The 72,089-nt window shown below is 36.8% G+C and overlaps 4 protein-coding genes across 4 annotated transcripts; 3 read left to right on the plus strand and 1 right to left on the minus strand.

The window, feature by feature from the left end:
• Window positions 1–23,066: 23,066 nt before the first annotated feature.
• Window positions 23,067–30,988, plus strand: LOC149663494 (alpha-ketoglutarate-dependent dioxygenase alkB homolog 3-like). Its single transcript, XM_089841865.1, has 2 exons — window positions 23,067–23,213; window positions 30,848–30,988. The coding sequence occupies exons 1-2, from the start codon at window positions 23,067–23,069 to the stop codon at window positions 30,986–30,988; spliced, it is 288 nt and encodes a 95-aa protein (XP_089697991.1).
• Window positions 30,989–33,791: 2,803 nt separating this feature from the next.
• LOC149663495 (uncharacterized) lies at window positions 33,792–42,453 on the plus strand. Its single transcript, XM_089841867.1, has 8 exons — window positions 33,792–33,905; window positions 33,951–34,457; window positions 34,610–34,678; window positions 34,721–38,575; window positions 38,622–38,914; window positions 38,987–39,176; window positions 41,247–41,440; window positions 41,895–42,453. The coding sequence occupies exons 1-8, from the start codon at window positions 33,792–33,794 to the stop codon at window positions 42,451–42,453; spliced, it is 5,781 nt and encodes a 1,926-aa protein (XP_089697993.1).
• A 14,857-nt stretch (window positions 42,454–57,310) lies between these two features.
• LOC149663496 (uncharacterized) lies at window positions 57,311–58,114 on the plus strand. Its single transcript, XM_089841868.1, has one exon. The coding sequence runs from the start codon at window positions 57,311–57,313 to the stop codon at window positions 58,112–58,114; it is 804 nt and encodes a 267-aa protein (XP_089697994.1).
• An 8,008-nt stretch (window positions 58,115–66,122) lies between these two features.
• LOC149663497 (uncharacterized) lies at window positions 66,123–71,146 on the minus strand. Its single transcript, XM_089841892.1, has 10 exons — window positions 70,771–71,146; window positions 69,073–69,165; window positions 68,935–69,006; window positions 68,554–68,606; window positions 68,288–68,491; window positions 68,082–68,148; window positions 67,512–68,015; window positions 66,929–67,132; window positions 66,574–66,745; window positions 66,123–66,500 (listed from the first exon to the last, which is right to left on the minus strand). Exons 1-10 carry the CDS (start codon window positions 70,921–70,923, stop codon window positions 66,145–66,147), a joined length of 1,878 nt encoding a protein of 625 aa, XP_089698018.1. The 5' UTR covers window positions 70,924–71,146; the 3' UTR covers window positions 66,123–66,144.
• Window positions 71,147–72,089: the final 943 nt, after the last annotated feature.

The following is a 72,089-nucleotide window of genomic DNA, read 5'->3' on the forward strand; positions in this document are numbered from 1 at the left end:
ATTTATAAAATATTACTAACCTATCTTAACCACACCTAACCTAACCAAACCTAACCAAACCAAACCAAACCTAACCTAACCCAACCTAACCCAACCTAACCTAACCTAACCAAACCAAACCTAACCTAACCTAAACAAAATCTAACGTTCTTGACATATAGTCAAATGAGTCCCTCGTAGATCCTGGATGTTCTTCCACATGGCGTTTTAAAGCTGCTTTGAACTTCCTATCCCGAATATCTTGGTCATCAGGCAGATGATTATGCGATTGGGTCAAACCAAACTCATTGTCCGACATAATTCCCCGGCCCCGGCAATCAGAAACAACACATTGCACGTACGTTTTATCTTTTACGGTCTTATTCTTTTTATAAACGAAGCGTTTACACACAATAACTTTGGCGTCAGACCTTGATCCCTCAATTTCTTCAATCTCGTCCATGATGATAACAATACTGATAAGCAACACCTTAGAGTTCTTCATTTTAGAGAAATTTGCCATTCCGTTTTATTGTTTTTTAACGGTGCTCTTTTCAATTATTTTTTTAAACTTATCCTCCCTATTAAAATGTATGGCATTATCACTTCAATTTGCGCTATAGTTCTTTAAAATAAGAGTTTTTTATTGAAAGTTCGAACCATGGTCTTTTCAATTATTTTTTTAAACTCATCCTCCCCATTAAAATTGATGTCCTTTATGGCAGTCAAAAATATCTCAAAAATTGGGTGCTGTCGATGTCTGTCTATTCCTCCCCCTTCCAGTGGAAGATATTTTTCCTACGTTTTTTTCATGTAGATTTTTGAATTTAAACACCGGTAATCCTGGTATATCGATATCAATTTGACAATTCTTGAAAAACCTCAATAGTAGACAATTTATCATTGGGTAGAATAAGAAAATTGTACAATGCAACACGAAAAAACTTTCACCCTTCACAAACTATGTTTTCGACTCTAATGACGTTCGACATAGTTCCGTGTCGACCGTATTCCGATTTTGTTATTTTCAACTTCATTGCATTCGATACTAATCAAATTAGTCGAAATGGGGTTCGCTGCTACTCCTTAAGAAGCGCAATTTTTCGACTTTAAGTACGGTCGATACAATTCCTTTCGACTCTAAGTTAATATATTGTCTTTGTCTATCCCACTTGGACACCAGTCTGTTCATACTGGCTTCTAAACACCACCATCTACTGATCTTCCGTCTATTCCGAATAGACACCAATCTGTCTCATTGGCTTCTAACTCCATCGTCATCGTTTGGTTTAAGACAATCGCGGCGATCAGCTAGGGTTACGAGAAACGTCTAGCCTCCCTAGGGTAGGTTGTCCACCAAAGGTTTTTGCAATTGCGGTTGTTCTTGCTTTTAACTATAGTTCGACACCTTTATATACTACCTATATGAGTAAGGCGAAGCAACCGCCGTATGCTTCATTTCAAACGCCAATATTAGTCAAGTCTCTCAAGAATGTTTAATTGTTCTTTATCAAAACGATGTAACGCTCAATAAGGCGAACAACTAACGAAGAAAATATTTAATATTAATTACATTTATTTTAATATTTAAGATAATCTTGTTTCTCAACTCAAAATTAATACGGAGAGTTAAAAAGCAGTCTATGTTTTTGTCTGTGTGTGTCCGTCCATTGTTACACCCGTGCGTCGCGTTAGCAGTTAGCCTTGTGTTGATGTGTTAAGAAATCATACAGAACCTTAATATCCCCTTTCTCCATAATATAAAGTGAATATCTGGAAGTATTTTTCGTAATTATGATGCATTTAGTACTTTTGTAGCTTTAAAGCTCTGTTTCATTTTGATATTCCAAAGATTTTTTTAATATTGTTATTTGAAATGGCAGTTTATATATTACTTAAGCTATACTACATCTGTACATAAAATAATCCTTGTTTTAGTGATTACATGAAGAAAACTAAGTCCTAAACTCCGGCGGGTATATCAAGTATTATCTGCAATAGGCTTAGTGAAACAAATAGTAAATAATTGAGGCCTGAGGTGAAGTAAACTTTGGGCTTTGATTTTCGTGTCTGAAATGAAGAGACATCAACGGTTCAGAGTGAGCCGAAAGTTAAATACACTCTTAAATAATCAGGTTAAGATTTTATAATAGAGGAAAACATCATGGTGGCAATTAGTATAGTAAAAGGGCTAATGGTAAACGGGTAGTAGCTACAGACTTTTTATTCTCTTTATGATGCGCATTGACTATTAGTGCGTCTAGCTACAATTTAGCTTTGGTGTTATTTAACGTTAACATTCATGTTGGCAAACTAAGAATATTGTTGAGGTGAGACGAATGATTGAATGAATGTTTTATTGACCTAAAATCCCTTTTGAATCAGGAAGGAACCCACAAGGGGTTCACAGGTCCAAAAAATATATACAAAATTTGTAAAAAGCAAATATACCGACAATAACAATATCAATATCAATATCGAAACCAATTTGGCTAAGGACAAAGAAGCACGTCACCATAATAAAAAAAAAATTAAAATTAATGGAATATACATAAACATACAAAATTAGACAGCCGCAAAATATGAAACAAACAAAAACCCAAATAACCCAAATACTGGTGAGAGGCAGAACGGGTCACGAAGAGCGCTGGAGGCGTAAGGACGCCCATCGACTTAAAACCAATTTGGTGACCTCAATGACGCCATTCGCAAAATCACCCCCAAGAGCCAGCCTATCCTCAAGGGTGGGATTCCCAAAATTCTGGTACAAATTCCTCGCGGGAGTAAGAACCGGACACACCATAAGGATGTGTTCTACGTCCTCTCGCGTTGCCCCACAAAGTGCACAAACAGGGTCTGCGTCCCCAAAAACACGCGATAAGCGGGCACCAGTCGGAAGAGCACCAGATCTGGCCAAAAAAAGATAGCTACTCGAGATGGAGTTCGAATAAAATTGCTCAAGAGCCGGCCGCTCCTTCATAGCGTAACGAGTCAGGCTCGCATGCCGACTATGCTCCATTCGCCACCGTTCCTGCGAAGATTCGACCACCACCCGATCTATAACCCTGTACCAATCCCGCAGGGAGTCAACGTCGCGCCTTGACACACCGGCACCATAACGCTCGTGTAGGCGTTCCACGCGCTGTAACCACGACGTCTTACGGGGCATCGCGCGGATGTAAATGTAGCCGCGCTTAGCAAGGCGTGAGTCGTCCATATACCAAAGCCTCCCCAGAAAACGCAGCTTACTCTTAGCCTCCCTCTCCTCGAAGGTCGACCAAGCCATTTCCCCCTTAACTGCCGCATGGGCAGTCAAAAAATTACCACCTAAAGCAGCCTTTCCAACAGAGAACTGAGCCTGATCGAGACGGCGAAATGTCGTGGCACTCAGACACAGCACCTCATTCGCATAAGTAAGGGCCGGAACCGCCACAGCCTTCCACAGCGTCCGCATGACACTATATTTGTTGTACGAGTGATAGCCCTTGTGCTTAATGGCGCCAGCCAAGCGATTTGCTTTCGCAGCCATGTAGGTATCCTGGCTCCCCAGAAATGGCATCCTATTTGTCAATTTGGCCCCCAAATATGTCACCTCCCCTACCTCCAAAAGAGCACCACCTTGAAGGGAAAAAGGAACCGGCGAGTCCCCCACAGGCGTGTTGACAGCTAGAACAACATACTTTTCGGTACTAAAGGTTAACCCGGCAGCGGACGCAAACAGCCCACAAAAATCCAGAATACCCTGCAAATCCACCCTCGATTCTGCAGCTACAAAAATGTCGTCAGCGAAGAAACCCCCCGATATCCTGAGCTCCAAACTCGAGGTGCCAGGGAGACAGAGGGAAAAGCCGCAGTTGGACGTTCTAAGGGCTCTTTCCAGGGGCTCCAAGTATAAGGCAAAGAGGAGCGGCGACAAGGGACAGCCCTGTTTCAAACCGACCGCACTAGGGAGGAACTCCGTAGCTAACCCACCAAACCAAAACCGATATTGTACATCCGTATAAAGGGCAGCTAGCAGAGCAACGAACCGACCAGGAATGCCCAACGATCTCAAGGTCTCCCATAATTTTGGACGGCTAACGCTATCATACGCCTTGCGGAGGTCAAGGAAAGCTAGGAACAGAGGACGCTGCTCAAGTCGAGAAATGTCCATCAACTGCGTCACAATAAAAAGGCTATCAGCCCCCCTTCTATCCCGACGGAACCCATTCTGCATCTCACCAAGAATCCGACCTTCCTCAACAAATGTTGCTAGCCGAGCCTTTAAGATCGCGACACACAATTTCGAAAGACACTGCGAAAGGGCAATTGGACGGAACGATGATAAGTGGTCTATGTCTTTTCCACCACCTTTAAATAAGAGTTTAATTTCAGTTAACCCCCATGATTGGGGAAAAGAGGCCCGGTCTATAACATCAGTAAACAGGTCACACAGGACCTGTCGCGAACGACCCCCCAGAGATTTCAAAAGTTCGTACGATATAGTCTTCACCCGCAGCTTTCCCCGCAGGAAGAGCTTTTAGCGCAGCATCAACTTCTGGTAACAAAACCGCACTACAGAGAGAGTCACTAGACTCCACAACCCAGTCCCCCTGAGCAGGCAGCAGCGGCATTAAGGCATGGTACTCAAGGAAGCGAGCCTCCTCCGCCCGGAAGAAATCAGCCACCCTCGTACGTACGTCCTTAGAGCAAGACAGAACCGTAACACCATCCTCCGCCTTAACGGACGCCACGACCAGATTCGCAGGCGGCGGATTAAACAGCCGCCAAAATTTCTTCCCCTCCAATCGTTTATCGGAAAGGATATCCCGTTCCGTCTCCCGGTTTACGTCACCAATTTTACGCGCCACGAGTTGGACCACGTCCCTCTTAAACGTGCGGTACGATTGCCATAGCGTATCAAGGAACTGAGGTGAAACAGCACTGTTGGGCCGACGAGCATCACGAGCTGCCCTACGATACCTCCTGTTAGCCTCCTTACGTCGCTTTATAGCCTGTTTCACCTCATTGTCAAACCAACGCTTCAGGGGTCGACGCGCACCTCTCCCCGCCGAACGGCCGAGCTGGAAGTCATCAAGCGTCGTCACCCGGTCACGAAGTAAAGCGTCATTGACTGCCTTGCTATAGGCCTCGACTTTACGCGAGTCATTCGTTCGCCACCGCGAAGCGGTTGACACAGGACCTACACCCGCGCTACCCCGCAGGGAAACGTTTAAAGTCAAGGTTATCGCGTTATGATCGCTTTCCAGGCTTAAAAGACCGTCCTCATCAACCTCCATTCGCGATAGAAGAGACATAAACCGCTCATTACCAAGGGCATAGTCAATGGTGGATGACATTCCCCGAGCCGACCACGTGGTTTGGCCAGCGCACACTTCAGAGAGGGCATTTACAATCGTCAAGTCATGATCCAAAACCCACGAAACAAGTCGGCGGCCCGTCAAATTGTCCCGCCCATCAAGGTCAGGAAGATGAGCATTAAAATCGCCCAGAATACAGATCGGCCTACGACCATCGGCATTGAGTTGAGCTAGGTCTCTCGAGACACACTGAAAAATACCACTATTCCAACTGGAATCCTCTTTGTCCGTCGCGAAATACACGAACGCAAGAAGAAGCTCAAACGCGCCACACCGAATTTCCACCCACATATGCTCAAAACACGACCGCACAAGCCGACAGGGGGTAGGATCCGCGACCACGACACCCAAACCGCCCCCTTTTTTGTCACCACAACGTCGATTAAGCCCAAACCAACGAAAGCCAGGGCAAGATTCAGGTACTTCATCGTCACGGAAGTGCGTTTCCGCAACAGCAAAGACAGCAGTGTTTGTTGTGAGCAACATTTCAATTTTTATCTGTGGGGTCGGATACTTCTGAACATGTATGTTTGGAGTTTTTATATTTATTTTCATTTTATTTATGTGCTAATTAAATAGATAACGATTTTCCCCGTTTCCTACCGCGCTCCTCATGTGTTTCGTTCTCGTTCGGTAGCTATCGCCATCTATGTTATGTTTGACTGGAACGTTTTGGCGATTAATTCAAATATGGGTATAGATAGAGCTAACATAGTGTTAATTGAGCGTTATGCGTTTGGTCAATTGCTAAAGGTAATTCGAGGGGATAATCACTACTAAACTTTCTCTTTCAAACATTTCTGGGCATAAGCCCTTGTTAGAAATTTATAAGACGCGATAAGTGTGCATCGGCTTAAGTCTATGTTGTAAACTCATCGAGGGGATTATCAATAAAACTATCTGTTCTTCGATTCGCCGGAATATTACAATTACAGCATAAATAAATTTATACGGTTATTATTTTATCACTGTTTAGAGTATCATTAGGGTAAGTTATGGAGGGGTTATTCACTCATTAGGGTAGGGTATAGAGGGGCTATTCACTCGTACGATGTGGCTATTATTACGAGCCCTTGGGCCGTCTTGTTTATTTCAATCTTTATTCAATAAGAACTGCTACTTCATGGAAATCTTAAAATTATATGTTTATTAACAACTAAAATGTATTATTTTTGGAGCTTATGGACCGCGGTCCTTCCTCACGCAAGGATCAATTTTTTTCTATGCTATTATACATCTATTGCAATTACGGTATAAGTCAAACTAATAGCTCCATCCTAGATATCCATCATATGAATTGGCTAAAAAATAATCGTAAGCTTCTACATGTAGTTCAATATAATTTACGAAGATAATTTTCACGTGACTAAAGGGTCTCGAATCAGAGTATTCCACTAATTGTGTTGCCTCATTTATTATATAATCTTAAGTTTGTGTTAAAAAATAGTACACGCATACAGTAAGCGCTATAAAACGGTAGCTATTAATTATACAGTAATTTCTAGAACAAGAAATTTAAGTGCTGTATGCGTGACTTGGTGCAAAAGTAGGCGCAATGGGACTGTAGTTGAATATTACTCAAACATTAATTTCAATAATTTTGAAAAGGCAATATGTAGTTCTTGAGTTGATTGACGTATTGCTATTTAGACATACTTGTTATTATTGCATAAAGTAACTGCCGGGAATTCCACTTTTCCAGATCTATCTATAGCCACGCTCTGCAAAGTCGGATGTCGAAAGTAATCTGACATGAACTCGAAAATGTGATAAGCGCAACAGAACAAGAGCGCGATAACACACAGCGCTTTGAAAACACTGGCAACATTAAACATTTTAGAAGGAGCTTTTACTGTAACTTTTTTAAAATCGCGAAACAAATTTGTCTGTTTTTTCAGCAAAACCATAATGATTTACGTCTTCTTCACTCCTTATATTGAAAAATGCCAATAATTAAAACTGAAAATGTTAATATCTGCAGTTTATGGAGTTAGTTTTCTACACTTTATAGCTTTTACTTTTTCGAGACAATTTTTTATTAAGTTCCTCAGATCTATGAAAGAACGTTTTCGTCATTTTGGGTAAAGTTAATATCTTATGTTCTGTCTATAGAGGAGTGTCTCAATTTTACTCTTGTATTTCGAAACTTATGATAGCACGTCAAAGGATTCGGTGTTGTTTCGTACGTTTCCATAGTAACAAAAACACAACCTTACAATATGATCATTACCTTTTTTAACGTCAATTTGCGAGTAAAACTACAATGTTATAGTATACATTAGCTTATGTGCAATCTTAACGAATCAATTTCAGGAAAAGCGTAAGCAAGTATACTGGCTATATTTCGAAGCAAAAAAAAGAAAACAAGAAAAAAAATTAAATTTCTTAAACCTCTTTGTTATTTCCTGTGGAATTAATAATATTTTATTAAAAATGTTTACAAATTCAACCGTCATTTAAGAATTTAAGGGAGTTCTGTTTTGTATAACATTGTTATCCTACAAGCGGCTTCTTATCTCCAGGTGGGATAAGAGCGTTTTGTTTCATTTGGTCAGCTCCGATTTGGTTTATTACTAGATAAATTGTGTTATAGAAGTATTAAGTTAGTTGCTTTTCGGCCTACTTCATATTGATTTCAATCAAAATTTAGTCTAAATTCCACTTCTACTGCTTTTCACACTCTTTTAAGGTAGTAAATATTTTGACATGTTATAAGGGGTGAAAATTTTAAGTCTAGGGAGAAAGCTAAAAAGATGTTGTATGATACTTTTATTCATTGCCGGTGCAAAGCAGTTTTTTCAAAATTAAGCTAAATTAGTTGAAGCGCGCACTCGCAAAGAAACGGGGTTTGCGGAAAAGTTTAAAGGAAGGGGTGACTTGCATATGTAAACAGGAAGAACCGTGATATTTTTTTTTAAATGAAGGGTGACTTGCACTTGTAAACTTGAAAAATCCTGATAGTTTTTTAAAGTATTAATTAATTCCAAATCAAAAGTGAGCAATAAACTTAGGGTCAGTTGCCCTAATTTGGAACACTTTTCTTAAAATCGTCATAACTTAAGTTTCAGAGCTTCAAATGAATATTTGAAGGGCTCATTTGGAAGAATGAACATCCTTCTATCCATAAAACACGGCCTCAAGACTCCATCATAAATTCCGGAGAAGATACAAGCATAATTAGACAACCTCATATTTTGCATAATTTATTTTTTCCAAAATGAAGGGAAAGTTCTCCCATGGGTCTCGGGAAAGCTTCCACGGCCAATGGGATAAACATAGGCTTACGAAAACGATTCCATTGAAAACGTCGGATCTTTCACTTCACATTAAACACTTTAAACGCCAGGTTAGGCCCAAAAATTATTGAGAAAACTTGAATAGAAAATATTTCATCATTTGCCTAAAATGGAACACCCCGAAACACGGAAATTTACTCTATCTTTTTACACCCATAACTAATGTTTTACTCACTAAAGATACGGGAATTATTAGCCCAGTATCCAGATTTAGTCATAAACGTGATGCCAATTTTAGCTGATTTAGCATGTGGCCGAGTGATATTGGGTTTAACTATACTTCCAAACACCGTATCATGACTCACTTGATGTAAAATGTAGATTCGACACAATTCCCTTACAAACATTTAGGTCACAAATAGTTCCTCAAACGTTACCTAATTGTTGCCCATTTTATGCTATACTTTTTCGAAGGTCATGTTCGCTAAACTGCTGCGTAACACGTACCGAACCGTTAGCTAACATTTTTTCGCCGTGTTGACTGAAAGTTACCGAACTTTTTAAATGAGAGTTACCTACACGTAATTGTCTATAAGGTAACATTTATTTAAAACTTGTATTCAAGATGTTACCCACTAGGCCTACCTCGCCTGCGTAATTAGCCTTAGGTTTTGATACCCCGTCTGCGTAATTAGCCTTAGAACACGGTGCAATGCATTAGTTTGCATGTTAGGTGAAAGGGTTCGGCAATTTTTTAATTAAATAAGATACGGAAATATGTTTAATCTTGATTTTGTCTTTCGGTTCCCTCAAAAAGTAGACGAGTCAGCTAGCTCAAAAGTTTACTGATAGTTTTTAAAATCAATTAAGTAAACAAATTGTGACCACAGAGTTCTCGGTTTTTGACCAATGAAAAGTAGTAAACAACTTGTGTCCTCATAGTTTTCTGTTTTCGGCCCTTGAAAATTAAAAAACATACTGTGACTTAATAGTTTCCTCATTTCGACGTTCGGTATGAAGGTCAACAAGTTGTTGCCTAAAAGTGCCTCTCTTTTACCCATAGTAACATTTGGTTTCCTGTTTGTTATCTCATAGTAACTCGAAAAATGGGTAACAATTTGTGTTGACTTCAGTTACCTTAAAGTTTCTATAAAAATCCACGGTTACCTAATTGTTACCTATTTGTTACCAGAAAGTTACCTGAATTCCTTAAACTTTTTTGTAAGGGTTACGCCACAAAAACATAACAGTGTAGGTTATTTTGATCTAACTTGGTTATTATTTCATTCGAAATACCGTTAGAGTGCATTTAATTTACAATGTTTAACCGTAATGAACTGAAGCTTTAAGCAGATGAAACTCAGTGCCCTTTAAAATATATGTACAGATATAAAATGTCAAGCGTCGCTAGATGGTCGAAGCATCGCTAACAAATTATATTTGCTTATTATTAGTTACAAAAACTCAGATTTTTTTCGTATTCAAATTAGGGTGTTCCAATTAGGACGGGGGCGTTCCAATTTAGGACGGACCGTTCCAAGTTAGGGCTGAAATCGACCTTTTTTAAAACCCATTTTGCAGGAAAAGTACTCGTCTTAGCAATCTGAAAATGGTTGCAATCGATCGGCAATAGTTCAAACTATTGGTTTGCTTTTTAACTTCAGTAAAAATCTGACTTTCCAAAGAGCTTGAGAAAGAGTTCCAAGATAGGGCTTCTGACCATAGTTCGTAATGCTTCTAATAAATACTTTTAATGTATTTTCAAATCACAAGTGAGCAATAATAGTTTTAAATTTTTTTTTAATTTCTGGGTATTTCCTCTCTTGGACTTTACAATTTACGTTAGGAGGTCTGGATTTTCATGGCTTCCTATAGCTCTTCTGTGTTTGCCAAAATGTTGCTCGAGGGGATCTTGGTTAAATCTGTCTGTGAGGACAAATGTGGCTCCCTTAGATAGGTTAAATCTGTCTGTGAGGACAAATGTGGCTCCCTTAGATAGCAAAAATTTTGTCGCTTCCGTAATTTAATTTACTGTAACATATAAACTATTCAAATAAGTTTACACCCTTGATTAATAATGAATCTCTGATTGTTAACCTGTTATATGTATACCATTTAAACTTGGGACGCTCACATCATTAGTTGTTTCCCTTCTTTGCTATATGTAGTTTCTTCAACTTCCGCACTCCATTCTCTTAGGTTTCCCAAGAAATCGTTTTGTAACCACTATCAACCAAACATTCCTTACTGTGTTATAACTATTAGCAAAACTTTATTTAGTGAAAAGTCTAACCTCGAATTTGCTATCATTTAGTGATGTAAAAGGCTCCAAGTTTGGATTTCTTTTCAACTTTCCATTCGCCAGAATTGGTTTTCGTATCTTTATCTATCCTACTTAACGACAATCATTAAACAGCCGTTTCACCTTCATCTGCTGGGTCACCGCCAGTTCCAATCGGTATTTATTGGCTTATAAGCACAACACCACGCACTAGTCTTTCGTGTATACCAAGGATAAATTATTGTAGAAATCGTTCCCACGGTGGACTTGTTGTTTTTCCTTCTATAACAAACGAGAGCCAATTGGCCTCTAACTGACATAGCAATAAAATTAATGTTAAATGTGGCGTCACGCATCGAAGAACTCCTCCCTCCCCCTTGTCACAGACTGTCATAAACTTACAAAACCCCTCCCCCATAACTGTGTGACGTAGTTTATGGAAGGTCCCTTACCATTGAATGGCATGAAAAGAACTCTTACAAAACCATAATATTTTCTTTTTTGCAACATATTAAATGAAAACATGGGGATTTCCATTAGATTGAAGTGCTGCGCCTTGGGCGGTTTACGAAATGTGGTTAAAAGCCTCCAGGGGCTGCACTTTACGAAAGTGATCATAATTATTTTTTTCCGATAAACGATTTGAAGTTTTATGTAAATATAAGGGAAATTTTATATACTCTATAATCCGTGACATTTACTTAGATATTATTGTAAAATGATGTTTGTAAAGACCAATTTATATCTAATTCAGAGAGAATAAGCATGTTAAAGTAAATTTTTGAGATATTATCGGATTTTAAAGAAGGATGTGTTACATTTTTGTGGGTAATGAAAGTGAAATACATAAAAATTCTCAAAACGTATTAGGCAAACTGTCAGGATTGAACACCTTCAAAGTCATCTTGGATAATCCAGCACACCTTTCGCGATTGAACGCCTAACATTTTCAAGCTGTTGAAGAATGAATAAATGCGTTCAAGTTCAAATACCCATTGAACGCTTGCTTCTTAGAGTGTTTCACCAAAAATAGATAATATTGTAGAAAAGAAAGGCTTAATAATGTCTATAACAATGTTTGAAAATTTACGGTATATAAGGCGATTGATTCACAATAAATGGTTAAAAAACACGCAATAGCGTGAACGTTAGGTGGAATTCCTGGCATTGGGAGGCTAGACGTTTCTCGTAACCCTAGACGAACGTCGCGTACATCTTAATCATAACGGTGGGAGTTGAAGCCAAAAATTTCTCTCTGCGAAAACGTTTTCTCCTATTTGTCAACTGCGAACGCAGTGACAGACACAAACACAAGTCCAGTATAATACCTCTCCGTGACGTCATCGTCAAAAGCCGTAATCTTACATGCGAGCCCTAAAACTAAACAACTTTAACTTAAAAACCTTACGTGCTAGAAGACCTCTTATAAGTAGGATAATATATTTTTATACGCTAATCTTGCCAGACAAATTATTTCATTTTTTACATGGTCAAATTATCTAATAATTTATTTTTTTAAGACGAGTTCTTTCAAAATAAAACCCAGTAAGTCATGAAAAAACACCAATTCTTTTATGAACAAATACCCGCGCGCCATGGAACAGATGTTTGATTTTGATTAATCAAACACGACTTCATTATTGAACAACTTAACGTGCGTCTTAGAACTAAGAACATTTTCAGTTTTGAACACTCGCTTTGCGTTCAGTTTTGAATACTCCTTTAGTGTTCTATTTTGAACACTTGTAAAGACATTTGGGACGACTTTCATAGCATGGGACATAGCTGGATACTAAGCTAAGCTATAGGGGAAAGTAAGAATTCAAACGCTCTACAAATGGGAATAAATTAGATATCGGGTTCAAGATCACTACGTTCTCCATTACGACCGACCTTTATCTTGATCACATAGTTGGTAGTTAGTCTAGGGGGTAAGTATGAGACAATTATTGCAGTTGTATTGAAAGTTACCATTATCCGGCATTTTAATCATCTCAATCAAAAAACAATTTATCAAACATGACACCGAATATATTGTGTAATGGTTAAACTAAACAATCATTAATAATAATACAGAATATATTGTTTAATGGTCATGACCTAATTAAGTATCAACTAACTTACTATTATATTATAAACAAGAACTTAAAATAAGAATGCATCAATGAAAAAGAAAACTTAACGTGACTCCGAGACGATCCTGCTTCGACGATCTTATTGTTCGAAGGTAAGAGACCAGTAGAAAAACCGGCTACAAAGTGTAGACATAGTCATTAATGTTCCTGAGCACTGTTATTGTTTGTTCGGCAGCGATTCGCGCATTGGAACGATAGCGATTCCCGGCACCTGAACTGGTATTTAATAATGTCTTTCCGTCCGACGAGGCCGCGGCGGTGTTTGGATCATGGACCACAGTAGAGAAACATAATGGTTATGAACATGAGCACTTAGAGGTTTACTGGGCGATCGACGGTGCGTCGGTCGGAGTAACCGTATACGAGAAAGTCTCTCTTTGTTGGTATTCTGCCTCCTTTTTATAGTAGTGTTAATGACGTTTGCACTTTTAATCTTAAGTCCTCGGCTAGAGTAGCCTCGGTGCTCATGTTTTATGACGTTGGCGCTCTTAACTTTTAGGTCCTTATAGGTTGAGTGTGGCCATGGTCCTCCAGATAATAAGAATATTTCTTTAAGTCCTTATACACTGTTAAAAATAATGGTTCATAAATGGTATAAAAAGGGTATATCCTCTCCCGCTGCACCATTAATGGTTTAAATTTAGCTAGACAATGGTGTGATTATGGTTCGCTTTGATTGGCAAACCATTGATGGTGTATGAATGGTTTATCTTAAATGTTTGACTGTTCCATATATGGTTTGATAATGGCATGTTAGGATAAGTGGTTAAAATATGGTTAAGAAATGGTTTATGTTAAAAACCTTTGACCATTCCATATATGGTTTGATAATGGAAAGTTGGATATATGGTTCGAATTTGGTTTAAAAATAATTAACCATTTTTTCTCTATTCCATATATGGTTTGGTAATGGAAAGTCAGGATATCTGGTTAAAATATGGTATAGACATAGTCATACATTGTTCTATATTCCATATTAGGTTTGATAATGGTAAATTAGGGTATATGGTTAAAATTTGGTTTAAAAATAGTTAACAATTTTTACTCTATTCCATAACATGCAAGCATAAAATTTAAACGTTGGCACATTAGTTTAAATTTAAACTGTTGACACAGCCATAGTTTTTTCTTCTCAGAGTGACAATGACGTCACGGAGAGGTATTACACTGGACGTGTCTGTGTGTGTCTGTCTGTCACCGCGTTCGCAGTTGGCAAATCGGAGCTAACGTGTTCCCAATTTCCGGACCGAGTTCGCAGTATACAGAAATTCAGAAAATTTTACTTCCTTGCTTTATCCATCTTATTTAACGCTAATCATTAACTCTCCATTACACCTTCATCTGCTGTCTAACCGCCATTGTTTCACCCAATGCCAACCGCTATTTAATGGCTTCTAACAACAACACACCGCAAGCACAATTATCTGTTCTTAATGTCTTCTAACACACTTTCGTCTATACCACATAGACACCAATCTGCAACATTGACTTCTACTCCATCATCGTCGTTAGGCGTAAAATGTACGCGGGGAGGGGCTAGGGTTAAGATAAACGTCTAGCCACCCAATGGTAGGGCTTCCACCGAAGGTTCACGCAATTGTGCATTTTCTTTTCCCATAGTGTGAATCAATCGCCTTATATACCCTAAATTTACAAAAGTTCTGATATAGGTGTTCCCTAGAAGTATAACGTTAAAGATATCTGTGTTTAAAATTATTTTAGGAATTAAGATTCATAAACCGACTTAACTAAAATTAACATAAATTACTGACGATTAAAATATTTAATATCAGTTACATTTATTTAATTATTTAAGATAAACCTCTTTCTTTGGAATGACACAAGAGAGAGTTTATATAGAACGAGTAATGAAGATTGCATCTGAATCGAAACACTACACGCATACCAAAGTTAATATCATGTTAATATAAAGCGAGTAGGATGAAAAGATCTGTTACAAAACGGTAACATTTTCTTTTTGCAGAATATTGAAAGGAAATATTTTTCGGCATTACGATTCTTTTAGTAGTTGTGTAGGTATAAAACTATGTTTCATGTCAATATTTAAGAACATCTTTTGATATTAACATTTGAAATTTGGTGTTTAATTTTTAATTCAGCTTTACTACATTTATATATAGTGTAAACGTAAATTGTAACTTCAATAGATGATATGTATATTAATACTTCATTTTCCCAGTGTTGAAACGATCGGTTCTATGAAATAATATATCTTAGATGAAAACGAAAATTGACCTTGTTTCGTGCCCTCTTTAAGGAGGTGTTAACGGTCCAGAATGAGCCGAAAGTTAAATCCACATTTAAGTGATAGATATTAGGTTCGCATTAGAATTGAGGATACATGGAAAATGATTATACGCTTCAACCTTTACAAATGCCCTTGGCAATAACTCGCCTAATGCGAACTATGTATTTCCGGTTTTTCTCATTGGCTAATGGACCTGTGTTTAGAAAGCAAATTTTTGTTTGAAAAAGTACGCCCTCGTCTCAACTCGTAGAAGTTTATTTTGGTTTCCCAACTTTTAATGAAACCATTTACTATTTATTTTAATTACCTCTCCGAGTGAATTATGTCACGGAGAGGTCCGAGTTTCGAGGTGTGTGTCTGTTGCTACACCCCAGGGGACCAGCGTTCTCAGTTTGCAAATCGGAGCAAAAGTGTGCTCAATTTCCGAACCGCATATACAGTTCCCGGAAATTTCTAAAATTGTATTCCTCTTACACTATCTAACACTACCAACTTCTTGTTTTTGTCATTCCCACATGTACACCAGTCTGTACTTAATGGCTTCAATACACGACCATCATCCATTCTTTTGTCCTTACCACATGGACACCAGTCTGTACTTACTGGCTTCAATACACGACCATCATCTGGTCTTTTGCCCTTACCACATGGACACCAGTCTGTGCTTACTGGATTCTATCTCTATCATCATCGTTAAGGTTAAGACAGATGCAGTGATCAGCTAGGGTTACGAGAAACGTCTAGCCTCCCAATGGTGAGGCTTCCTCCAAAAGTTCACGCAGTTGCACTGCCCTTATCAATATCTGAGATTTGCATCATTTGTATACTACTGATTTGAGTAGAGCGAAACAGCAGGCGTATCCTTCATTTCAAACGTCAATATTAGTCAAGTCTCTCAAGAATGTCTAATTATTTTTTTTAAAACGATGTAACGCTCAACAAGGTGAATAATTAACGAAGAAAATATATAATATTAATTATATTTATTTTAGAATTTAAGATAATCTGGTTTATCTACTCAAAATTAATACAGAAAGAGTTAAACAGCAGTATATGTGTTTGTCTCTGTGTGTCTGTCCGTTGCTATACTAATGCTCTGCGTTAGCAGTTCGCTTGTGTAAAGAAATCTTACAAAACTTTAATATTTCCTTTTTTCGTAATATAAAGTGATTTCATGGAAATATTTTCGTAATTTCGATTCCTTTAGTAGTTAGGTAGTTTTAAGGCTCTGTTTCATTTTGAGATTCCAAGGATATTCTTAAATATTATTATTTGAAATGGCTGTTTATATATTAATTAAGCTATACTACATCTGTATATAGAATAATCCTTGCTTTAGATAATACAAAAAGAACGCGAAGGCTTATACTTTGACGGAAAACTCAACCATTATCCATAATAGGCCTAGAGAATCAAATAGTAGACAATTTAGGACCGAGGTGAATTAAAATATGGGTTTTGTTATTCTTCTCTGTAATGAAGAGACATTAACGGTTCAGAGTGAGCCGAAAGTCAAATATACATTTAAATAATCGGGTTTAGATTTTAAACTATAATAAAGCATTATGATGGCCATCAGATTATTGAAAGGTCCGGTCGTAATCGGTTTCTAGCTACTATGAATATAGTTGGGGTGAAAGGAGAGGATGGTGTTTACACGGCAATCGAGAAGTTAATGTAGCTTTCATCATAAAGGGTATAAATATCATCCATGGTGGGAATAATAACGGTTAAAATAACATCGATTATGGGAATAATAACGGTTTAAAAACATCCATGATGGGAATAATAACGGTTAAAATATCATCCATGATAGGCATAGTAACGGTTAAAAGAACACCCATGATGGGAATAACAACGGGTTAAATAACATCCATGGTTGGAATAATGATGGTTTAAATAACATCCATAATGAGAATGATATTGGTGCTGTACCGATCCATTACATATGACCATAAGGGTTCAAAACCAAACCGGATAGGGTTTGGTTTTCTGACAAAAGTGATATATCCATTAATGGAATAGAAGTAAACCCTTATTTTTTACAGTGTAGCCTAGGTAGTAGCAAAAAGCGGGGTTTGGGACTCCCCTCTCTTGTGTAGCAATACTTATGAAGGGCCACACATTCGCCACCTCGCGATAATTTTTCTCAGATCTCCGGTTAAGGTGCGACGCAAAAATTTGCCCTATTGAAAGAGAAAATACTATTGGCTGAAAATGAACACTGTATCTTTAAATGAACAGAAAAGCGTCCCCTTCCACTGTAAAACCGAGCCCTCTTTAGCATAGAATAAGGAGAAGGGATGGGGGGGTGAATTTTGGAACACTCAAGGTCATTCAGTTTTTTATGACTCTTCATAAACCTATTGAAAAAACTATTTAACGATCGTGGCCGTTCCTTTTTGTATTTTTTATAAAGGAAACAATTTACCCTTCAGAGATCCAGCGTTCATGGGCTGAAAAAGTCACGGCCCTTTCACGTCAAATAAGACTTCCTAGAGAGGAATTCGAGACTTCTAACAGTGTTAGGATAGGTGGAAAAATTTAACTCCCTATCCGTAGAGTTAGGAGTTCTTACCCTAGCAGAGACGTACGGTATAGCAGCTATTGTAATTGTTTACTTCCTTGGCTAATTTAATGGACTTCTGTATTTACTCATAACAGTTTTAAATGAATACATCACATTGAGCTTTTGTAAGAATATATCACAATTAGTTTAAAATTTTATCTAATAAATCACATTTTTTCATGGAGAGCATATTATACTTAATATAAATTTTGATTTGAAATAATTGCCATTGAAATGTGAATAAGAATATCATGCCTTGGTTAACCCAGCAGTGGGTGCCTCAAAATATATGAAATGAATTTATAGGTTGTTTATAATCTGTGGTTTAGAAAAATATTATAAAAATATACTTACTAATTAGGCTTAATTCACATGAAATCCCGCCGCGCACTCCCTCGCTCGAGGCTCGAAACTGAGAGCAGACAGATGGTCACGTGAGGATTACGTAATTATTTGAGACTTAATCGCGCTTCTCGCGAAGAATCGTGGCGCTTTAAAAGGTCCAGAAAAAAATTAAAAAAAATTGGCGCCCGCATGGGCCTTGTATATCTCGTCGGTAGTGATGAGTAAGATGCACTTCTGGATGTTTCTTATTGAGAGGATACTTAAGATGACTAGTTCCCTCAAGTTTAGGGTTGTCCTTAAATTTATATTTTCCGCTAAATACCAGTGGATTTTATGTCTGAGAAAAATAAATGGGCATGTAGACCCAACTGAAAACTGAGTTAAAACCATTCTATGAATAATTGTCCTACTTTGTTTCGTTTCACAGTTACAGGCCCTAAATAAATTGGTCCCCAAAAGTAGGAAATAATCTTAAATAGGAAATAATTCTTGTGTCTTCGAACACATTATTTTCCGAATGCATTATCAACTGCGTAAGACACGAAACAATAATAAATAAGCGTTGCGAAAGGTTTGACAGGCATACAAAGATGTTTCTTCATCTCAAACTTCATTTTGGGTCAATATTTCCATTTTCGACAAACGTCGCTGCTCACTAGTGGCGGATTTTAATGAAACTTTTTTTTGTGGGTAGATTTACGTAAAAAATGAAGTTACCCAGTGTTATTCGCTTCAAATATTATAATTTTGAAAGTTATGCAATTTTGAAATTCTATTTTGTCTAGATTTTGCGGTCTTTTCCCACATTTGTTTTGATATCTTGACCGGTAATAGTTATAAAAATATAAACCGGTAATAGTTATAAAAATATAAACCGGTAATAGTTATAAAAATATAAACCGGTAATAGTTATAAAAATATAAAAATTGGTATCCCTCATCAAAATGAAGTGCGTTATGATGAGCTAAAATACCTTATTTTCTTAATTTACCGCCAACTTCCCGATAAAGTTCAGAATAATAATTTTCCCGACAAAACCTTCACGCACTTTACGGCCGTCCTGGTTCTTGGTGAGCGTGGATGTACGACGTATTTTGGGATTAATCTTTTGCTAACTGTGAATCATAGTTTTGCGAACTGTGAATAATAGTTTTTGAAATATTCGTAAAAGTTAAAAGGTTAAAGATTTATAAACGATATTCCAGTGTTAATTTTTTCCTTGATTAAAGAATAAGATTGAAATAGGTGTTTAAACGTCCGAGGTTCCTTGGAGGGGCCGAGCTGGCTTACAGCCAGTGTTTTGAGACGAGTATATTTACCTCCTCGACTAACTATCATTCTCTTGTGGATTGAGACAAGCTTAAGGCTTCCCTTTTGTTAAGAGTTCTTATTCTTTCTATTACGTTTAGTTTTTTATTATTTAGGCTCATTCACTTACACGGAAGTTCCAATTGCTTTAACTAAATAAGAGGGATTGATAAGTTTGTGCTAAGCCTTAAACGGCCATCCACGCCTTGAAAACACCTTCTAACATAGTTATTTGTGTTTTCTCAATTTAAGGTATAGTCCCATTGGACCGAAACCGCTTTTTGGTTTTTTTATGGAGAATATATTTAGATTTCCAGCCCAATGGCGGGTATATGCTGAATGGGAATTTATTTTAAAGAATTAGTTAATTAAATGTCTGTGAGGATTTCGAATCACCGCAGCAGCATGGTAGAATATCAGGCTTTTAATTCAGAGGCTCGGGTTCAAACCCAGAGATGGAAATTGTAAGTTTGGTTAGGTTAGGTCAGGTTCGGTTAGGTTATTATCCTATTAATTAGCTGCCACCATTTCCAAAACATTCTCCTACTAATTAGCTACCACCTTTCCAAAATATTCTCCTATTAATTAGTTGCCACCTTTCCTAAATACTCTCCTATTAATTAGCTGCCCCCTTTTCCAAAACATTCTCCTAATAGTTAGCTGCCACCTTTTCCTAAACATTCTCCTACTAATTAGCTGCCACTTTTTCCTAAACATTCTCCTACTAATCAGCTGCCACTTTTTCCAAAATATTCTCCTAATAGTTAGCTGCCACCTTTTCCTAAACATTCTCCTACTAATTAGCTGCAACCTTTTCCTAAACATTCTCCTGCTAATCAGCTGCCACTTTTTCCAAAATATTCTCCTAATAGTTAGCTGCCACCTTTTCTAAAATATTCTCCTAATAGTTAGCTGCCACCTTTACCTAAACACTCTCGTACTAATTAGCTGCCACCTTTCCAAAATATTCTCCTTATAGTTAGCTGCCACCTTTTCCAAAACAATGGTTCCAATAATACGTTGCCACCTTTTCCAAAATATTCTCCTACTAATTATCTGCCAACTTTTTCAAAACATTCTCCTACTAATTAGCTGCCACCTTTTTCAAAACATTCTCCTACTAATTAGCTGCCACCTTTTCCAAAATATTCTCCTGATAGTTAGTTGCCAGCTTTTCCTAAACATTCTACTACTAATTAGCTGCCACCTTTTCCAAAATATTCTCCTAATAGTTAGCTGCCACCTTTTCCAAAATATTCTACAAATAGTTAGCTGCCACCTTTTCCTAAACATTCTCCTAACTAAATAATATTAGGTCAGGTTAGGTTAGGTTTCGTTTCGTTTGGTTAGACTTAGGTTAGTAATATTTTTGGAAATGGTGTAACAATGTTACGCCTTTTCCAAAAAATTAATGTTTACAATTATCTACTTCCGAAATAAAATAGCCTTTCTCGAATTATAATATGCCTTTTCCAAAATATTACTGTTAACAATTATCTACTTCTGAAATAAAATACCCTTTCTCGAATTATTTTTCTATCCTTGTATGAGAATTGTAAACTGATACAGCCTGCACTATAGTACAATATATTAGTGCTTTTTTAAAAAAAATTCATAAACACGATCTGTTAGTAGGTCACATTACTGATTAAATGATCATAGAAAAAAGTCAGTTTTTGAAACCAAAGAATACAACTGCTATTATTCAAAATAGCAGCCGCTATTTCTAAAACAGCAGCGGCTATTTTTAATACAGCAGTTTTGAAAAACACCGCTGTTTTTTTTGGAATCGCGGTTGCTATTTCGAGAACTGCTCTACCGGGAACTTCTCATACGAGGTACACCCGATGCATGTACTTCCTAAACCTTGTGTTTGGAACCAGCCAAGAGGAAAAGTTATAGTTCCATCAGTTTTGAAACCAAGTATGTTCAAGAAAGCGAAGCTTTTGAGGAAAATTATAAATCAAAACCAGAAGACGAAAAACCATTTGATCTTGATCCCGGATTAAAACACCCTAGAGTTAGCAACCCTTTTTCTATAGCTAAGGCTGTTATAGAACTGATGGAAATATTTCCAGAAACGGGTTTAAGTTACTTTTTGGGATACTTCAATGTTTGTTTCTGAAGTTCCTGATGCATCTCAAGAAAGAGAAATTGCTGCAGTTGACGAAACTCTAGTCAAATCCAAAGAGAATAACACTGAACCAAATGTGTCCGCTATAGAGACTATTGGTAAACTCCATCAGAGCAACATAGCTACAGAACCCATTCAGGATGACACTGCCACTTTCCAAGATGAATATTTTAAGCAAGCTCGTAATGTTATCTTGATGCCCCGAAGAAAAAGTGTTATTGTCTCTGATGATGATCCTTGGGCTTATGTCAACAGTCGTAAGATAAGCTTGGATTTAATTGAGTATTTAGAAATCCAGACCAATGCATAAACACAGTCAACTCTGGTTTGATTTAAGACCAGGTAGAATTACCTGTTAGTTTATAGAGCAAGATGCAAAGCTTTGGCAAAATCTACGATTGAAAAAAGTATTAACGCCACCTATCATTTGAACTAAACAGTAATTTCGTGCCAGATATCCCAATTTAGTTTAATTCGTTGCTGTATGCTCTACATTGAAACAGTTCAACGTAGTGTAACAGCCACTTCTTAAGGTGATGATATGTAACATGGTGTAATCAGAAGTGAGATGAGACTAGAAGTGAAGGGCTCAAGCATTGGTAATAGATCCTGGCATTAGTGAACAAATTTGACGATTTTACGCCGCTTCAATCGGGCCTACGCTAGAGGGAAAAAAATTGGTCGAGTTCCAAAAAACATTTCTTACCCCCTTCCCCTCAACCTAAAGCGGCGAAACACGGACGCGGGTGCTTGAATCTAGTTCGGTCGTCTACCACCGCGAGCGTCTCATGTTTTGGAGGGGAAATTCTGAAACGGCCACTAGAGGGCCAACCGTTGGTGTGTTATCAAGAATATTCACTTTCGCCGAGTGAAGAATTTGGTTAGCTCACTACTTCTAGTCTCATCTCACTTCTGGTGTAATGTATATATTTTCATGTAAATGATGTGCTTGAAACCTTTGTATGAAAACTAATTGTAATTGAATTTTTGTATTAAACGTCTAATCTTTCCCTGTTTCCTTGTTGTTACTCACCTTGATAATTTAGAGTTTTCCGCGAACCACAACTACCTAAGCTTAATGAAGGCACCCAGAGATGTTTGTGTCAGACTATCTGTGATTTTTTCATCCGTTTATTGCTCGAGCTAGGACCATGATGCCCATATGATAATGGAATGAATTGACAACAAAATTAAGAGGAACCAGTACAAACTAAAACAAGAGAGAAATAAAGGTTATGACTGGGGATCGAAATGCAAACGTGCAGTTTCCTTTAACGTTTTAGTTGAGTGGCATAGCGACGTTTTATTTGTCTTGTGAAACAGTTATTTTGTTATTCCTTCGTGAAATATGTTCAACTTTACAGGTTGTAATAAAATTGATATTGACATGTTCTAATGTTGTTAAGATGTACTTGTAATTATTGTATTGAATTATACATAGTAAAGAAACATGGCCAAAAAACTGAAAAAGGCGCCATATTCTCAAGATGAGATGGAAACCTTATTGACTCAGTTGGAGTCCGTACCGTTGGTCGGGAACGACTTTGGAAAGACGCCCGAAGAGAGGAGAAATATGTGGCAGCAAATTACTAATAGAGTAAATGAAGTCCACCAGCTGAACCAAACTGCTGAAGAAATTTGAAAAAAATGGAGCACCGTAAAGAGTGAAGTTAGGAAGAAGGTGGGATCAATAAAAAGGGAGTCCCGTAAAACTGGTGGGGGACCAAATAAGACGCAACTATTCACACCTATTGAGTCAAGGGTTGCCTCTTTGATTCCTAAGGTGTCGATGGAAGGCATTCCAAATGCCTTTGATTTCGTTTCATCCTAATTTGGGGTATCTTTGGATGGTCCATCAACTGCCCCTTAAATGTGAGTACTTATTTAGTCATCGCATAACAAACCATAACGGATATGGGGCAAATTCTGAAACGTTTTCAGTGAGTTATCATGTGATAAGTATCGCATAAACGGCAGGATTTTATTTCAGAGCTTGGTCTAAATACAAAATTACTCTGGGGTCTTATCAAACCTTGAATTAAAAGCGGCGGTTGTGTCGCGATTACGTTCGTGCTTCTAAAAACAAGAAGATTGACAAAAATAACGATTATCGTTTTTCATTTTCACGTGTGATAACTTAACAAAAGGGTTAAGATGGTCATTAACTAATCGCGGTCGTGATAGTAAAATTTTAAATCTCTTCATCAGCACGAGCGGAAACGCAAGCCTTCCACCACTTTCTGTTCATGGTTTGAGGACACCCAAGACTAATTGCCTATTTATACTGACCTCCGCAATCGATAGTTAATACTTGCGATAACACACTAAAAGAGTTACAGAATTGGCCCCATGGCCTGAGAAATTAAAGCAAACTATTGTTACAAACTGGAGTGTGTGCATTATGTTCTAAAACAATTGCAGGCTACCTACAGACTCGGAGACTCCTGTCGTGCTGAATCCACCGATAAGAACGCACCTGCTATTGAAGACGAAGGCCAAGCATCACTACGAGGGGGTAGCCACTACGTGAAGTAGGTGTACATTTGGTTTTGTAATATTTAAAGTAATAAAAATTATCGAAAAGTAATGTGAAGTATATTCGAAATATTGAAATATTGCAAAGTATGGTGTATTAAGTGTAATACATGTAATACGAAGAGAATATGAAGAGTATGATGTAAATATCCGAAGTATTTCGCGAATCGTTACGAATATTAAGAATCTTAGTGTAATATTTTATAAAATCGAGAAGTCTCGCAGAATTTTATGTTTCCATCTCATATTATAACGGTGGGAAACAGAGTATCTCCGATTTTTTCTAAATCCCCGAACTTTCTCACGGTAGATACCGAGCATATAGCTTTACAGAGTAGAAGAGTGGTAAGGCAAGGTTTTCGATTGGCTTAAGCCGTGATCTGCCGTTTAGTTGGGGAGTTTCACCCCTTTTCCACCTACACTTGAAACGCCACATATACTGGTAAAGGGATGCTTTAAAGAGAGAGGCTAAGCAAGATGCTTGATTCCTAATTTTATGTTCGGGCGCATATGATCATTAATTCCTGTGATATAAGCTTAAGCTCGCTTGACGTAATAAAGATACGAATACGAAATCATATCTCTATTACCAACAATTACATAAAGTGAGCTTGAGCTTACAGACGAATTTTCGCCCTTTACTTAATCTGTCTATTATCTATTAGAGATGGGCCGATACCGATCCTATATCGGTATCGGTAACGATATTTGACTTTAACCGATATATCGCTATCGCTTAAAAATGATCCGATATTTCTACCCGATATTTTTTAAAGAAATATATCGGTTCATTTTTAACTGATACCGATATATCGCTTAAAGTCAAATATCGGTAACGATACCGATATGGGATCGGTATCGGCCCATCTCTACAACCTATATTATAGCATCTACTTTCCTATTGATATCGGTTTAATATCGGTCTATTCGAAGGATCGGGTAAAATATCGGTATCGGTACGTATCGGTTTCCCAAGTATCGAAAGATATCGGTATCGGTTAAAACTGGTATCGGCCCATCTCTATTATCTATACGTGTTAAAGGCTTGTAATTTTAGTCTCGGTTTATTTCGGTCCTCTTGACTAAGCAATGACACTAGTTTTTGCTAGTTTTTCGGACAAAAAAGTAGCATTGCTTCAATGAGTTCATCGAGAATCTATACTATCGTTTCAATAGATTTTGTGATCAGGAACCCTATTCTCTAACTGCATTTGGATCGTTCCTAATCCAAATGATTTGGATTTGGGGTCGATTCATCCCCAAATGACACTAATCGGTATTCTGTAACTCCAAATCCCTTTTCATTTGGTTCAAACCCTATCCAAACATTTGGCAAGCCAAATGGCCGGCCAAATCGTCATTTGGATAGCTCTTTTCCCCATTTTCACCCCGTTTGTGGCCGCCATTTTTTTTAAGTGGAAAAAAATTGAGAGTGGGTCCTTTTTCGTTGTAATTTTCATATTTTTTGAGGATTTGCTCATGGATGGATTTTAAATATAATATAAAGTAGGTTTCAAGCTTTAATATAAGCCTAATATCATAATTTTCCACCTTTTTATTGTCCCACAATCTATTTCTAAACTTGGCCCTTTTTTAAGGCGGTGAAATTGCGCTAAGCCTTGGCTTACCGTTAATTTTTGCCATTTAAATGTTTGCCTCTCGTTGCCCGTTACTTCGCCTTCTCTTATCGTCGTATTTTTAAAGTTTATACTTTGAAAGTAGTGCTTTGTTTTCTTAAATTTAACTTAATTGTATAAGATTTCAATATTATAATTGCGTTAAACGTCGGTATTTACGAATTCAAGGGACGCGCCTTGCATTTGAATTTCGTATCCTCGAAACTACCCCCTTTCTTTTTCTTTATCGCCGTCTCGCTTCAGCGCCGAAAACACAGCTGTAGTGAGAAATGATGTTATTTACTAAAAATGTATGCGGTCAGTGTGTTGTTTTTGCATTTTAATGTTTCTAATCGTGGTGCGCGTCAAGGTTTACGAATCCAACGTGTGTTGCGAAATGAAAATCAAGGGTGGATACTATATGATCTATGCTTTAAAAGGAATTTGACGGCGACAGCCGCGACAGTCAAGCAAAAAGGTATTAGGCCTTGCCAAAAGTCACATGTCAATGACATAAGAAATTGACCCTCGGATATCCTGTGACTAGGAGATGGTTATAAAGTTACTAACTCTCGATTTTAGAGGTAGATACTGTCTAGTGACACTTAAAGTAACGATTTAATCTTATAAACAGACTAGCATCATAAGCCCATATCGTAAATTAACCGATGTTGATATCAAAGCTTAATAATTTTTTTTAAATCCATGAATCTTAAATATCAACATCAAAAATTATCTACTGAAAGAGATATCTACTTAAATTCCATTCAAATTTCTCGCAACATTTCAAATTAACGAATAAAAATGTGCAAATGAAGTTCAAACCGATTAATTGGGCAAATTGCTATATTGGTCACTGTTACCGATCACGGATAGATTTGCGTCCTTCAGTAGTGTATTATGCTTGTGAAATGGTAAGCGAAATCTGTGATTAAAGTTTAAAATAGACATGAGCAAAAAGGGCTTTATTCATATCAACTCGATTACCGAATATCTAAATTTGACTAAAATTAACAAATTATTCTCTTCATGATTAAAAATCTGGTTTGAAGCAGCAAGCCATCTAATCCCTATTTACCTTCTTGTGAAAAAAAATAGGTTTATACCTCTTTCAGTAGATGATTGATTGATATTTCAGTTTCATTGAGTTTATAAAACATTTATTCCACCATTTGTTAATTTACAATATTGACCAATCGACAATCACAAATTTTAATAACAAAATTACAAAAACCGGTTCAAAACCTTATTAGTTTTGAAACAATTAAATTCTGATATTAAACATATGAACTAGTTAATTCCTCGTAGCTAATTAATTTATTGCCTTAGTGAAATTAACGCTGAATTTTATATACACAAAATAAATAATAAATTAGCTTCTAAAATTCAAATGTAAAAATGTGTGCTTAATTTCCCACTTAATATTAATTAGGCCTAATGAGCTTAAACTATCAAATTAAGAGGTTTCTTAATTTTAAAAAATTAACACAAACTAGCATTCAAAATTCCAAGGCTTAAAAACATTTTACTTTTATATTAAACGCTGCAAAAGAATTGACCAATAAACAGTAAGCAAAATTACGTAATGAAAGAGGAAGTGACGTACATTTGGTTTGGATAAAGGTTTGGCGGGAGATCCAAATGTCGATTTGAATTTGGATTAGAGAATACGGTTTTAAGCGCCCTATCCAAATGGAGCCAATCCAAACGTTTAGATTTGGATCATCGTCCAAATGATTTGGATTTTTAGAGAATAGGGTCCCAGTACCAGTAGTTCGTGGAGGCCCAAAAGCAGTTGACTCCATTCCAGTAGCTCATGTTGACGCACCTGCAGTTGCCCCGTTGAAGCTGCGTTAAATGCCGCAGTTCAACAGCGAGTTGTAGATCCCCAAGGAGCTGTTAGGGACCTTCCTGTGATAAGATTTCGCTTAGAAGGAGTTCCTGGGACATTACGCTAAGATCAGTAAAATAGGGAAGGGAATAATTAGGCTGATACGGTGCTAATCTTTAAAAAAACAGAAAAAAGACACAAAAGAAAAAACACAAAAAAGCCAAAAGAGGAAAAAAAACTACTTTAGTGTCAATAAATGTGTTTCGTGCATGCTCCTCCAGATTTAAATAAACTTTATAGGGTATTCATCATAGACTCAAAGCCCCAAGCATTGAAAAATTGTATGTTGTCTACTATGCATATTTACAAAGATAATTTATTGTTAATAAAATATTTTACGTTATCAAATTGGAGGGAAAGATCATTATACAATGGCTGGGGGCTAATACTATACAATAGTTGTACTATTTTCAACAAGCGTACAATAATAGAATAATTTTTATCCATATTCATTTATTACGCTGCAAGCCCTAACTAAAACATTTATGAGTAACCGCGGAAGTATAAACTGAAAGCTCCAACTCGCTTGCTACAATCTCTCTGCTGACTTTAGAGTGAGGACGCAAATCTAGATTTCCCCCGGAATTCCTGGCGACTCGGGAGGCGTGTCTTTAATATTCAAGACGTTGCCGTCCCCACAATAATAGATCAGAGAGTATTTGCTTTCTGAGGTAAAAATTAGTCTCACCATCGGGAGGAAACGCAACCACCTGCGGAGTCTGCTTTGTAAATGTAGATTACGAAATAAAATATTAAATAGATTATTAGTTTACAAACAAGTTAATTTATTTAGACTGACAATTTACACAGATAATATTAGTTAAACCGTAAGTTTAGAAGATATGTTCCACAAGTATGACACTACCTATACTTATTAATGCTATAGAGATTTACTGAGAGCTACTTCGGGGAACGACGTTTGGGATTAGCGATAGGTAGCTCAAATTAGAGTTTCAGATTCAGGCGTAAAGGCTGTTAGCTGTTAATTATTAAATATAAAAAACAAGCACTCTGAAATATTTCTTTGTATTTTTTTTTAGTTTTTCTATTTATCCAAATCAACTTATTCAAATATTTAACACTTAAATTTCAACAACACATGTAAAAAAATATAACCACTAGAAAAAAGTTCTTTAAAACCGTACCTAATTTTATTCTTTTCAGTAATCTTTAGAAACAATTTTGTAAAGCGCGAGAGTTGGGGTCCAGGGATAAACCAGTGACGCACATATAAGATAAACATCTTTGACGTCACGGAAAAAAGGTGGCCACTTGGTAAACCCCTGGGCCTCGCTCTCTAGCTATGACGAGTTGGGAAACCAAATAAATCTCTCCGAGCCATGACAAGGGCCTACATTTTCAAACAAAAATTTACTTTCCGGAAATTGCGAACACGTTTGCTCCGATTTGCAAACTGCGAACGCGGTGAAAGACACACACACAGACACGTCCAGTGTAAAACCTCTCCGTGATGTCATCGTCACTCGGAGAGGTAAAAAATACGAAAGAAGTAAAACCATAAGTTTATGAGCTATGTTCCATAAGTATGATACTGCTATAGAGATTTTGGATTAGCCATAGGGGATGGGAAATACCGGCAAGGTAGCTCGAATAAGAGATTAGTTTCAGGCGGAAAGGGCGCTATGCGTAAAGGCTGCTTTGCTGTCATTTATTTTAGTTGTTGTTGAAAACTTCACCTGACCCTTTGTATCGAATACCTTACCTTTGTTCGAGATGGCTTTTCGTGGAGGGGGACAGAAATTTTAATACCTTCAAGAAGGGAAAAATACATTTCCAAAAAGCCTTCCATTGGGGTAGTGCATTTTACGTTCCCAAATCCCAACAGTCCAAAATTTGTACGCGGATTAGACTATGTATCAAATCAGTGTTATTTTATATCAAATCTCAATGGGAAGAAAGCGGTAAGTTTAATTTTAATAAAAATTTAAAGTGAAGATAGAAGACATGATATTGTAAAACAAAACATATTTCTTAGAAGTTTTTCTAATATTTCTAATATTTCAGGCTATAAGAAGGCAACTCCCTATCTCCGACGACGGCTTATTCTGTATATACTCTGTTCCAGCTTCGGATGTCAGTACGCGCAATGCCAGGTCTCTATACAACGTAGCTTTGTACATGCTGACAAGAGACGAAGAAGAAAAGTATTTTCAGGATTTAAAATATCTCCGAGTTTTTTGGAGCTCAAATGCTAAAAAAAATCTGATATATTTTAAATCCTTATTTCCTCCGTCTCTTGTCAGTATGTACAAAGGAACGTTATATACCGAAGCTGGAACAGAGTATATGCAGAATAAGCTGTCGTAGGAGATAGGGAGTTGCCTATCCTATAGCGTGAAAACAAATTTCCTCACGCGCATTTTTTATCCATGATCTGAACCTAATTTGAATTTTAAAATCATTCGGAGATATTTCCTGGATATTTCACTATGCAAATTTGTTACATGTTTTTCTAGTATTTCTTAGAATTTGTCTTATATTTTTTAAGCGTTTTTATTTACGAAAATTAAAATCAATAGCACACGGCTTTAATTCATTGAGCATCGAAACGGAACCCAGCCGGTTCCTCAAAGAATAGGACCAAAATAATTCAAATATTAAAAATAATTTCGAATGTGTTTTTTTTTTAATTTTGTGTACGTGTTAATTATACAAGTTTCTTATTTTAATGCATCTCCCCCAAGAGATCATGACTTGGAAATAAGAAAAATTCCACTACCACGTATGTGTCTAATGTTTTTTTATTTTGTTTACGTGTTAATTATACAAGTCTATTTATACCAATTCATTAATTGAAGTCTATTTATTTACAACGTTGAATTGCTCTATAATTCAGGACGAATTTTTCATCCAATTCTCTGAATAATGAAAAATTATACTAATATGTTTCAGAATCACGAGTTAACATTCCTCAAACGTTTACTATGGGGAAAAACATATTTGGCCGAAAAGCAATGGTTGAATTTCATCCGGGATTCCACCTAAACGTCAATTTCCTGTATCTCAGCCGGACGTTGGAGCCGCTGTTCAAAAATACAAAAAAATAATGAATAGGAAAGTGCTGTACATCTGTACAAATCCAGAATTTAAGGAGTACAGGTATGTAAGGGGCGTGACCCACGAAGCAATGAATGAATGGCCAAGACAATTGTTTCATTTAAAAAAAAGGTTGAACAAAAAACCAAGTTCAAATTCAACGCGTCCGTTGTAAATCCGTACAGAAATGGTAATGACAGTGTTGGGTGTCACGCTGACGATGAAAAGGGGGTTCATTCCGTCATCGCTTCTTTATCTTTTGGAGCAACTTGAAAGTTTCAGATGAAGCAAATTGGGGCAAAGCATGCCTTGACCTAAAAGATGGGTGCTTGTTTTGATGAAAGGGACCTGCCAGCGTACTTGGTTGCACATCATCCCAGTACAGGAAGATCCCGATCACTTTATAGCAAGGATTAACATCACCTTCCGTTACACGGTTGATATGGGTAACTTTAAAGTTAAAAACCATCCTCCTTCTTCGAGACAACCTTTAATATTCGGACCTGATGCACAAGCTGAGGATGTATGGAATTGTCTAATGCCTTTACTTCAAACTTTAGTAGACAACTCTACTGTTCAGGCAAATGCCGTAGCTAAAATATAGCAGTTAATACTTCAATAGCGGCTAGTTTAGAAATTATCGTTAAAACTTAACCTCAATTGGTAAAAAATAGTACAAATCCTCAAGTTGTTCATGGAGTAATTACGAAATTCCTGTAGGACAATTGAAAAGGATCTCCAAGTAAGGAAAAGGAATGCTGAAAAATGAGAGAAGAAGAAATCTCCCCTAAATCTAAGACTATAACAAAGGCTGAGTCATCTTGCCCTGCAAATTGGGGCTCCGCTCATAGTCAATGTTCCCCTGGGCAGTGTCAAAGCCCTTATAATTCCCCTACTTCACCTCCACATCCTAAATGGGAATATCCCTTAAAACCCTTAGACTCAAGATCAAAAGCTAGAGTTCAAAATACTTCAAATAGTCAGAGAACCTATGCAAGAAATTTTGACCAAAGATCAAAATCCACTGGTCGTAATTTAGCTTTATCCTACCCATCTATACGCGTTATTACGTGTTATAATTGTCAGAAACTAGGACACCTTGCGCCCGACTGTCCAGATAAAAAGACTAGCAATAAACACTTCTATAAAGAAGCGTGTCGCTTTCCCTTTAAGGATTGAATCCGTTATAAGAGGTTCAATTTATAAAAGGGTTACTATTCCCGTAAATTTTGAACACGGGACAGTACACGCTAAATTAGAGAGTGGGCAGATACTTCTTTTGTTGGTTTAGATCAATGGCAAAAGATTTACAAAATTTGAAATTCTTCCGAATTACCTGAAGATGAACAGTAACATTGTGTAGTTTGGGGCGATGGCCGTTATGCTTTTACGAAAGGTTCTCAAGAACTAGAGTTCTCTCTTAAGTCAAATGAAATTGAAAAACAATTTAAATTTCAATTCTATATAGTTCTTTCCCTCACTAGTGATTTTGTATTGGAACAAGATTTCCTTGAGGAAAATAGGGTCAAATTAGATTTCGAATCTTCACAATGTTTAGTGGGTAGCTTAAAGATCCCTTTTTCAATTCCACATGAGAAGGATCCAATAAATAAGGAGATTGTAGATAGTATTAGGGAACCGGTTTCCGCAGCCCTTATTTCTGATGAACAATGTCAGCAACTAGAATCCCTATTGTTAAAATTCCCTGAATTATTTTCGGATAAAGTAGGAAGAACAGGACTAGTCTTCCAGGAGATTCATACGGGTAATAGTCCGCCCATAAAATCTCAGCCTTATCGTGTTAATGATCAGAAGAAGAAGAAAATAATTGAACAACATGTTAGAAAAATGTTGGATGGCTGGATAATTAGACCCTCCGTATCTCCTTGGGCTTCGCCCGTAGTTTTAGCTGATCAAATAAAACTGGGAAAACCCTATTGGTTTTGTACTGATTATAGTAAACTAAATAGTGTTACCATTAAAGACCGTTATCCCTTGCCTAGTATTGAGGATATGCTAGCTTGAGTGGGGAGACCAAAATTTATTACGACCCTTGACCTAAAATCAGGTTATTGGCAAGTGGAAATGCAACCTAAGAGTAGTCCTAAAACTGCATTTGTGATTCATATGGAAAAGTACGAGTTTAATGTACTCCCTTTCGGGCTTTGTAACGCCCCTAGCTCTTTCCAGCGTTTAATTGACGAGATTTTTACAGACGCCGATTATTTCCAATTAATTGACTATTAAGATGATTTAATCTCTCTGAGCGAGGAGAGACGCCGATTATTTCCAATTAATTGACTATTAAGATGATTTAATCTCTCTGAGCGAGGATTGGGATCAACATTTGACGTGTTTAGAATACATCCTAAATAGATTAAAGGAAGCGGGTCTCACCCTTCAGTTGAAGAAGTGTCGTTTCCCTCAAAAAGAAGCTACTTTTTTTGGTCACATAGATAATGAAAATGGTGTGCATATTGACCCTTCCAAAATTGAAGCCATTGAGAAATTCCCTCCACCTAAAATATTAAAGAAATCCAGAGATTTTTAGGGATGGCAGGTTGGCATAATAGGTTTATTAATCACTACTCCCAAACAGTAGCTCCTTGTGGGAAATATTGGTGGAGGCAATTTTAAATTCCTAAAAATATTCATGTATAAAATGTTCAACATTCATAAAAAAGCGACTTTTGTTGGAGACGGCCAGGGGAAATTTTGGAGGGACCACCTCTAAGAAAGAGAGAGTACCAGTTTTGGGGGAGCGGAAAAAAAGAGTTAAAAGGGGGAGAGCCCCTGGTTGGTCCACGGAAATTTCTAGTAGTCATGTTTTGAAACCGCGAGCGGAAAGACGAACTTTTTGTATCTTTTTAAAATAAAGTGTTAGCGATGTTGTTTTCGTAAATATTATATCTAAGTCTATTTTATTAGCGCCTCCCACACAAGTTTATTCTGTGAGAGTTTATTTCATGGTGCCGAAACCCGGCACTTTAGATAGATTAGCGTAACGCGAAAACAACGAAAACTTAGCGCAGCGTAGAAGAGTTTAGCGAACAAAGAAAAGTGTTTGATTTACAAAATGTCTGCCGAAGAGATAGAAAATATGGACCGACTGAAAGTCAAAAGAAACTTTTTGTGCGCAGCGTTGGACAAATTGGAGAAAGAAACGGATAGAGAACTTTCACGGACGCCAGTCAACCTAATTAAACTTGAATAAATTTTGGCGATTTTAAATCAGAAGCGTAAAGCATTGAAGGAGCTGAATGAAGATATGGAGCCGTTGATACCCCTAGAGAATTTATCAGCCGAAATTGAGCATGTACAAAACTTTGAAGATCAAATAACTATGCACCAAGTACTACTTGAGAATTCAATAACGGACCTAAAAGGACAAAGCAGCAGATCGAGCACTGTAGCGGGAGCAAGTGGGGGCCACACCCAAACACATGAGATACAAGTACAACTACCCCAACTTCAGATAGAGAGGTTTGATGGTGATAGCGCAAAATGGCTGCAATTTTGGACGCAATTTGACTCCGCGATTCATTCGCGAACGAACTTATCCAAGGTAAACAAATTTAATTACCTCAAGAGTTATCTCGGGGGCAGAGCTGCCTTGGAACTAAAAGGCTTCACCCCAACGGAAGCAAATTATGACGCGGCAATAGACATTTTGAAAGAGAATTTTGGACAAGAAGACGAATTAATCAACTTACATATTGACAACTTATTGTCAATTAACGCCGTAAGCGATGCTGAAGATTTAAACGGGTTACGAAAATTATATTCTGCCTGTGACGTGGAAATTAGATGTTTGGAAAATATGGGTGTCGATCCCAATACATTTCAGAATTTCTTATGTCCAATGCTTTTGAGATTATTACCCAATTCAATCAGATTAGAGTATACGAAAACAAACAAGGCGACGAAAATTGGGACATAAAGAATGTATTGGCCTTCATTAAAGTAGAGTAAAAAAGTCGTGAACGGTGTGAAGCACTATCAAAGTTACGATTCGATGACGTAGCGCCTAAGCGAAAAGAGCGGGAAACCCAACGGGTAAAATTACCCGAGCGAGAGCGTTTCAAAGAAGTTCGTGCCAAACCTTCTTCAGCTGCAGCGTTGACCACCATGGTGGTTGAAAAACACTTTTGTATTTTTTGTGATCGGGAGGGGCACAAGCCCGTAACTTGTACCAAGTATAACCTATCGGAAAAGAAAGACATTCTAAGAAAAAAGCGAAGATGTTTCAGGTGCCTAAAAGAGCGTCATACATCGAGAGAGTGTTGGTCCAAGATTGTATGCAGCGAGTGTAAAGGCCGCCACCATGTTGCCATATGTGAAAAACAGCGGGAGAGCGAAAGCGAAAAAGAACCCAACAAACAAAAAGAAGGGGTTCAGGCTATGGAGAGGACCCAGGTCGAAAATATAACCCATACCGTTCCAGCAACCATGGCACTGGGACGAAGGAAGGAGAGTAAGGGCATTCTTCTCCAAACAGCTAGGGTTTTAGCGAAGGGAAAAAATGGGTGGGTAAAGGCCAGAATTTTACTTGACGGGGGGAGCGAAGCGAGTTTTGTCGAAGAGGATTTAGCAAAAAGGTTTGAGCTTGAGGAAATGGGGAGGGAAGAAATAAAGGTAAATACCTTTGGAAATAGCGACCCAACCCTTTTGAAATCTAAAAGGGTGAAAATAGAGTTAAAAAGTCTACATAATGAAGGGAAAAGTATTACCGTAGAAGCGATCACCTCACCCATAATTAGCGCTGCAAAAATTAGAGTTCCAGATTCAGCGATAACAGAGAAATTAAACGAAAAGAATTTGAAACTAGCGGACAGCGATAGCGAAGGAATAGATGATAACCAGATATCCATAATGATCGGTTCGGATCACTATTGGAGAATAATTTATACGCAGAATGAGCGTTTAGGTCCATCCTTAATGGCAACCAACAGCATGTTTGGCTGGGTAATTCAGGGACCCCAAAGTACTCTAGCGAATATGACAATTCTTGATCATAACTATAGTAGCGAGTCCCTTCAGGTTATGAAAGTGACCTTAGTTAAACCTGAGAGGGAACTAGATGCACGGATGAAGGCGTTTTGGGATCTTGAAAGCCTGGGTATTATGGAGCTCAAGGGTAAAAGTGAGGACCCCCTCGATCAAATAGCAAAAAGAAAGTTTGAAGATAGCGTAAGGTTAGTAGAGGGACGATACGAGGTTGGCCTCCCGTGGAGCGAAGATAATCCAGAGTTGGGCTCAAATTTGAATATGGCAAGAAAGCGATTAGAAGGAGTTCTCAGGCGGTTTGAGAAGGATCCCGAACTCTTCCTTCGATATCGTGACGTTTTGAACGATTATGAGCGAAAGGGGATGATAGAGAAAGTAAATCAAGAGGAACTTGAAAAAGATGATTCGAAATTAATTTATTACGCGCCACACCAGCCGGTCGTAAATGAAGTAAAGACTACTACCAAAGTTAGAATGGTAGTCGATGCGTCCTCTAGCGAGAAAGGAAAGAAATCTTTGAACGATTGTTTAATAGCGGGCCCTAATTTGAATCCAGAGCTGTTAGACGTGTTGATTAGGTTCCGATTTAAGACGGTCGCAGTGGTAGCAGATATCGATCAGGCTTTCCTGCAAATTTCTTTGGCACCAGCGGATAGAGACTCGGTCAGGTTTTTGTGGCCTAGCGAACAATCAAATTACTGCAAAAACCCTGAAGTAACCGTTTATCGTTGGACACGAGTATCCTTTGGTGTTACGTGTAGTCCTTACCACCTGGCTGCTACTCTTAGATACCATTTGAACAAATATAAAGAAATCTACCCAGAAACGTGTGAAAAGTTAAACTACGAATTATACGTAGACGATTTAACATCGGGGGCTGACAACGACCATGCGGCTTTGAAATTAGCGAAAGAAGCGAAATTTATTCTGAGTGAAGCAAAGATGAACCTCAGAAAATGGCAGAGCAATTCAGAGGTTCTCAATGAGATGTTCAGAAAAGAAGGTTGGGACGCTAGCGAGAAAAATGAGAAAATCATCATGTCAAGCGAAAATAAAAGTTTGAAGATTCTCGGGATGAAATGGGTTCCCGCAAGCGACGTGTTTTCTTTTGATCTAGAACAGATAACACGAGATATTCCAACAATACCAAATACAAAGCGCGGCGTGTTAAAGTTATCTAGTCGTATTTACGACCCTCTCGGGCTAATAACGCCGTATACCGTGCGCGTGAAAATTCTTTACCGAATGATTTGGTTGAGCGGAAAGGACTGGGACGAGGAGTTGAGCACTGAGCTTATTGACATTTGGAAGAATTGGTGTAATGAGATGAAAGAGCTTGAAGAAATCGCGGCTCCGCGTAATAGTGTCGGATCCCTCGAAAAAGGGGAAATTCTCGAGAAAGAATTGCATTGCTATTGTGATGCTAGCGAGCGAGCGTACGGGGCCGTATTGTACGTGCGTGTAGTCGCGAAAAATGGTACCATCTCAAGTACCATGTTAGTCTCAAAAGTAAGAGCAGCACCAATAAACAAGAGATCTATTCCAGAGTTGGAGTTAATGGCGGGGTTGTTAGGAGCTAGGTTGGTCCACCGTATTAAAGAGGTAGAGAAATTTGATCTTGAAAAGATTTATATGTGGACAGATTCACTAGTAACGGTTTATTGGATTCGCGACATCGCGAGAAAGAGAAAACCCTTTGTGGCCAATAGGCTACAAGAAAGTCAACAATTAACCGAACCAAAATGGTGGAGACATTGTCTGGGGAAGGACAATCCCGCGGATCTTTTAACTCGTGGCATATCGGTAGAGAAGCTAATTGTAAGCGATATTTGGTGGTCAGGACCCTGGTGGTTGGCCTGTGAAAAGGAAAATTGGCCTCAAAAGTTTGATCGAGAGTTAACAGCAGTAGAAAAAGAGACGGTCAAGGCAGCCACTAGGAAAACCCAATTAGAGTTAAATCAAATGGCGTGCGCGATAACTAAAACAGAGCCAATTTTACAGTTAGAGGAGCATAGCTCATTGCACCGCGTGTTGAGAATAACCGCGTGGGTGTTAAGGTTTATAACAAATGCAAAAACTAAAGTAAAAATAGAGAGGGTAATCACGCCTTTAACAGCGTCTGAACTGAACGAAGCTAAAACTGTCTGGATAAAGCGAGTCCAAACTGAAGAATTTTCAAGTGAAATCCAAGATCTGAAAAAAGCGGGAAAAATTGAACAATGTTCTAAATTAGCTAATGTTAAGCCATTTCTCGATGAAAACAATGTTCTGAGATTGGGAGGTAGATTGCAAAAATCAAAATTTTCTAGAGAGGGAAAACATCCCGCAATCTTACCACGTCATAGGTTTACTGAATTGTTAATTGATGAAGTACATAGCAGACTGTTTCATTCGGGATTAGGTAATACTATGGCAGAAATTCGTTCAGAATATTGGTTTATAGGCGGTCGACCATTTATTAAAAAACGATTACGTGATTGTATAATATGTAAGAAATGGAGCTCTAAACCTTTCAAAGAAGTAACTGCCCCCTTACCGGAAGATAGGGTCGTGGAATCACCCCCCTTTGAAATAACGGGGGTTGATTTCGCGGGTCCCTTGTACGTACGTAGGGAAAATGGAGGAGGAGAACGGGGTCCAAAGGCCTACATATGTTTGTTTACATGCACAGTTACTAGGGCTGTTCACCTGGAATTGGTTTCTACAATTAGTACAGACTCCTTTCTTCTGGCGTTAAGGCGTTTCACAGCGAGAAGAGGCTTATGTCGAATCATTTATTCCGACAATGCCAAAAGTTTTAAAAAAGCGAGTAGGGATTTAGAGAAACTATGGAAAGGAATTAATAGAGATACAGTTCATGCATTTTTTGGAAACCATGGTATAACCTGGAAATTGATAGTCGAGCGGGCCCCCTGGTGGGGGTTTTTACGAAAGGATGGTGCGCACTGTTAAGTTAGCCCTAAAAAAGAGTTTAGGAAACGCCTTATTACGCTTCGAGGAGTTAACCACAATTTTATACGAAGTGGAAGCGCAAATCAATTCCAGGCCTCTGACGTACCAGAGCAGTGACCCTTTGGAGCCGGTACCCTTGACCCCTGCCCACTTGTTAGTGGGAAAGCGTTTAACCACGCTACCACCAATGTCTGGGTTAAAATCTATGGAAATAAAAGCGAGAGATGTTGTGCTAAAGAGGTATTTATATTCAGAAAAATTAAAGAATAGCTTCTGGAAAAGATGGACTTCTGAATATCTAATGGAGCTTAGATCGGCTCATAAAGTTCCTCAGGATAGAAATTACGACATCGAGCAAATGATTAAACCTAAAAAGGTTGTCATTTTAAGCGACTCAAATATGCCCAGACAGCGGTGGAAATTAGCGATAGTGGAAGAGATTTTCCAAGGTAGGGACGGTAAAATCCGTTCTTGTACGTTAAGGGTGGCAGGTGGAGGAATAGTTAGAAGAGCGATTAATCTAATACATCCCCTCGAAATCAACTGAATTAAAAATTAAATGAGTGGACTTGTGATGAACGTAAACGTTCATGGGGGAGTGTGGGAAATATTGGTGGAGGTATAAATATTGGTGGAGGCAATTTTAAATTCCTAAAAATATTCATGTATAAAATGTTCAAAGTTCATAAAAAAAAAGCGACTTTTGTTGGAGACGGCCAGGGGAAATTTTGGAGGGACCACCTCTAAGAAAGAGAGAGTACCAGTTTTGGGGGAGCGGAAAAAAAAGAATAAACTTAAAATGAAGGATCAGAAATTTATTTGGGGTATCGAACAGCATCAGGCGTTCGAAAAGATCAAGGAAGAAATTTGTAAGGCTCATCATTTTGCTTCCTTTAGAAGGGATTTACCGTGCATTTTAACTACAGATGCTAGTGATGCAGGGTTAGGTGCCCTTCTTTCCCAAATCCAAGATAATATAGAAGTTCCTATAGCGTACGCTAGTACAGGACTTAAAGACGCAGAAACTAGGTAATCCACTAGCGAGAAAGAATGTTTAGCCATTTGTTGGGTAGTTAAGAAATTTAGGCCTTTTTTAGAAGGTCAGAAATTCACTGTCCCTACTGATCAATAGGCTATACAGTGGCTGTTTAACATCAGGGAACCGAATTCTCGTCTAGTTAAATGAGCATTTTAACTACAGATGCTAGTGATACAGGGTTAGGTGCCCTTCTTTCCCAAATCCAAGATAATATAGAAGTTCCTATAGCGTACGCTAGTACAGGACTTAAAGACGCAGAAACTAGGTAATCCACTAGCGAGAAAGAATGTTTAGCCATTTGTTGGGTAGTTAAGAAATTTAGGCCTTTTTTAGAAGGTCAGAAATTCACTGTCCCTACTGATCAATAGGCTATACAGTGGCTGTTTAACATCAGGGAACCGAATTCTCGTCTAGTTAAATGAGCAATGTACCTTCAAACTTTCGATTTTCAAATTAAGCATAAGAAAGGAGTGGAGAATGTAGTTGCTGACGCTTTATCGAGATAAATCTTTGCTCCTCCCCTTCTTTATCTACTAGTATACAGGATCCAACTAGTAGTGGTACAAGTTCAAATTATACCGGTAGTAGTTCGTCAACTTCCTCTAGTGACTCTGTTTAAGGTCAGATACTTCCCCCAGGTCCTAGAGCCTTATATTCAGTATTTACATTGGAATATGTGAGACCCTTTTGCTTCTCCTTTATTAACTTCCTTAAAAGATCCTAACCCTGTTAGGCATAAAATTGTTCGAACTTAAGAATAATCTTTTATACAAAACACCATATAGAAATTATCCTGAAAAAATATATTTACCACCTCGATTAAGATTAGATGCCATACGTTTGTTGCATGACCACCCTATGTCTGCTCATAGGGGCAAAGATAAGACCTTAAGTAAAGTAGCTTTTAGATATTGGTGGCCAACTATAGTAAAGGATGTCCAGGATTATATTAGAAGATGTACTTTATGCCAACAATTTTAGGCTAGAAATCTAAAGAAGCCAGGGCTAATGCAACCCTCAGAAATAGCAAGTCCTTGGTATCAGATTAGTGTCGTTATTATGGGACCTTGCCCCCAAAGTATACACCATTGTAAGTACTTAATAGTATTGGTCGATTATATAACCAAATTCGTGGAAATGATTCCACTAAAGACTATAACAGGTAAGACTTGTGTTCAAGCTTTTAAGTCTATCATTACTAGGTTGGGAGCTCCTAAAGCTATTCTTAGTGATAGAGGGGTACAATTCACGTCGAAACTTTGGCTGCAAACGTGCAGAAATTTTAGAATTAACCCAAAGTTTACTACCCTATACACGCCTAAGGGAAATCCCACCGAACGAGTAAATAGAGTAATAGGCGAGCTTATATCATTCTATGTAGGGAATCACCATGACAGATGGGATGAAACCCTAGACCTTCAATTTTCTTTAAATTCCGCACCCCAAGAAACCACGGGCAGATCCCCTTTCTTTATCAATTTAGGGCGGGAGCCACGTCTCCCTTGGGATTTAGAATTTGAAGAACCCATTCAGGACCCTGATAACCCTGACTGTGCTGAAGCTTTAAACGTTCTAAAGGAACAATTAGTATTCAGTAATGAATTATCTAAATTAGCTAAAGCTCATCAGAAAAAATACTATGACCTCCGAAATGATCCTCTAGATTCTAGAATTCGAGGTAGGAACATTAGTATGGATGGAGAGCCATCATCTGTCAAGTCTGGCAGGTCAAATCATGAGAAAACTTAGTCTTTAATTGGCAAGTCCCTTTCGAATAGTTGAAAAGCATTCCCCTGTAGTCTACGAGTTAGACCATGCTAACTCAGGGCATAATGTAGGTAAAGTCAACGTAGAACACTTAAAACTCTACTGAACAAATGTAGGTATCTTGAAGCCACTACGTGGTTATTCGATGTCCTAAAAAAAGCTTAAGGAAAAGTAGTTCAGAAGCAAAGGCAGCAAAGTGTCACGGAGAAATTTGTCAAGGTTTTGGAAGATTATTGTCCTGAGGAGTCGTGGAGAAAAGAAAAATGTCTCAATTGTAACGACATGGGTCATGAGGGAAAGGACTGTTATATGCCGAATCGCTACGTCAATTCTGAACACTCGTGCTTTAAGTGTTATTCAAAAGGGCATACGGCGAAAATTGTCCTTTTGATGATGAAGATGCTTTAATTTTAGGCGTCCCTCAGGAAGAAAAAGGAGATTTGATAAACCCTACTCGGATTGTCCCTTTGAATTTCCAATCACCTCCTTCCCCCCCCCTGAATTTTCATCGTTGGCCGGATCGTCTAATGCCGAACCAGTCTCGATAACAAGAATATCATCAAATTCTTGGTCATTAACCCCGTATCTGACTCAACCTCCTCGCTTAACGAGCTTAACCGAACCCATTACGGTGTATCACAAGTTCAGGGCGCAAGTCCTTACAAACCCGGCTACCATCAGTGAAAAATCTGCTCCAGACAACGAACCTCCAATTTATCTTCCACTCCCTCCTCCTCCGCGTCAATGGAGCCCTCTAGAGCCTATGGACGAGGAAGAAACAAATTGGGAGCGTTTTGGATCAATGGGATGGATCCCTAGGACAAACATCCCTAAAATTGTAATCACTTCTAAGATTTCAAACGCAAAACATCCATTGATTTGGAGTGCCGTGATTTGCTGGAAGTGCCACAAGATTAGGCACCATGTCGTTTCGGACTGCCCGAATATTTTCGGGAAATGTAATTGTTCTTGAAAAAGCGTAGATATGTAATTTTTTCAAATAATTTAGAGGGAATGGATCGATTAACAGTAAAATCATTTGATTGAATTTAATATTGATTAAGGATAAAATGGATAAAAATAACTAAAACAATTGCAATATCTGATACTTCAGTCAAATGATAAACCTCACACATATCGTTTGTTTTTCGGCCTTGGTCCAAACCAAGACGTTTTTTTAAAATATCTGTCACTTCAGTCTTATTGTGATTCAAATTTGAATAATTTTATTTTTGCTTTACCGTCATACATTTTCGGTTGATCTATTTCTAATTGCTTAAAGAAGTATTTAAGTATCGTTAATTACATTTAACTTATATTCAAAAACATTGATTTCGATAAGCAAATAATGTTGTACTTAATTTATGAAAGAAGTTTTAAAACGACGGTATTTGAAATAAGGAAGAAAAATATTTGTGTTGTCGAGATCAGACCAACAGCTTCCTTTATGTAAAACCCCCAATACTGCCAACGGGAGATGTCATACTAAATTATACAGGGTGTAAATAAATGTTTAGAATTCATGTTTTATTGTATGCCTGAATGCAACAAAATATATTAAAGCACAGTCCTACGATTAGTCTTAGTCTCTTAGAACCTGGGTCTCAAATTGCAACCTCTAAACTGTTTGGTAAACAACTCAACGTAAATATTCAACGTTTCTAACATTGTGGTTGAGGCACTCTTCCAGAGGATTGTCCGTGTCTTACATTACATTTGCAACCACTAAACTCATGACGCATGGTAAGACTAATGGTATTGCCGTTAAGGCTTGATGTAGGGGGATTTAATTATGCCGGTAGTAATGCCCTTGCAAACTGGCACGAACAGTAGAATAACTTAGTGCAACTTCATGTTCCACCGCTCTACTACTAGCATGAGATTGAGTTTTTGATTATTTCCAACACATTGCGTTCAATTTTTATCATATCCTGTGCTAGGTTTGTGGTAAAGATTATCTATACAATATGTTAATGAATGATGTTATTCTATAGGTTAGCTTAAATACCAGTAACTAAATAAAATACCTAAACAAATCATAGCAATTTAAACCAATAAACAAACGGCAATGTGGACTGTGGAAATAGCAAACAACGTAACCCTCCGTTTCCAAAGTGGTTACGTTGAGAGAATCTGTGATGCAAACACGAACATTATTTCACTTATTAAATTATATAACGACACTGTCCTCCTGGATTAACCAGCACCACTGTTATTTATAAATTAAATAATTCACTGTTGGTAACAAATAGTTTATGAAATGATAACGTAACATCACAGTATGACTGATTCAATATGACCAAAATTGTTTTAACGAATAATCTGGTCCTCTACATTGGTTTAGTTTCTGGAATTATATCACACACCTTCACAATTAGTAGCATTTTAGTGAGATTAACAAATAATGAAACCGTGTATACCTGTCCTCAAATGAGAATGTTGAATTATATGCGCTAATGTAAACACCACTCTTTTAACTGCCGTAGGGAAAACACATTGAACATTTTGTCATTTTTCCTGTAATATTTTGAAGTTGAATTCTTCACAGGGTGAAAACACTACCGTTGATTTCTTCTAAACCATAAACACTTGGATAGATATGCCATTTTTTACTTAAAACTAGAAGCGCCAACAAACAGTCATGATGAATACAGTATTAAGTTAGTAAGTTACGTAGCGTAAAACCTAGGCCCTAGGGGTTAGGATTTGTAGCATGAATCGAAGCAGACTGCGTATTTTTGTAATTCCAATCCAAAACAGTGCTGGAAATAAGCTTTCTTATAATCTTTAAAAGGAAAGACACTATATTAAATAGACAAACTAAAACTTAAGCCTTGGCCGTAAAGAACGTCGAAAAGCTTACTTTAAGTGATATAAAAACCTCTATTAACTGTAATTATTTACCTGAATTACTTTTCTAGACGAACATTCGACCTGATAACGACGTATTTCTTATTAAGGGTGCTACAGTTAATTAGAAAATACATATAAAGGTGCTCAAGCTCGGATGAAATACCAAAGTAATTTGTTAGCGTCTACTGCTAAGAAATTAGGAAAATCAGCAAGAAAGCCAACATTTGAAATATGTCAACGTAACTTGTTAGCACCCACAAACCTAGGCCCTTCTAGTTGTCAACGAGAACGAAATGAAGAAATAGGTTTAAGCGCGCTATAAGGTTAGGCTGACTTCTGACCCAAAAGTACTTTTTTGATGTACTTTGTTAATTAGTTAAAGTACAATACTTAGACTTCGATAATTAAAAATCGAAACAGGTAAGTTTCCCATTTAATAAATGCTTGTTAATTTAGAAGTATTCCGAAAAATAACTTCGCTATACTTTTTCCGTACGGCCTATGACAATTGCATTTTTAACGCTTTTTCTATGGGACGCTAACCCTAAAAACTGTGAATTTTCCTTTAACATTACGGAAGGGTGTCAAGTCATATCTACAAGGGCCTACCGGCCCTGTAGAATTGTTTACTCCCCTTGCTCATGCTACTCCTACTTCTGCCCATGATTATTTTGCCCCAACTGGCCCCCTTACTACCTCAGTAAAATCGACTGGAATCCCTATTATTTTTCTTTCGATTGAAAATGCTCACGCAATTTCTTGGAATTGTTCTCACATTAAGTTCTTCGTCATGACTACCCGGTTCTCTCAATCTCGGATCATAAATAAGAGTTCTTGGCATAGGTGAAAATGGAATTCCAAAACGACAAACTGAACCTTAACCTTCTTCCTACACGTGTTCGCGTGTTTATGCATTTGAAATGACGTTAACAAATCCCCATCATCATCGTTCAATTTACCAGCGTAAGAAATAACTTTATCAATATATTCCTCTACTTCTTTAATATTTGACAAGTCACCTTTAAGCTTCGGCGCATCTTTAATCCAAATCAACCCATGTTGATGAGGAGAGCCTCTTTTCTGTATTTCAACCCTGAAGTAATAATCTTCAATAAAATCAAGAGGGCCTAGCTTTTGCAGAGCTTTAAGAAAAGCCCGAAAACGGTGGTCAAAATATCTAGCACAAGTAACAGTATCATCCTGAATTAACTTTGCCTTTTCCGAAAAACTTAAATTGCCAATATCATCATTCGCTAAGCGATCCTGACCCGAAGTCACCCTCAGTATGTTCAAAAGCTCAGGCCATTTGCCTTCCGCAGCTGAAAACGTTATAAAAAAGGTAGCCGTACCAAGCTTCCTAATCACAGCCATCAACTCTTTCTGCCTATGCTGCCAATATGAAGGCGAGGACTGCAAATTTTCTAATACTCTAAAACCATCATCCTGCTTAATAATTGAATCGAGTGCACAAGCAGACGATAAAAACCCAGCAGTGTAGTTTGAGCCATCTTTTCTCTTAGTTTTCCTCATACAAACTTGTATGGAAACTCTAACTTTCATAGTTTCCAATTTAACAAAGTGTAAAACAATTTAGACGGATTTTTAGCACAACGCCCATCAATATTACGAAGCTCCCACTAAACAATGTCCCCGAAACTACCTTCAACCTTAAGGTCTCTCTTCAGACCCACATAAATACTGGGGAATGACAATTCCTCCGCGTCCTCGTCATAGAGTAAAGACATTGGAGTTAGACCTTCACCAGGAGCAAACTTAACATGCATGGTATTAGTTGGTAGGAAATCAGACAATGTCACTAACATCGTGTCTTGATTCCCAACTGGGAATTAATTAACTTCATTCGGTTCATTCCAAATTTCATCGCTATCATTCTCATGCTCTACATTCATTGACCGTTGTGGGTTTTAACTTAAAGCATAACCATGATTTTACTGACGGTCATTTTCGTCAACAATAAATTCAAGTTCTTCTGGAATTGGATCTAAAAAATTGCTCCTAACGGTTATCCCATGCTTAATATACAACGGCGTTTTCACCAAAAGCTTAAGAGCTTCGTGCATTGTTTTTGGTCTAACAGTTTCATACAAATAGGGTGTGTTAAATCACATTCTTCTCATGAACTCAATTTGAATAGTATCTGTTTCACGTGGTAACATACGTAACACTGAAACGGTAGACTTGACATTTATAGGAACATTGACCACGTTTCCTTTAATTCCTCTTTGTTGATCACAGCAAAACCTTATTTGCATAAAAGGTATTAGTGGTGAGATCATTCTTTCCTCTAAATTTGACTAATAAACTAGTTCAACCGGAATTTCAGGAAACTCAAATCCATTTTCTTTGGAAAACTTGGGTATTTCGTTTTTCCTTACAGCTTTATTACAAGCACTGCTTAAAAATACTCTGTCACTCAGCTCAAGACGGTAAATACCAGGGACAGCCCAAAACACCGCAGACTTAACTAAGCTACCAGATGCTTTAAAGTAAGATTTGAACAGCCTTCACATGGCAACGTTGGACCTTCTTTTATGGTATTAAAATACGTCTGATCTATAACTAAAGGATTTGCCCTCCTTTCTGCCACAAACAATCTGTTTCTAGAACGTTCAGAGTTCCTAAACTCGACATTTGCACGACTTTCAGTCATAGTCGACTGGTTTCTCACACGTTCTGCTTCAACGTACTCTAAATCTTGGCGTTTACTAGCCTTTTTCATCTGATTACAAGCACGTTCTGCTTCAAGGTGCTCAGAATCTTGGCGTTTACTAGCCTTATTCAACTGATTTCTAACACGTTCAAGTTCAACGTACTCTAAATCTCGGCGTTTATTAGTCTTAATTAATTGGTTCTTAACTCTTTCGCTTGCTCTATACCGTTCATCAAGCCTTTTCACTCGCTTGGTAAGTACACCAACCTGATTTTCTTTTTCACGATATGACTCGTTCTCACGCTTCTTTGCCTTAGATCGCGTCTCTTTCATTCTATACTTTTCATTTTGTCTCCAGATTCTCATTCTCTCTAACGGATACACATGGCCATGAGACGTAGAAAGTAATTGTTCATCGTTCGCTACCATTATAGAACTAAATGATTTATTATTAACCAAATTCATCGGTTCGTCGGTAGTAATTACCCGACTCTTACAGCGCTTTCACTAGATCTTCCGTCTAATACATTATCCTTAGTACTACCGTGGCCAACAGGCGACTCAATAGAACTAACAAACAAATTAGGACTAGAAGTATTAGAAGCTGCACCTTTAGCCTTAGCTTTTTTGTGAGCTGCTAAAACTCTTCTCCTTTCATTTTCTCTCTTCTTAAACTCAGGGTCTGACCTTTTTGCCCTCATCCTTTCCCTTGCCTTACGCTTTCGCATTTCATCCTTACTCTCAACATTATCTTCCTCTATTTTATATACAAAACGTCAAATACTTACTTAAATCCACAGTACTTCCAACTTTCAACAACAATAATTTACTAGTAGTTTTATTGACAACCTACTGGCAAAGAAATTCTTATTAAGAATAGCCCCGGCGGATTAAAAAGATCTATTTACAACTAGGTGGGCGTATCAACCCTGCCGTCTCGTTAAATTTAAAAAATATTTTTTATATTTTTGGCCTGACTGTTATCTACAGCTAGATGGTTTTTAGTCAAAAAAGAAGCTCTACTATTATGTACCACATATAGAACAATTTTGCTTACAATATTATGTTACAAATAGCTTTGAAATGTCTTTTTTAGCGCTGGCTAACAGTTTGCACAGTTTCCTAAAGCAATTAAAATTCATATAATTTTTTAATAAAGAAAGTCTATAGACGAATTAGGAAACCTCATACTCAGAAAACAACTTTCAGGGGCGCTAGCCATATCGGGGGCCAAATATTTGTAATAATACTTCACGGTAGATGGCGCTAAAAGACTTGCTCTTGATATTAATTATTTTCTTAAAAATATTTTCGTGTTATTTTGCGTTTGTATATACACAAATAAATTTGTACCTAAGGTCCAAACTTATTTATGTCAAAATTGATATAATTACTATAATTGCAATTAGTTATTAGTTCTCGTTTTAAAGTGTAGGGGGATCGGTTTAAAAAAGCGCACTCTCAAGCTGATTGGCTAGAATTACGAACCAAGTCACTAGCATCGTCTGCTCACGGGTTTATGTACAACTTGCGGTGTTTATAATAACTCCAGGATAAAAGTTTTAAATTGTGTAAATTTTATTTTAATTAGAAATATAATAAGTTTAAGTAAACCTTGGTCAAAACTATGAAATCGAGAACTAGGAGCCCTCGCTATGCTGGGAAAGCTTGCTTTGTTTTATATTGCACAAAGAGAGGTGATTCAGAAAACGTAAATACAATTAAAATTAAAATTTCAGAGTTTAAGGCGACGTTATTATTAGAAAATTGTTTCAGATTTCATTTCAAAAAGTTCCTCCCTTAAAAAATACCGCAATGAGATGTCTATGGCTGAAGAGCATTCGGGTAGGATTGCACTTTCCGTGACCTACCCAACTAACAATGGTTTCTAGTTAATTAGACTATGAGGAGTCCGAAAAAAATAGTTTAAAAATTATTTGGCCGCCGCAAGTTGGTCAAAAATATTTTTGAAAATTTTAAAATCCATGCACTTACCGCCATTGAAGCCGCTATCCGCTTAACGCATTCTGCACTCAATCTTGCAAAATAAGCCGGGGGAGACTGACGTACTCGCGCCGGAGTTATAGCTATGGAATTTTTAAGCTTACGGAAACTGTTTATTTCTGATAATAGGACGGAAATATAAATGCGGCCAAAACTGAAATGTTTTGGGAAAATCGTTGAATTTTTTGGGAATTCGATAATTGATAACCGTAAATTTTGGGGAAATGCGGATATATACTTCAAAGTTTGATAACGGCAAATTTTGAAAAAAAACCGTCAAATTATTCAGGAATTTGTTTTATTTACTTAAAAATTAACTAGTCGGTTATTTTTTAAACGTACTAATCATTATTTTGGGAAAGGTGGCCAATTAACTAGGGATTTGATAAGTGTACTCACCATTATTATTAAAAATGTGTCAAATTATTCCTGAATTTGATAAATGTGAAGGTCGATATTTTGGAAAAGGTGTCAAAATACTCCTGGATTTGATAAACATGTGAAGGACAATATTTTGGAAAAGGTGTCAAATTATTGCTGAATTTGATAAATGTGAAGGGTGATATTTTGGAAAAGGTGTCAAATTATTACTGAATTTGATAAACGTGAAGGAAGATATTTTGGAAAAGGTGTCAAATTATTCCTGAATTTGATAAATGTCAATGTCGATATTTTGGAAAACTAGGTGTCAAATTACTCCTGAATTTGATAAATGTGAAGGACGATATTTTGGAAAAAGGCGTCAAATTATTCCTTGATTTGATAAATGTGAAGGACGATATTTTGGAAAAGGCGTCAAATTATCCCTGGATTTGATACATGTGAAGGACAAAATTTTGGAAAAGGCGTCAAATTATTCTTGATTGCTGAAATAACTAGACGCCTTTTCTAATATATTAATTTTGACATTTGCTAATTACCCAATAATTTGTCGCCTTTTCCAAAATATTGTTGAAATAAATTGATGCATTTCCAAAATATTGTTGAAATAAATTGACGCCTTTTCCAAAATATTGTTGAAATAAATTGACGCCTTTTCCAAAATATTGCTGAAATAAATTGACACCTTTTCCAAAATATTGTTGAAATAAATTGACGCCTTTTCCAAAGTATTGTTGAAATAAATTGACGCCTTTTCCAAAATATTGCTGAAATAAATTGACGCCTTTTCCAAAATATTGTTGAAATAAATTGACGCCTTTTCCAAAATATTGTTGAAATAAATTGACGCCTTTTCCAAAATATTGTTGAAATAAATTGACGCCTTTTCCAAAATATTGTTGAATAAATTGAAACCTTTTTCAAAATATTGTTGAATAAATTGACGCCTTTTCCAAAATATTGTTCAAATAAATTGACGCCTTTTCCAAAATATTGTTGAAATAAATTGACACCTATTCCAAAGTATTGTTGAAATAAATTGACACCTATTCCAAAATATTTTTGAAATAAATTGACGTCTTTTCCAAAGTATTGTTGAAATAAATTGACGCTTTTTCCAAAATATTGCTGAAATGAATTGACACCTTTTCCAAAATATTGTTGAAATAAATTGACGCCTTTTCCAAAGTATTGTTGAAATAAATTGACGCCTTTTCCAAAATATTGCTGAAATAAATTGACACCTTTTCCAAAATATTGTTGAAATAAATTGACGCCTTTTCCAAAATATAAACTAGACTCCTTTTCTGAAATATTGGCGTTGACATTTTCTAATTTCTCTATAATTTGACACCTTTCCTAAAACATAGTTGCAATAGCTCAATGCCTTTTATTTCAAATTCTTTTCCAAAAAATGAAATTTACCAAGGATTTGACACATTTACCCAAAAATACGTCCATTCACATTTGACAAATATCCCACGGATTTGACACATTTTCCAAAATAATGTTGAGTGAATTAAAAGAAATTTCCGAATAGTTTTACGGCTTCTTCCAAAAATTTACCGTTATCAATTGTCGAATTCCCCAAAAATTCAACGATTTTCCCAAAACATTTCAGTTTTTGCCGCATTTATATTTCCGTCCTTTTATCAGAAATAAACAGTTTCCGTCAGCTTAAAAAATTCCATAGCTATAACTCCGGCGCGAGTACGTCAGTCTCCCCCGGCTTATTTTGTAAGATTGAGTGCAGAATGCGTTAAGCGGATAGCGGCTTCAATGACGGTAAGTGCATGGATTTTAAAATTTTCAAAAATGTTTTTGACCAACTTGCGGCGGCCAAATAATTTTCTAACTATTTTTTTCGGACTCCTCATAGTCTAATTACCTAGAAACCATTGTTAGTTGGGTGGGTCACGTAAAGTGCAATCCTACCAGAATTAGGCGTCGAGATTATATTTATGAACCGGTGAAGTGCAGTTTAGTATGCTCCAAGTATTTTAAACCGTCTGATTTCAAAACTTGGAAATTTGGGAACATACCAAAATGTCTCAAAGAGTGAGCTGTACCTTCTATATTTCCGTGGGAGTTTTCTCATCAAAAAACCACCGTAGAAACAACATCAAAAGAATATACCACAGAGCTAAACAATAGTGCAAAAAACAACCATTCTAGTGAAGTAAGCATAACACCCATAGCAGAAGACCGGGAATGTGTTATAGAACCAATGTTATCTGATATAGTTACAGTTATTGAGTCACTGAATGATTATGTGAGTTCTGGAGACCGATGTACTAAAGATTTATCGGAGAAGCATTTTGACCAACCAGAGAATAATATTAAATGTAAATGTGCTGAAACAATAAAAGAGCTGAAAGCAACCATCGAAAAACTAAAGAGAGTAATTGAGGTAAAAAATTTCAAGATGAACAAAGTCGAAAAAGATTTACGTCATGCGAAGAACTTAAAAAAGTCAAAAATATTGATTTTAAACCGAGCATAGAGAGAATAAATAATAACAACAAGGACATAGCATTTTACACAGGATTACCTAACTATGAAGAACTTATAAGCAGACGATACGTATTTTTAAAGAAAGGCTCCAGAGTCCAGACGCGATTTCCCAGATCTCCTTTCGAGACTCTGCAGCCACGCTATTGGTTGTAAAATAAAGCTCAAATTTCCTACGAGAGGTGGCACTGGCGTAATGATTTTGGTTAATAACCGTGACGTTCGCGGATCCCATTGCCCTCTACATTATGGAAGCTAGCGTCCGAAACTCCTTTGTCATCTGCTCCTGGTCTCACATTTGTTTACCGGATCCATATTAGACCAGGAAATAACTAGACGTAGTGGCTTTCTGAAGTTGAAATTTTCGGCAAATGATAGTGTCATGGCTGATAAGGGTTTTCTCATTGAAAAAATGTTAGACAAGATTGGTGTGAAATTAAATATACCACCATTTTTGAGCGAAAAAGGCCAGTTTACCAAAGAAGAACTTGAGAAATCTCAAAAGATTGCAGCCCTGCGCATTCATGTAGAACGATGAATTGAGCGAATAAGAGGGTTCCACATCCTTAACCGTCCTGTTCCCTTAACTCTTGCTCCGGTTATTAACCAACTCTTGACAGTTGTAACTCTATTGACCAACTTTCAAAATCCTCTCATCAATGTCGCAGATAATTTATCTCTGAGATCCCTCGAAGATGATGAATTTTACGAAGAAATAACAGTACCTATTCATGAAGAGTTGGATAATTTCGAAGAAGAAATTAAGCAACCGGAAAATGAGTCCTTAAGCGACGAACCAAATGGTTTTACTTCAGATGAATATGAAAATAAGGAATATGTATCTTTCATTAATTTGGATACATCATTTGAGGAAGGTAACTAATGTATGTTAAAAAACAATTGTTCCATACAATTTTTGTAAAACATAATTGTAATAAACTTTAAGACACATGTACAATTCAGTAAAATCATTTTTCGAATTTTTGACAAATTTGTACATTTCATACTTAGGCCATTTTAGGAACTTTCATAAAATTGCACAATTTAGACTAATAATCTTAGGAACCAGAGACAATTGCACACTTTATACTAAAAATCTTAGGAACTTTGATTTTAACGATTTTAGGAACTTTCATTTTTTATTATAATTAGCTAAATGAGGCAGCATGCACGTGAAAAAAAGCCTTTCATCTTTTTCCACTTCTTAGCATTGAAACGAACCCGAATAATAATCAACCCAGCAGGCATATATGTTACATAATCACACCATTTAAATCCTGATAGACCCATTTGTTCCATAATTTGATAGTAATGATTATGGTTTTCGTCCAAAACTGGTTTTCCATCAAGAATTTTTACGTGAAATTCTTCTTTTAAAAGATCCATTGGGTTTTTATCTCGCTTTGACCATGGGCATTTAATTTCCAAAAGTCCGAAAGGTTCGTCTTCTTTTGGGTCATGTATTAAACCATCAGGAGAAGTACCCAGCCATGGTTTTGCAGGATCAATAATATATCTAGAAGTGTGCACAGTGACATTATGACCAATGCTGATTAGTTTTTCCCTATACTTCATTCTGGCAATCGGTTCATTTACTCTCCCATATTTTATTGCATGCAAATGACTGATATCTTTGGGTTGAACTATATTTTTTATACCAACTTGGGTCCAAGATTGGTTTTTCGTTTTGCAAACCAAACCATAAATTGACGAATTTGGTCTGGTGGCGCGTGCGTTTTTCCAAGCGTCTGATTGAGCTTGTTCTCTAGTAGATAATTCTAGCTCTCTCGCATCCTCACAAGAAACTATATTTTTCTAGAAATGTATGTGGAAATTTTATTTTTTAATAAGAATTTATGAAGATATATATATTTATTATATACCTTCAATATTATCAATTCTGAAGGATTAAATGCTCTAGTATAATTGTTTACATTGCAAATTGTAGAAGCACATGAGTCCTGATGTTTTTTTATTGGAAATCCTTGTTTAATATACACATCCGTAAGTAAAATTTGACTGGGAAAAGGCTGAAGGTTATGGATAGTTTCAAAACCATCTTCATTAACTGATAGCTGTAAGCTAATAGGTGATCCCTCTGGAGCATGCCCTATCCTAGTATTAATCCAATTATAATACTTAGGTTGTGGTAATATGATTCCCCAGCCGTCTTGAAATCCATTCGAATTAAGATTATTTATTAAATCTTTTGTCACTGTTGCCACCTCCTTTTGATCCACTGTAGAACTCTCGTACATTTTGCACAAGAGAGGTTTGTTTTTGCCACCTTCTTTGGGCGCTTGGAAGTAAATGTCTATCTCAGAAAAAGGGCGTATCTTTTTACCTCTGGGCCGATTCCACTGCCGTGGTTTTTCCGTACATGAAAGTTCTCTTGGGGCATTTGCTATTTGTTTTTCACTTCAAAAAGCTAACAGCCTAAGCAACACAACACCATGGTTACAAGTACCATTAATTCCAGCTGGACATCCACAATATTGATCCAAAATTGAAGGACTTGATATTTTAAATGCAGCACAAACTGTGTAGGGATTTTCATTTTTTTCTGACTTTTGAAACATAGGGCTTCAACAAAGACTCTGTCATTCTCACTGAAAAAAGTTCAGCTAGCTAATTGGACCAAGTCATCTTGCGACTTATTGCCACTTATCTAACGCCTTTACAATGCATAGAGGGGGTGGTGGCTCTGAAATGTTGAAATGAATTAATTAATAATAATGCCTACATCAAAATTTGTTAAACTCTTTAACTTACACTTCTGCTTTGCTCATTAATGAATCAGAAACAATATAATCCTCAATAAAAAAAAATGTAGCTTCTACGAAAATGCTGCTGGGTTCCCAATTTTGAAGAATAAAATGCCTTTATGTTGATAAGGGCACTTCTTTTAGGCATTTCTTGTAACCCACAATGGGAAATAGTAAACCACCTTCTATTGCGGAATTTAAATTCATTACTAAATGAAACTTAAGTTTAACTATTAGGGTTAGTCCCCCTATTATCGGACGCTCCTACTATCGGACACATTTTTAAAAAGTTGTTTATAAAACTGCAGGAGAAAAAAGGAACACTGTAAGTTACCTAGTTTTAAAGAGGGTCTCGAAATCTGTATGTTGCATGTAAAAATACAGACGGGGCGCAATGTCAGTGGAGGAAAGCGCGAACGAACCGGATATCCAAATTTTTGGATTAATTAAAACTAATTGAGGGGCCGAAAAAATTCTTCCCCACATTTTTAAATCGTGTTTTGAGGTATATAAATAGAAGCCAATTAAAGTTATGTGTATGGCTGTAAATCCCGAATCTTTTTCTATAAATTGCTACTTTAACCGTTAGTTCTAGGTTTTTTTACATGAAAATACAACGCGATTAGTATCTAATGTAGAAAACCTATTATCGGACAGCTTTCAAACACGTTTTAACAAAAAATAATTAACGTAGGCTTACAATAAGAGAAGGGATTGTAAATATTTAATGCTTAATACGGTTAGTGATGTTTAGAATGAGTCCAGAAGTGTCAGAGAAGTAACAGTGTTCACGGTTCTTTTATTGTTAAAAAAATTGGTGTCTCAATTGAGGAACCATTGTCCGATACAGAGATCCCAGTGTCCGGCTACTAAGACCCACTGTCCGATTCAGAGATCCCAGTGTCCGGCTACTAAGACCCACTGTCCGATTCTGAGATCCCAGTGTCCGGGCTACAAAGAACCACTGTCCGATTCTGAGATCCCAGTGTCCGAGCCAGATGTATAGGCGTCCGATATATGGAACATGGGTATCCGAATCAACATCCAAATAGCCGATAATAGGGTACGATACTTGCAGAACAAAGTCCATGATTGGGACAATATTACATCGCTCTTTTGGAATTATTTCTGTACCATTAAGTGCACAAACGTTCAAAATATATATTTCATAAACTAACTTTTCAAAGGTTTTCTGTGATTTCCTTACATTTTACCATAAATTTTTAAAATGTGACCGATAATAGGGGAACTAACCCTATCAACACAAAATCAGCACAAACTCAGACGGACCCGTGAGCAGACGATGCTAGTGACTTGGCGAGTAATTCTAGCCAATCAGAAATGAGAGTGCGCTGTTTTAAACCGTTCCCCCCCTACACTTTAAAACGAGAACTAATAACTAATTGCACTAATAGTAATTATATCAATTTTGACATAAATAAGTTTGGACCTTAGATACAAATTTTTTTGTATATATGCAAACGCAAAATAACACGAAAAATATTATAAGAAAATAATTAATATCAAGAACAAGTCTTTTAGCGCCATCTACTGTGAAGTGTTATTACAAATATTTGGACCCCGATATGGCTAGCGCCCCTGAAAGTTGTTTCCTGAGTATGGGGTTTCTGAATTCATCTATAATAATAAAAAAGATAATAGAAATGACTGTTTATTCCAAGGATATAGCAATGAAATAATTTTTCTATTAATTTCCGTCACAATTGGGATTTCTGACAGTGGAAGTTTGTCGTATACCCCTCATGTAACGGAGAGTAATATTTATCCTTTCCCTCGAATTGCCCGGACCTACCATTCAAGTTTGTTGGCAGGTTCCTCATTAATAGCATGGGTCCATGGCTCAAATTAATATACCTTAGAGAAGACTCTTTTCTATTGGGTTTCATTTGGAACTCTCTTGTCCCTCCAAAACTTAATGAAGCAATAACTGAATGTATTCCTTTTTCTTCGTTAGCGTGCCATCCAACACAATCTTGGCCGTTTCTGTATAGGTTAACCACTACAGCGTTAAATTGAACGTTCTCATGTTTCTCTACATACTCCTTCAAATCGAGCAAGGATGATGGCCAGTTTTTTAATGATAAATAGCTCACCCTTTGTTACGAATGTGACGCGGATTTAAAAAAACTAACTAGAAAAATAGACCATCAGTTTTTTAAATAATAATGCTGTTTAACTTAATAGACCTAATGTTTTTTATATGATGTATATAAAGTCCGTTGTTTAGAGTAACATCATCAGTCCGCAGTTGTATAACACCGTAGTCGGTTTGAATTATCATATTAAATAACCATTATGACAATTAACTAATAATAATAAACAATTTTAAATAATCATTATGACTATTAACTAATGTTAATAAACAATTTTAAATACCTATTTAACCCGGCTAACACAACAAAAATGGCCACGTTAAGTTACGAACTTTGATACGCACCCGTGAATTACGCACTATCACAACTTCAACTGATCCTTGTCATCACATCGTTACGCGCTATCCTTACCGGCACTACCCGACGGACATGGCTGACGACACAAGCTTCACCTCGACTATTTGATGCCTTAACCCACAAGTGGAACCATGGGCAATCTACTCTGAACGGCTCGACATTTTATTTGAAACGATGGCTATCACCAACGAATCCATGAAGAGAGCTCATCATCTAACGTGCATCGGACCAGACGTTTACACGACACTCCGTGGTATATTGGCACCCACCAAACCAATTGCAACTGCATACGCCACAATCATAGCTTCCCTGACGAAATTTTACAACCCAATTCCACTCGAAATTGCCGAACGTCACAAGTTTTACAATCGCTTCCGCTTCCCTGGTGAATCCATATATACTTATCTTTCTGAACTTCGCAAACGGAGCGAGTTGTGTCAGTTTACCGATCTCTCCAACATGCTACGTGATCGTCTCGTATGTGGCATCAACGATCAGCAAATCCTTGATCGTCTCATTTCTGAAAGTGGACTCACATTCGAGAGGGCCACAACCATTGCACTGAATATGGAGAGTTTCGCCAGAAATTCCAAGGAAATGAAACGCACTACCAATGGTTCAAGTCTTAATGGAGTCCACGTCATTCACACTCGAGATCATCACATACGCAAACGACCCACGTCGCATCCACCGTTCGACCAGCCTACGGCACCCGCTGTCCATCGACAATCAAACATATCCAGCAGAAGACAATGCATAAGGTGTAACGATCCCAATCACGCACCACCGGTGTGCCCTTTCATCAACACAATTTCCTCCAAATGTCAAAAGAAGGGACATCTAGCCAGAGCTTGTCTTGCCGCCAGGGCGAAGAACAAGAACAATCGTCACGCAAGACCCAAGCGAGACAAACATCGCGCAATACGAAAGATCAATAGAACCAAACGGATACGAGGTATTCCACGTAAGGACCAGTAACAGCATAGAGCACGGAAGTCCACCACGACCGACTATCATCCACTATAACATCAATGGAAAATCAAGAGCGATGGAGTTGCCTTCCACTGTACAACCTTCATCCTCCCACCCTCCACTGCCTTCCACTGTACATCCTCCATCCTCCCATCCTCCACTGCCTTCCACTGCACATCCTCCATAATATCATCTTTTAGAGGAAAAGAGCAGGGCATAAGTCTAACATGGGTAAAAGCTCATAATAAAACAGAGGGCAATGATAGAGCCAACGCGCTTGCGAAGGCAGCAATTAGTAACCCGACTACTCAGCTAGAGACGAGTGTATCTAAAACCATGAGTTAATAATATGTTAGCTCCCTATAAGTTACTCAGGCAATTCATTTCTATACTCATGCGTTTTCTCCCGTGCCGCCGGCTCCCCAATTATATGCGACGCTCTGCGGCCGCCACGTGAACGAAAATCTTATTTACTCTTCTTTCCGGTTTTTCCCCGGAAGCGCGTATAGTGGAAACTAGAAAATGATATCGGAGCTATTTAAGCAGCCGAATATTTCGCTCAGTAGCCTCGGTTAAGAAAACAGTTAAGAGATCAGAGGATTGGATTTAGCTGTTGTTTAATTTTCTCGTTTCAAGTAACAATAACAACTCTTATCAATATCGGCAAATTGCATTGAGTTCCTATGTTTTTTGTCTCAGTACTGACACAAACGCCATGATTTAATGTTAAATTGTTAAAACATAAACATTCACGACTAAAACACTCCCTTGATGAAAAAGCAGCCGACGAGCCGTACGAGCGGGATTTTTTTCGACAAGAGAGAGCGCAACATTCGGATTTTTTCCCGCGCGGGCGAAATGAGAAGAAATCGCTGGATACATTACGCCTATGGAGCCTGAGTAACTTATAGGGAGCTAACATATTATTAACTCATGCTAAAACGTATATTACGAAAGTACTCCATACCTTTTGTCTCGAACAGTGGCAGCTTGATTGGAACATGTCTGAAAAAGGCAGGAACGTGTACAATTTTAGAAATAAAGTTAAGGACAACCTCGTGGTACCAGACCATTTCATGAGTCAGTTCATTAGTGTTCATGGCCAATTCTCACAATATTTGCATAGATTTGGGCAGGCAGAGGCGGTTGCCCTGCATTACTTTTACGACTGTCCACAATGTGTAGGGTTTTTCACAAATCGGCCAATAAGGGTAGAAGGCGAGACAAATATTTTAGCAAATGAAACAGTTTTTAAAGAAATAAAGACATTAATGCACCATCTAATACAATATTATTCGACTAATACTTAGAAGCCCAGCAAACACATATCTCCTAAGGATATCCCTCCAAGGTACCAATATCGCGAGAATATCCGATCCGTTGTGTATATTCCCGGGATGTATAATGTTGTACAAAGAAGAGATTTTTATAATATCATCCCTAGTACATTGACTGGATATAATATTTCTGTTACTCCCATTTATATCTCCCAACTTTGTCCGAAGTATGTTTGTTAGGGTTTATCTCTCGGAGATATGTTTCAATGTGTTTACTGGATATCATTTATTAAATGATATTTAACTTCAGTAGAGAGCTGCAACTCCGTGGAAGAACTCCGAAACCCGCTGGGTTCCGCGTTTAAGCGATGGGAACTCCAGGAGTTGGAAATGTTAATCTGAGATAAAATTGGAGTTGGGTGGCAGCGGAAGTTTTCGTGTGCGGAGTTGGGAGGCAATGGGAATAATGATAATTATAATTGCGGAGTTGGATGGCAATGGGGTGGCAATGGAAAATTATCTTAAAACAAGGAAATCTACGGAGTTGGAAAACTTAAGTCTGGTAAGTGGTAGGGCTCCAATTTAAAAGCGTACTTTAACGTTCTTTGTCTTCAGAAGCTTCGTACGAAATTCTTTTTTCACCCGTAACCCCACGTGACACGTCCCCTCAGTGAGTCTCTCACACACAATGGGGCCATGGGCGCTTTCCTTTTCTCTTAAACCTATTGACAAGAGTCTCCTTTCTAGCTTTGAGGCTTATTAAAGTAAGGCAGTAGGCATATTGGCAGGCAAAACCAATAACAGAATGGGCTCTAGTGTTAGTATTTCTTGATTCGTGAAGTTCGTGGCCTTCTCCTTCAAAATGGCATTTGCGAAGCGAATCAGTCCGATCTTAATTAAATAGCTAATTTAAGAAACTAAGCGTAAAATATGACTCAACATCAACGCGAAGCGCCTTTATCCCCGAAATCTTTTAAGTTTTAATGTCTAGAAGAATTTTATGAGTAAATATTATTCCTTATTTGAAAATCATAATTTTTAAGAACTCGTGATATCAATCTTAGGCCAAATTTGAAAGAAAACTAATGAGCTACACGTTTTACTTGAACTTTCTATTTTTCCAATTAGAAACTAGAAAGGTTTTAATGGAGAAGTTAGGAGTTTAAGAAATTTTAATTTTCATGGAAGGAGTTGGGAGGAGTTTAAGAAATTTTAATTTTCATGGGAGGAGTTTTACATTTCGCTGGGCGGAGTTCTGCGGAGTTGAAACTTTTGATTATGGCATTGGGAGGAATTGGAGTCATTGTTGTGTATTGCCTTGGAGTTGGAGGTTAATATTTTCATTTTGCAGCTCTCTAAACTTCAGTTTTCATTTTTAGTACTTACGTTTCAAAACAAAATTTTTTACATTCAACTTCAGTTATTTTTCTGTATTTAAATTGTAATTTTAAAAATAAAAACAAATGTATATATGGCGCACAAGACTTACTTCAAAATATAGTGGGTCGATAAAATTAATGATCAAATAATAAATTTTAATTTTAATTACTGAATAGATTTTTCGTCTAATTTTTTTTAAAATAGTCTTTTTTATGTCACACAAAATAACCACACAACAATAAAACACATTTCATTACTTACATAGCCATGAAAATAAGAAAAATAAAATAACTTTAGCTCATTCATCTCATTATTGACATTTTCAATTATTTTTTGAAGATTCTCCTTATATCTTCTTTCTCTTAAATTATGTTCTGGTTCATCTAATATTTTAATTTTCATTACAGAAAATTCTAATTTTTTTTCCATTCATTAAGATAATGAATTTTTTCAATATATATTTTTTCTTCTTCTGTGATATATGTACTGAAATAAAGGATGAAAAAACATAAAAAATCCTTATTTATTGTTCACAAAGTCAACAATGTGACGTTTTTTTATGACAATTAATTGGCATGCAATTATATTTACGTCATTAAAATGGTTGCAAATTCCTGCCATGGGGAATTGTCGGGAAGGATATTCCTTTCTATATCCAAATAAATTCGTTTCCTCATCTCGATAAGCACTTTCCTAAAAAGACATAGGCTTATTTCCCAAAACAATACTCCGAAAAAACCCACGTGAGCCTATAGAAAAATGTGGGGGGTTTGGCTACAGGGGTGGGGACTGGGGAAGGATATACGTGACATTCCAATGTTCATTGCCTAAATCACCTCACAAATGATGTTGAAACATATGGGTCACTCGGCAATTTCAGTGCCTTTAAATTTGAAAACTATTTACAAGCCATCAAAAAGAAAATGAGTAATTCAGGTAGACCCTAAAAGCAAATAGTAAACCGCATATATGAAGAAAGATATGTAGAGAAGCCGAATTTCTCTGAAAACGCAAGTGGAATTAAACAGAAAAATCCAAGTTGTAAAATGGCACATAGCGATGGTCCGCTTATCCCCGGATGCAGTGGTCCACAATTTAGAAAACTCGAGTTGGATGGCTTTATCATAGGCGTACGTGAGTGTGATAACTGTTGCGTGATGGAGGATATGTCGTATGTTACCGTGGAGAACATTGCTAATAATTAAGATGGTGTCACTGTTGTTATTGGCCGAACATTTGATAAAACCGAAGATTTTTATTCAAAACCTTGCCCTTCATCTCTTGTTGGAGTTGTTAAAGCTAGTGGTGTTTCTCAGATTTTAAAACTGTGGAAGGTTTCCGATGTAGTACGTAAAGTTCAGAAGTACCAAATTAGTGGTGCTACTTGGCTCCTCATCGATCTTTTGCATCTGAATGGTAGGGATTTTGAAGTAGCTTTTTTTCTTGCTACAGCTAGTTTAAGCTCTTTGCACAATTACAATTAACAGACTTTTGATTTTATTCCTGTGTGTGAAGCTCTCTGCACGCTGTCATTGTTTTTATTATTTTAAATTCGGACTTTCTAATAAAGTTTCCACTCTTTGAAGGAAAATGACGACTACAGGAGGTGACGTTTTCGTGGTGGAATTCTTGGCAACGGCTAGTGTTGCGGTTGTCCCAAAGATTTGGGTTGACGAAGAAACTGATGTTTGTTCCTATCCAAAGAATGAAAAAGATGGATCTAAATTAGCAAAAAAAAGCGCTTCACCAAATAACGACTGGCCAACATTCAATATCAGGATACTTTTTCGCTGTAGTAAGTTCTTCAGTTATTTCCAAAAATTAAAACCATTTCAAACTTAATTAAATCTTTCTATTTTGTTAAAACACAGCAACTTACGAGGTTGCTTTTAAGAAAATGAAATGCATAGAGAATGAAGAATCCAGCAGTGGTCCAGATAAGGGTAGAGGTTATAGAAGAAAGAGGCCATCAAAACGTTATTCTGCAATTAATGAAGGTTCTGAAGAATCTGAGACGGATTTTAATCATTTAATTTGTTCGCCCGTTCCCAAAATGCCAACATATTCTGTTAACGCCAAGAAGCCAAATTCTAGTGAGTTTTAATGATTTGTATCCTGCAAAATATTTTCATAATGTTATTTTACGTTTGTAAGGCAGTACACCCAAACATTCAAATATCCTCTCAAGTGGATCTGAGGAGCATGATAGTGAACTTCATTCTTCTAAAGTCACCAAAGTTTCAAGAGATGATCCACATTGTGGTTCTAAGAAACGAAACTCTAGTGAGATCTAAAAATTTTGACCTCTGGAAACTATATTCATAAAATTATTTTTTAAAGGTGATACTCCAATGTCTTCAAATAGAGAATCTGGCATTGAATCGCGTAGTCAGGCTAATATTACATCCATTTCTGAAATTTCAAGAACTTCTGCTTGCCACATTGACTCAGATGAAATGAATCACAATGGCATCCTTAATACTGAAGATTCCCAGTCATCTACATTAGGTCTAATTAAAGGTGGAAACTATTTTTTATTTAAAAAACTCATACATTTTTATTTTTAGAAACCTGTACCGATCTGGAAGCTGGTACTGGATTAGGAATTAGCAGTACGTTTAAATGTAGCAAACAGTACCTTTCTTAATTGTATAGTTTTCAGACTAGGAGAATTTATATCATTACATCAGGAGACCAGGCTACAAGAAGTACAAAAGTGGCTGCACTTTGTACTCCTTGTATAGCCCCCTAGTCTGAAAACTGTATTGCTAATTGTGTTCACCCGTTCTCAGTACTGATATGATTTTCATACAGGCAATCAGCGACAAAATCCCGGATCTAAAAAACCTACTGAAGATGGTAACATTTTTTCCGCTTCTCGTAGAGAGTATCCTCCTGGAATTATTTTGGTTAAAGAAGGTATATTAACATCAGAAATTGACCTTTTCCCTCCAAATAAGACTGTGCACTAGAATAAACTAATTTTTCATTTAAGATTGGTATCGAAATGTTAATAGAAATTTCGAAATATTAAAAGTAAACTCTAATGAGATGTTGGCAATGATGGAATGTTTTGTGAGGCACATACAAAACAGTAAAGGAGTCTGGATGTCCGATTCGCCTGTGGCGGAATTTGACTTTCCATTTCCGCTATCGTCAAATGATGATCTTCAGAAACTTGAAGAAAAACTTCAAGATCAGGATTCAACGGCACAATTTGTAAGTTATTTAAGAATGAAACTAACGAACCTGTGCCAACTGATAACACCCTTTGAACTGAAGGTTCAATTTCTGAAAAAAATTGGACGATCAAACGTGAAAAACACAGTTAAAAGAACTTTTTTAAACATTATAACTGACGAGGTTTCTGTCCTGTACAATTGGGAGGGACGCAAGACCAAAATGATGATTAAAAATTTGCGGATGACGGGTGAAATTATTGGTTGATTGAAAAAATTTTATAATTGTACAGTGCTGGTCTGTGAGCTTAATGTTTTGTGTTTGTAGCAGCAGCAATGTCATCACATAACACAGCGACGAAAAAGTAAGTCGAAGTTGAAATTAAGTCTCGTCTTCGCCACGCGCAGGGAAATATTGATAAAAAAAATAAAGTCTATTTTAAAACATAAATTTTAAAATCAAATTTTACTCTGTTGTCGGGGACAGCGAACCTTCTAGGAGTCGACCATCAAATTTTCAACTTAAAAAAAGACAATTGTGTTTAAAGATTCTATCCGTAATGCAAAAAGCTTTAAAATGTTATTTTTTCAATTTAAATTATTTGTAAACCAATTGCTTCAAATGTCCAAATCTAAAAACAAACAATTTTAGTTAATTAAGATGCCCTTTATATGTGCAAAATTATTTTTGAATTTAAATTATTTGTAAATGAATTGCTTTAAATGTACACATCTACTAAAAGTCTAAAACCAACAATTTTTGTTAATTAAGATGACATTTAAGTTCAAAATTTTAAAATGTTATTTTTCAATTTATATAATAATGCTGAAAGTTTGGTTATTTAAGGTTCTATGTTTGTAATAAAGTTTTTAAACACTGATTATTGAATCTAAATTATTTATTAACGTTTAAAGGAAAAAAACTAATATACAATGAAAATCCCACAAAATAACCCTAAATCTCCAGATAATGACCCAAGAATGTGGGAAATAATATTTTAGGAATGCTTTTCGGACATTCAATGGATAGTAAACAAAGGTCCTTATTTTGTCCCAGGATTATCCCCACATTTATCTGTAGGATCAACGGGGTATAGAAATATTTAGGACATCTGACTGTCCCAGGGACATCCCAAGACTAAGTTTCTTAGATTTAGGAACATCCCAGGGACGATGTCTTTGGACCTGACTGTAATCCGTTGGGCGTTCCTGGGACAATATTGCGTTAACTAGAGTCAAGCTCGAAGTTTTTTTTTAATCCATTTAAAGGTTTTCTCCCTTCCCTCATCTGTGGTTCGGCTGAATAGCTGGTACACTCTAAGAAAAAGGGGTGTAAAATTACTTCCAATTGGGAATTTTAGTTTGTCCCAGATTTGACACCCTTTGGGTTCTACAAAAGCTCCCCAAAAGGAGTAAAACTATGTCCTTTTCGAATTTTATTTTTCCCCTCATTCAGTTTAATGATTCCCCATGTGGAGTAGTATTATTCCCCATATGGAGTAGGAGTATTCCCCATAAGGAGTAGGATTATTCCCTATATAGAGTAGAATTATTACGCATAAGGAGTAGGATTATTCCCTATATAGAGTAGAATTATTACCCATAAGGAGTAGAATTATCCCAAATGCCCAGTAGGAGTATTCCCCATAAGGAATAGAATTATTCCCCATAAGGAGTAGAATTATTCCCCATATGGAGTAGAATTATCCCAAATTCCCAGCAGGAGTATTCCCCATAAGGAATATAATTATTCCCCGTACCGAGTAGAATTATTCCCCGTACCGAGTAGAATTATTCTCCGTACCGAGTAGAATTATTCCCCGTACCGAGTAGAATTATTCCCCGTACCGAGTAGAATTATTCCCCGTACCGAGTAGAATTATTCCCCGTACCGAGTAGAATTATTCCCCGTACCGAGAATTATTCCCCGTACCGAGTAGAATTATTCCCCGTACCGAGTAGAATTATTCCCCGTACCGAGTAGAATTATTCCCCGTACCGAGTAGAATTATTCCCCGTACCGAGTAGAATTATTCCCCTACCGAGTAGAATTATTCCCCGTACCGAGTAGAATTATTCCCCGTACCGAGTAGAATTATTCCCCGTACCGAGTATGATTATTCCCCATACGGAGAAGACCAGGTGTACTTTATCATTCTTAATAAGATTTTTACATAATTGAAAATTCAATTTTGCATTTTTATTGAAATTTTTCAATAATTTCTTTTATAGCCGAATTTGCCTTCGGTTTGCTTACATTTAAAACAAAATACTCAAAAACCGACAAAGTTTTGTATAAACAATATAAATACTCAAGGTTGAAAACCCAAAATGAACAAAACCAGACCAATATGGCACTGTTCAACTCGTTCGCCTCTAAAATTTTTACTTTATCAACATACAAAATGTATGAAAAGCTACTTAAGAAAGTACCCTGGTACACTAAAACTGGGTCCGCACTTAATTGGTCAAAGTTTTCTTTCTTTAAAAAGATGTTCTGCATTTTTTCTTTGACTATTCCCGGAATGAGAAGCAGTGCTCCACGTTGTTTTTGGTCTAAATAGGAAAAAAACATGGTGTTAAAAAGTACCTTAACTATCTTATATTGCGTTTTCAATAAACAATATACCTTGCTTTTCAATGGAATCTTGAGCATCATTTATCTCACTGTTCATTTTGTTCTTCATATCCTTCATTGCAACAGGGGTCATTTCCCATATCTTTCCACAGTGTTTTTTAAGAGTTTCTACGAACTCTTTCTCCGCATCAACTTGTTTTATTCTTTGAAATTCTGATAGAAACTGTAAATATATAGCTCTGGTTAGCAATCTAGGTATTAACACACACTATAGCTGAAAATAATGAAATAACATATTTGTTGTAAAGTTTAAATATTCTTATCTAAGGCTTTAGGAATTAAGTGCTTTTGACTTTTACCCTGAAGTTTACTGTATTGACTACGGTATAAAATTATTTTAACGTACTTGTCTTATGTCACACAAAGCTGGATATTCTTCGGTTATGTCTAATATGGAAACTCCACGTAGAATTTTCTTTTTTCTATCAGAAAACGTCCTACACATTTTCGAATTTATTAGGCGATAATTGATTTTAACTTTCTTTAGCTCCTCCTTCATGTGTTTTACGTGTGTTTGTAAGCTTATCTTGTCCTCCATTGATTTCTTTTCCTGTTTTTTATGGAATTTTTCCAAACAATATTTTTTATTTAAAGGAAGAATAATGAGATTTTAGCAAAATCATAACTTATTCAGAAAGTACACGTATAATGGATATGTATTGAAATCTTCGCCTTTAAAGTTATCTGACCAAAGAGCGCCTAACTATCGCAAGTCTTTGCTGTCACCCTTGGCCAGAGCAACCATAAGGGCAAGGAATTTTTCTAGGCTACTTTCTGAGTAAATAAAAAAAATGATTTGCAAATATTTCTTTCCATATATTTTTGTTGACTATTTTGTATATTTTTTGCTATAGCAATTAACAAAAATCATTTGTAGGACCTCATTATGCCTTTAAAAAAATTCCTCATTCATTGTAAATATAATTTACCTTCAACTGAATGACACGATTCGACGCTTGTTTCTTCTTACTGCTCTTGGATTCCTCCTTGCTGAAATTCTTAGCTCTGTTCTTTTTGATCACGGATGTTTTGCCGCAATTTTTAGGCACAGATTCTTCGTCAGCAATTTCAGTGCTGGAATTTTCAATCATGGACTCTTTGACAATGGTTGTTACATTAATATCTTCTGAATCTTCTTGGCAAATGGGACCATTGCTCGTCTTGTCAATCTCTTCTGAGTCTTCTCGGCAAATGGGGCCATTGCTCGTCGTGTCAATCTCTTCTGAATCTTCAGCGCAAATTTGGTCATTTCCCTCCATTCCACTGTCTTTACTGGCTTCTTTTTCTTTTTTCTTTTGTTGACCCTTTTTCATCAAGATGACTTGCTCCTTGGTCCTTCCAAATAAACGTCGTGCCTCTTCTACACTCTTGTTTCCTTGCATGAATTTCCTACTGTTTTTGAATTTGTTACGCAGTAATAAGCGCCACGATTCCTAAATCAACGAAAAAGGATTTACATGAAAGATACTGTTAATGTTTATAAACTTTAGATTTATTACCATTTTTCCAAGATATGGTAGCTCGGCCGTCAACTTCCCGGCAACATGCGCGTGAGATGGTGGATATCTAAGATTACAAAACTTATTTTAAAGTACACTGCATCTAATTTTATGGCATAATACGATCTGATTAAAACAACACAAGAGTACCACTGGAAGGATCTCTTCTCGGCATTGCAGAATGTAAATTGTGCATGGCTACTTACAGTGAATAATAATGAACCAAATCGTGGTATAGAATATTCACAATTTCTTTGTTTGCTCGTTTTCTTTCATAATCAGTATACAGGTTGTATTTATCTTTTTGTATTAAAGACATTGGAAAGGTGGGAAGCTTGTATTCCACTGTAAATTTTGATCGACTTATCTTAACTTTTTCATCAAATGATATAACTTCTTGGTTCATAACACTAATAAAAAATAGTTTATTTTAATATATTCTGTTCGAAAAAAGGAGATCCTATATGTTTACCAAGAGCCTTGATTTTCAATCGAAGCTGTTTGCTCCTCACTTTCTCCATAATCCTGATTTTTATAATTTAATAAAAATGTTACATGTTAATTTCATTTTCAGCTATTTAAACGAAAACATTTTTTATTTGCTATTATTATGAGGTATTATTTTTTGACAAAGTTGATAAAATAAATTTTAGCTACCGGTACAGAGGTTTAGATTATAAAATTATTCTGTACATTTTACCTCTATCTATTCACTTTACTTTTCAACATGGAAATCTAAGCTTATTAATCTGAGATCTAACTATGCTAGTGGGCAGATTAAGGGGAATGAGCTCAGACACCCGTGACGTTTAGTTCCTCTCAATCAACGAAACTCTATTAATTAAACCCTTACCATAATATCCATTACGGCAGCACCACTGCTAGATGCATTTGTATTTGGAGAAGAGGTGTCATCCAATGTCATCTGGAATAATAGTCTTATTTTTGGTCAACATACACGTATAAATTAATAGAAAACATGATAACAGACCGTGCTCTTTCTTTTGACTTTAATAATCATTTTGTTTTCTATTTTTGAGGAATCAAACAAATCTACATCTTGTTTGAAGTCGGCATCGTATGACTGAAATATATTTAATACAAAGTGAAGAGCGGAGTAAAAATATTATAATATAGAAACTATTCTGGTCCATGGTTTATTAATTAACTATTGGGAGCTAACAGTTGGCCACGGGGGAAAGCTAGTATGACATCATTCAGCCAGGAAGAGATAGAAGGGTGTGACGTTTCAAGGTCGTAACTGTTAGCTTCCTATTGAGAAAAATATATATAGAAGAAACAAAGCTATCTAAAAGGAGCTCAAATTTGCACCTCTTTTAATTAATTATAACAGCATCGCCGGGGTTTCCAACCAAAGATTTTTTAAATCATATAAAATAACACTTAAAATGCATTAAAAAGGCAAATATGTATAATGACATGACATAGCAAAAAATGTTTGGGAGACCAAAGGTCGTGTCATAAATGGGGTGTATAGCTGAAATCCTGGCTAAAAAGAAAAAAGTATATTTGCTAAAAAACAGGTTATTTGAATTTATATCCAGGTCAAATTGAGGTAAAAAATTATGTTATGAAGTAAGATTCTATAAAAACCATGCATATGTATAATTATTTTTTGTGGGAAACCCTGGAGATGTTTTAATTTATTAAAAGAGATGCGAAGTTCAAAACTTGTAATATTTTAAAGGCTTTCATGCGAATTTCTTCTATGCGTGTTTTATTTTAGTGAAAAATATTATAGCTTAAAGAGTAACTGGCGTTATAAAATTTGAATCAAGATTCCCAAGATAATCTACTTTAAATTAATGTTTAGATATTGGGGAATTTAAAAAAATAAACTGAATATTAAAATGGTAAGAATATGTCGACCGTCATTATTATTAATTGATTAAAAAATCAAATTCTGCGATACTCAAAGAGTTAATTGACGTGCCAATAATTCGATTGGCTTGAAGCAAATTTCGCATTTAAGACTTGTTCAACAAACCCAGGATAAATGATTACAAAAATTTCATGATTTCTTGAAAAATGTACTACTATAACTTATAAATTATATTTATTTTGCCAATCGATGGTAATTTTCCGGTAAATTTCGTTAATTTACAACGGAAAAAATAAGGTACTTTAAAATCGGTAAATGACTGGTAAAATATCTCTAGGCCTGCGCCTGCCCTAGGGCCATCTTGTTTTCTTTGCAAAAGCAGCAAGCCTTCCCTATCTCCGAAAAGTTTCCATTCGTTATTTCTTAGAAAAAAAAGGGAGGAGGGGCGGAAAGTTTGACCCAGTGTGAATTCCATACAAAGCCGGCCGGCTGCGGGTAGGAATGACTCACTCAGGGAAAGTGGGAAGCTGTTTCATAAGTAAAATACAGATATACCATAAGTATATGAAACCGAGTAGGTTAGCCATATGAAAGGCAGTTGTTCAATTAGTAAATTAATTTAGGACGGTTAACACAACAGAAAAAAATTGATAGACTGAGGGATTTAATATATTATTTTGTTTAAGTCATAAATCTGAATTAAAAACCAATTCAAGGCTAAGTCACATGAAATCTAAACAAAAACCCTCTACATTTTTCTCACAAAATCATGATAAATCTGGTAATCATTTTTGAAAATTAGAATTTCACAAGCAAAATATTTCCATAAAAACGTTTGTTACAAACCTGGAATATAAAATCTCCTTGCTTGATGTCCAAATAGGCGGGATCCTTGGCTATAGCAATCTTTAGATTTAACAATGTTGGATTTTCCATTTCAAGTTTAAGTTTCCGTTTGCTATCTCCATAGCAAATTAGACACACTGTCAGTTCACTCATTATACAATTAACGATTGAAAACTCAATTTAGATTTTTCTTATTTGGATAAGGGATAACCACGCAAAAATACTTTCCGACGCGTCCTACCCTTTCTGGGAGATACTAAAAGGTTGCAGAAGAAAGAAAGATCAACAGCATTTACAGCGAGCGAGGGCAATAGGGCACACCTTAGTTTTTTTTTCTCTCCTTCGTGTCAAACACAAGAAGAAATAGACTGGCGGCGCCTGCTATAAAAAATACATTCGCCTACTTGTAAGAAAGGGGTGGTAGCACTTAGGTTTTTACGTAGAAAGAGGAATAGAAGGAGAGGTTTAAAACGGGAAGGGGGGAAAACGTTCTTCTTTTACGTCAGGTCAAAGAACTTAAATACTAGGAATGGAAAGTTTCCAAGAGACAACCGGCAAATGGGGGAACTTCTATTCCTCTTCTATTTCCCCTGGTTTTTCAGTGTTTTTCTCATGCAGCCGCTCTATATGCCTCTTTTCACTGTTCAGATGGCCACCAGTGCGAATCGCGAAAAAGTAAAATAATTTGAAGATTTAATAAGTGTAAACAACTAGAATAATGAGTTCCTTTCGACCTTACAAATGCTCAAAATGCGTATTCTTCACAAAAAAATATACATTATTAATAGCACACGTTAAAAACAAACACGCACATGAACCCAATTTTTCTGTTACGTGTGGTTTAAATAACTGCGGTAAATGTTTCAAACATGTGGAAAGCTACAGAAAACACGTTTATAGAAAACACAAGAATGTGATTGAAGATGAAAGAACCCAGTTGAAAGTAGTTTCAACTGTACCAAATGAAGAGTTAATTGATGAAAGTATGAACGTGGATGGAGATAATTCTGAGAATGGGGAAGAAGACGACCCTGTCGCGACTATTCTTCCCTTGTTCAAGGTTGTGATAAATTGACTTATTCCTGATACGGATATTAACTTAATACTTCAGTTTATTAGTTTAAAAACATTACAGCAAATTACTCTCACTGCGCGTCAATTGTTTTGTTTTAAAATTAAGTTACTCCCCCGAGATCTCTAAGATAACTGCCTTCTTTACAAAATGGAATGGGTTTTTATACAAATGTAAGATCATCATTTTTTACCAGAATGTCTATTTAGATATCAAAGTTCAAACATGGTTTGTTTTCTAAGTTAAC

The sequence above is a fragment of the Phalangium opilio genome, unplaced genomic scaffold, assembly GCF_054372755.1.
Source record: "Phalangium opilio isolate 3A_F unplaced genomic scaffold, DU_Popi_V2 ptg000061l_1, whole genome shotgun sequence".
NCBI lineage: Eukaryota > Metazoa > Arthropoda > Arachnida > Opiliones > Phalangiidae > Phalangium > Phalangium opilio.

Bases quoted from the DNA above. Each gene is read 5' to 3' on its own strand.
- LOC149663494 (XM_089841865.1), top strand. From the start codon at position 23,067: ATGGCCAAAAAACTGAAAAAGGCGCCATATTCTCAAGATGAGATGGAA. The intron at 23,214-30,847 runs GTAAATGAAGTC...TTTAAAAAAAAG, and splicing joins GGCAGCAAATTACTAATAGA to GTTGAACAAAAAACCAAGTT.
- LOC149663495 (XM_089841867.1), top strand. From the start codon at position 33,792: ATGTCTGCCGAAGAGATAGAAAATATGGACCGACTGAAAGTCAAAAGA. The intron at 34,679-34,720 runs GTAGAGTAAAAA...GCACTATCAAAG, and splicing joins ATGTATTGGCCTTCATTAAA to TTACGATTCGATGACGTAGC. The intron at 38,915-38,986 runs GTATTTATATTC...AATGGAGCTTAG, and splicing joins AGAGATGTTGTGCTAAAGAG to ATCGGCTCATAAAGTTCCTC.
- LOC149663496 (XM_089841868.1), top strand. From the start codon at position 57,311: ATGGCTATCACCAACGAATCCATGAAGAGAGCTCATCATCTAACGTGC.
- LOC149663497 (XM_089841892.1), bottom strand. From the start codon at position 70,923: ATGAGTGAACTGACAGTGTGTCTAATTTGCTATGGAGATAGCAAACGG. The intron at 69,166-70,770 runs GTTTGTAACAAA...AATATATTTCAG, and splicing joins AAGGAGATTTTATATTCCAG to TCATACGATGCCGACTTCAA. The intron at 68,016-68,081 runs GTAATAAATCTA...TCGTTGATTTAG, and splicing joins TACCATATCTTGGAAAAATG to GAATCGTGGCGCTTATTACT.